Below are 72,089 nucleotides of genomic sequence, written 5' to 3'. Positions count from 1 at the left end.
AAAAAAGATTAGAACCATCTTTGAATACATCAGAATTCAAAGAAAGAGACAGGATTACCACAGAAAAAGTAGACAGATTTGAACAGACACTATTAGATACTAAATGTAAGAAATTTAGACGAGATCAGGAAGATTATATGAGAGGGACAGTGAGAACGTACAAACTAAAGAATAGGGAAGAACAGGTAGAACCAAGAGGGAGACCGTATGTACGAACCAGAGGTAGATCATCTAATAGAAACCAATCAACTTCTATGAGACGTAGGAATATCTCCTTTAGAAAAATTCAAGCCTCTCCACAGAAGAATTCCCATTATTCAAAATATAGAGAAAGAACGAACACAAGATATGCTCAGTATACTAATCCATCTCCACTGAGGCGATATAGGGATAATGATGAAGATCATAGGCTACACTCCAATCACCATCTTTCACCTAGATTTAAGACACAAGAGAGTACTTTACCAACAGCATCCCAGGCTAATCAAAGTAGTGGTGCTAGACCTAAAGAAAGAGATACAAGAACTAGGTATCAAGAAAAAATACAGGAAGTTTTTTTAGACTAACGGCCAAACAAACCACACCGAGACCAAATATCCCACCCAAATGCACATCAGGCAACGCCCAAAAGAGGGAGAACAAGTACAGATTCAGAGGGAGAAGAGGGGGCAAGAAAGAAAAATATAAGAAATTGAATAAGATTAGAAATAACAAAAAAGGGAATAATCCAACTGCCATTTTTAACTTATCCTCAAAAGTCCTGTCTGACTTAGAGATTGCACTCCTAAATAAGGGCCTTAAGTTTTCTCCAACAGCACCCCCGAATATGTTCACCCTATTTGTTGAGCTTAATCGATACGTAAGAACACTATGCCGCAAAAGATATTTTGCTAAACAACATATTAAACGTAATAGGGAGGAGGCCACTCCAATAGTACTTGACCAGGGAGACCAATTGGCCCTCCACATATTAGAGGAATTAAGTGGTAACACTTTGACTAATATACAAACAGAAAAACTATTTGATATATCTAGGAAAAACTTTAAACAGAAATCAGAGTTCTTCCCCATCAAATCAAAAGGCACTAGTTTAGAAACCTTCTGCAAAGTTATCTAGATGATTTCAAAAGAATGTGCACAGATATTGACACCAACCCAAAGAAGGGAAAATCTAATCTTTCAAGACAAGAGAAGAGAGCCTTGAAAAATCTAATCAAAGATCAAACAATCATTATCAAAGAGGCGGATAAGGGGGGTGGGCTTGTTATACAAAATAAAACTGATTATATATCAGAAACAACAAGACAACTGGATGATCATAACTTCTATATAAAATTAACTAGAGATCCCACTCAAAGCTTCCTTCGGGAACTTGCAACTCTTCTGGAAGATGGTGTAGATGCTGAAATTATATCTAAAGAGGAATATCACTTCCTATACTTACCACATCCGGTCACTCCAGTTTATTATCACCTACCCAAGATACACAAATCCCTCACTACACCTCCCGGGCACCCTATAATTTCTGGTATTCACTCCCTCACCTTTAATTTATCTTTTTACGTTGACTCATTCCTACAACCCTGGGTGTCCACACTCAGGTCTCACATCAACGATACGACTCACTTTCTATCTCTTATTAAAGATGTAAAACGGAAGGATACGTACGCATTTCTCACTTTCGACGTACAGAGTTTATACTCAAATATTCCTCATGAAAAAGGCATACAGACAATCTCTAACCGATTGATCCGAGATGGAGACCTGAGTGTGGCACATAAAAAAATTATTATAGATGCTATCTCCTATATTCTTTGTCACAATTATTTTTTGTTTCTTGACTCATTTTATCTTCAAGTCAGGGGTACTGCCATGGGGACCAGGTTCGCGCCCAGTTATGCCAACCTCTATATGGGGGAGTTGGAGGACCACCTTATTTGGGGGGGAGACTGGGGCGTGAGCCTGGTCCTATATGGCAGACACATTGACGATTTGTTTATCATTTGGGATGGGGATGCACTTTCAGCACAATTTTTCGTTGACACTCTCAATCACAACACATATGATTTGTTTTTTACTCATCAATATCATCCACACCGTATGAACTTTCTGGATATATCACTACAAGTTTTGAATGATAAGAAATGCACTACAAATTACACTAAAGAGATTGGCACTAATGCATATCTACACTACTCCAGCGCACATTACCCCCCTGGAAGAAGAGTATTCCTCGGGGCCAAGTCATACGCCTCAGACGTAATTGCTCTGATTTGGAATCCTTCGAAACCCAAGCATTGGAGATGCTTGTGACTTTCGAACAGAGAGGCTACCCAAAAGCCCTCCTAAAAAAAGCATTTGAGGACACCAAAAGAATGGATAGGGACATATTGTTATCCAAGAAGAAAGATAGAAATGATGAGCCAGTGGAAGACAGACAACTGGCCTTTATCTCTACCTATACTAATTACTGCCCCCAAATTAAACAGATTATAAATAAAAACCATTGAATTCTTAACCAAGATTATTTACTAGCACCTCTATTACCAGTAGAACAAATATTTGTCTTTCAAAAGAACAAATCCCTCAAAAATAGATTAGCACCTTGTTTTCTGAAGCCAGAATTAAAAACAATATCTCAGAATCATTCATGGTTACAAACAGAAACTAGAGGATTCTTTAAATGTGGAGCGAATAGATGTATCACTTGCAATCATATTGATAATAAAATCAAACATGTTAAAATAGAGAGTAATGAGGAGACGTATGAAATAAAACATTTTATCAATTGCAATTCTACTTATGTTATCTATATTCTCGTCTGTGAATGTGGACTCAAATATGTGGGACGTACAACAAGGAAACTAAAAATTAGGTTCCTCGAACACCGTAGGAACATTATTAAGAGGCTTGAGTCCCATAGTGTCTCTCAACACTTTCATGTCTTTCATAATGGTAATCCTCAAAACCTTAGAATTATTGGGGTGGAACACATTCCAGTGACAAGTAGAGGGGGTGATAGATATAAGAGGCTTTGCCAACAAGAAGCCTATTGGATGTTTAAGATGGGTACAATCTACCTGGGAGGCTTAAATGAGGCGGTTGAATTGAACTCCATAATTTAATATATCAATTTCTTGATGTTATATGCTTCTCGTTCCCATGTTCCCTTCTTTTTACTCTTAACACAAAACAGCAGTATCATGTTAATGCAGTATATCTATTATGCACACTCGTTTATTGTTTTATACTGCTGGTTATATGAGGAGGAAAATAAAGGGGAGGGGAAAAAGGGAAAAAAAGGCAATTCTTTACTCTTCATTTTACCCATTAAAAGGTATAATATTTTAAAAAAAATGTTTTTTCTTGATATAAATATGGTCCCATTGTTTAATCCCAGACTATTCAATTTAGTACTGTTGGAATATGCGGCCAAGTGATTTCCACCTTTATTTAATACATATTGAGTATATAGGGCCGATATCTGGAGTCCTGGCAGTGAGGGCGGAAGTGCTATTATAACAATACCCTCAGCTTTCCTCTTTTTTAGATGTATGTTGAGGGCGGAAGTGATGCCGTGCTGAGGGCGGAAGTAACCTCCCTGGTGTCTGCTCACAAAATGGTGATGAATAGTGCCGCTCACGTGACGTGACGTAGGTCACGGGATCCGGCTTTTTGATTTCCCTAGTCTCTTATATACATGTTAAGGGCGGAAGTGATGTCGCGCCAAAGGGTGGAAGTAACCCTTTCGGCGGCCGCCCCCACATTAGTAATAAACACAGATGATCACGTGATACGATATAGGTCACGTGACCGGAATATTCAGCTCTTATATATTGTTGTTGATATTGGCTTTAGCTACGACCACGTTACACGGTATTGGCTTTAGCTCCGACCACGTGACATGACGGCGGTCACGTGACCGGGTTTTGGCACACACACCCCTGATAGGGAAAATTAAGTGTCTCCCCTAATTCTATCCCTATCCAATCAGAATCTCTGTAGAAAGGTTCCCATAGTGACCTAAGTACTAATAAAGTCTTTGATTGGTTGCTAACCTACGTACACTTCCTGCTTCCTCCAGCTGTCTTGATTAGATATCTTTTAGAAGTTCATATTCTATGATTAAAAATTTAATTATGTCTATATATTTTTCCATCACAAGATAAGTAGGTCTGTCTTCTTTATAAATATGCTTTATTATTTGCATATTATCTGATAATTATGCAACACTAGTTCCGGGTGCTAACCAGCTACCATATTGGAATGTGTATATAAACCCCACATGTTTTACCTATGGACACCTTTGAAAAAGCTGCCACCCCAGTGCAGCGAAACGCGTCAGTTTACAGGGACCCATGCCAGGAAATTCTACTTGAAAGTCCGGACCATCCCCCACCACATTCCAGCACAAGATCTATATCGGAGGGCGTTTGCAATTTGGCTGAACTGTTGAACCTTGTCCACCGCACTGCATGAGGAGCTCACCATTTACCACCTTGGAGCAACATACCCTCTAGCGTTAAAGCCACAATTTTGGATATATACATACCTCCTAAACCTGCAATTGCTGGACATATTGATCATTGGGGAAAAAAATCTGGAACGGACTTCCTCAATCCAATACTGTTTACAATCCTGGCCTATGGGTAACCCTGGTTTTATTTATTCTATCAGGTATACCTTTTAATGTTTATTTTTTGGAACTACCATTAATGGTTTATATTTCTATACTTATTATATTAATTTTTAATATTAAATATTGAATTATCAGATATCATTGTTGTTATATGCAATAATTCAGCGCAGCCTCACTTTGCTTTTTTGTTCACATATTGTGGGAGTGACTTCCCGTTTCCTTACGGCTGCTGCTTGGCATAGGACCCCATACCTAAGAGCCCGAGAACCTTGGGTTATTCCTTTTTTTCCACACAATCACAGCAGGGACCCTAATTAATTATGTCATGCAGCTGCCCTGCTGCACGACTCCAAACTGACAGGTGCAATTAACAGACAGGTGAGGCTAAACACATGGAAACAGGCTGCAATAACACAGACTCACCACCGGCGGCCAACTAGAGTCTTCTAAACCAGAGCAAAGGAAATCCTGGCCTGCAAGAGAAATAGAACATAAAATACATGAACAGGAATGAACCACTGCTTGTGGTTCATAACAGTACCCTCTCCTTAAGGGTGGACACCAGACACCCCAAAAAAGCCACGGAAACAGAAACAGAAGTAAAACATAAAATACATAACCAAAATGCAAAATAGGAATGAGCCACTGCCGTGGCTCATAACAGTACCCCCCTCCCTCTTGAGGAGGGGTCAACGGACCCCAAAATTCAGACTTTCCAAAACAAGGGATACACTAAAAAACCTAACACTGGAACAAACAGACAATGACAAGAAACAGAAACAAGCTGTGGCAACAGCTTGTAACAGTGACCCCCCCCCCTTGACAGTGGCCACTGGACACAAGACAGGGAAACAAATCTTTTTTTTTAACAACAAGGCAAGAGTCAGCAATTATTTCTTTTTCTTCGTCTTTTTTTACAAGGTTCTTGAGGTCTGACCAAGGTAATTCCCCAAACATTGTCTGAACTGATGGTAGCTTCCAGCAAGGCTGGATTTAATCTAGTGATTTTCGGGTTTTGTGTTTTGGTTTTGGATTCGGTTCCGCGGCCATGTTTTGGATTCGGATGCGTTTTGGCAAAACCTCCCTGAAATTTTTTTGTCGGATTCGGGTGTGTTTTGGATTCGGGTGGTTTTTTTACAAAAAAAACTCAAAAAAAGCTTAAATCATAGAATTTGGGGGTCATTTTGATCCCATAGTATTATTAACCTTAATAACCATAATTTCCACTCATTTTCAGTCTATTCTGAACACCTCACACCTCACAATATTATTTTTAGTCCTAAAATTTGCACCAAGGTCGCTGGATGACTAAGATAAGCGACCCAAGTGGCTGACACAAACACCTGGCCCATCTAGGAGTGGCACTGCAGTGTCAGACAGGATGGCAAATTTAAAAAATAGTCCCCAAACAGCACATGATGCAAAGAAAAAAAGAGGTGCAATGAGGTAGCTGTGTGACTAAGCTAGCGACCCAAGTGGCCGACACAAACACCTGGCCCATCTAGGAGTGGCGCTGCAGTGTCAGACAGGATGGCAGATTTAAAAAATAGTCCCCAAACAGCACATGATGCAAAGAAAAAAGAGGTGCACCAAGGTCGCTGGATGGCTAAGCTAAGCGACACAAGTGGCCAACACAATCACCTGGCCCATCTAGGAGTGGCACTGCAGTGTCAGGCAGGATGGCACTTCAAAAAAGTAGCCCTCAAACAGCACATGATGCAAAGAAAAAAAGAGGTGCAATGAGGTAGCTGTGTGACTAAGCTAAGCGACCCAAGTGGCCGACACAAACACCTGGCCCATCTAGGAGTGGCACTGCAGTGTCAGACAGGATGGCAGATTTAAAAAATAGTCCCCAAACAGCACATGATGCAAAGAAAAAAAGAGGTGCACCAAGGTCGCTGGATGGCTAAGCTAAGCGACACAAGTGGCCGACACAAACACCTGGCCCATCTAGGAGTGGCACTGCAGTGTCAGGCAGGATGGCACTTTAAAAAAAACAGTCCCCAAACAGCACATGATGCAAAGAACAATGAAAGAAAATAGAGGTGCAAGATGGAATTGTCCTTGGGCCCTCCCACCCGCCCTTATGTTGTATAAACAGGACATGCACACTTTAACAAACCCATCATTTCAGCGACAGGGTCTGCCACATGACTGTGACTGAAATGACTGGTTGGTTTGGGCCCCCACCAAAAAAGAAGCAATCAATCTCTCCTTGCACAAACTGGAAGTAACCTCGTACACCGATTGCTGACAATGTGAGCGGCTGCACTAAACACTGTTTCGGAATACACACTGGAGGGGGGGCAACTTAGGTAAAATAAAGCCAGTATGTGCAAGGGCCTCCAAATTGCCTCTTTTTCCTGACAGTATACGTACGGACTGTCTGACTTGGATGCGGTCACTCATATAATCCTCCACCATTCTTTCAATGGTGACAGAATCAAATGCAGTGACAGTAGATGACATGTCAGTAATCATTGGCAGGTTCTTCAGTCTGGACCAGGTGTCAGCACTCGCTCCAGACTGCCCTGCATCACTGCCAGCAGGTGGGCTCGGAATTCTTAGCCTTTTCCTTGCAGCCCCAGTTGCGGAAATATGAAGGATGAGCTGTTGACGGGTCACGTTCCGCTTGACTTGACAATTTTCTCACCAGCAGGTCTTTGAACCTCTGCAGACTTGTGTCTGCCGGAAAGAGAGATACAATGTAGGTTTTAAATCTAGGATCGAGCACGGTGGCCAAAATGTAGTGCTCTGATTTCAACAGATTGACCACCCATGAATCCTGGTTAAGCGAATTAAGGGCTCCATCCACAAGTCCCACATGCCTAGCGGAATCACTCTGTTTTAGCTCCTCCTTCAATGTCTCCAGCTTCTTCTGCAAAAGCCTGATGAGGGTGATGACCTGACTCAGGCTGGTAGTGTCTGAACTGACTTCACGTGTGGCAAGTTCAAAGGGTTGCAGAACCTTGCACAACGTTGAAATCATTCTCCACTGCGCTTGAGTCAGGTACATTCCCCCTCCTTTGCCTATATCGTAGGCAGATGTATAGGCTTGAATGGCCTTTTGCTGCTCCTCCATCCTCTGAAGCATATAGAGGGTTGAATTCCACCTCGTTACCACCTCTTGCTTCAGATGATGGCGGGGCAGGTTCAGGACTGTTTGCTGGTGCTCCAGTCTTCGGCACGCATCTCTTGCACGCCCCTGTCGTTTTTTAAATAATTCTGCACCACCAAATTCAATGTATGTGCAAAACATGGGACGTGCTGGAATTTGCCCAGATGTAATGCACGCACAATATTGGTGGAGTTGTCCGATGTCACAAAACCCCAGGAGAGTCCAATTGGGGTAAGCCATTCTGCGATGATGTTCCTCAGTTTCCGTAAGAGGTTGTCAGCTGTGTGTCTCTTATGGAAAGCGGTGATACAAAGCGTAGCCTGCCTAGGAACAAGTTGGCATTTGCGAGATGCTGCTACTGGTACCGCTGCTGCTGTTCTTGCTGCGGGAGGCAATACATCTACCCAGTGGGCTGTCACAGTCATATAGTCCTGAGTCTGCCCTGCTCCACTTGTCCACATGTCCATGGTTAAGTGGACATTGGGTACAACTGCATTTTTTAGGACACTGGTGACTCTTTTTCTGACGTCTGTGTACATTTCCAGTATCGTCTGCCTAGAGAAATGGAACCTAGATGGTATTTGGTACCGGGGACACAGTACCTCAATCAAGTCTCTAGTTCCCTGTGAATTAATGGTGGATACAGGAACCACGTTTCTCACCACCCAGGCTGCCAAGGCCTGAGTTATCCGCTTTGCAGCAGGATGACTGCTGTGATATTTCATCTTCCTCGCAAAGGACTGTAGGACAGTCAATTGCTTACTGGAAGTAGTACAAGTGGTCTTCCGACTTCCCCTCTGGGATAACGATCGACACCCAGCAGCAACAACAGCAGCGCCAGCAGCAGTAGGCGTTACACTCAAGGATGAATTGGAGGAATCCCAGGCAGGAGAGGACTCCTCAGACTTGACAGTAACATGGCCTGCAGGACTAATGGCTTCCCTGTCTAAGGAGGAAATTGACACTGAGGGAGTTGGTGGTGTGGTTTGCAGGAGCTTGGTTACAAGAGGAAGGGATTTAGTGGTCAGTGGACTGCTTCCGCTGTCATCCAAAGTTTTTTAACTTGTCACTGACTTCTGATGAATGCGGGCCAGGTGACGTATAAGGGAAGATGTTCCTAGGTGGTTAACGTCCTTACCCCTACTTAGTACAGCTTGACAAAGGCAACACACGGCCTGACACCAGTTGTCCGCATTTCTGTTGAAATAATTCCACACCGAAGAGGTGATTTTTTTTTGTATTTTGACCAGGCATGTCAATTGCCATATTCGTCCCACGGACAACAGGTGTCTCCCCGGGTGCCTGACTTAAACAAACCACCTCACCATCAGAATCTTCCTTGTCAATTTCCTCCCCAGCGCCAGCAACACCCATATCCTCATCCTGGTGTACTTCAACAGTGACATCTTCAATTTGACTATCAGGCACTGGACTGCGGGTGCTCCTTGTAGGCACTTGCAGGGGGCGTGCTAATGGTGGAAGGCGCAACCTCTTCTGTTCAGTGTTGGGAAGGTCAGGCATCGCAACCGACACAATTGGACTCTCCTTGGGGATTTGTGATTTTGAAGAACGCATAGTTCTTTGCTGTGCTTTTGCCATCTTAACTCTTTTAAGTTTTCTAGCGAGAGGATGAGTGCTTCCATCCTCAGGTAAAGCTGAACCACTAGCCTTGAACATAGGCCAGGGCCTCAGCCGTTCCTTGCGACTCCGTGTTGTAAATAGCACAGTGGCAAGTTTACGCTTCTCCTCAGACAATTTTGATTTAGATTTTTGGTCATTTTACTGAGATTTATTTTTTGGGATTTTACATGCTCCCTACTATGACATTGGGCATCAGCCTTGGCAGACGACGTTGATGGCATTTCATCGTCTCGGCCATGACTAGTGGCAGCAGCTTCAGCACGAGGTGGAAGTGGATCTTGATCTTTCCCTATTTTACCCTCCACATTTTTGTTCTCCATTTTTTAATGTGCGGAATTATATGCCAGTAATATATCAATAGCAATGGCCTACTACTATATATACTGCGCACAACTGAAATGCACCACAGGTATGGATGGATAGTATACTTGACGACACAGAAGTAGGTAGAGCAGTGGACTACTGTACCGTACTGCTATATATATAGTTATACTGGTGGTCAGCAAAATTCTGCACTGTCCTCCTACTATATACTACAATGCAGCACAGATATGGAGCGTTTTTCAGGCAGAGAACGTATAATACTGGTGGTCACTGGTCACTGGCCAGCAAAACTCTGCACTGTCCTCCTACTATATAATACTGCTGGTCCCAGTCCCCACAATAAAGCAATTAGCACACTGAGCACAGATATTTGCAGCACACTGAGCACAGATATTTGCAGCACAATTTGCGGCCCACTGAACATTGAAACTGAGAGGACGCCAGCTACGTCCTCTCACGATCATCTCCAATGCACGAGTGAAAAATGGCGGTGATGCGCGGCTCCTTATATAGAATACGAATCTCACGAGAATCCGACCGCGGGATGATGACGTTCGGGTGCGCTCGGGTTAACCAAGCAAGGCGGGAGGATCCGAGTTGCTCGGACCCGTGAAAAAAAAGGTGAAGTTCGGGCGGGTTCGATCCCGAGGATCCGAACCCACTCATCACTATTTTAATCCAGAGATTGGTTTCTTAACCTTGGGAGCTGAACTTTCAGGCAAAGTACTACTACTAGAAGAAGACAGAAAAGCACGTCCTGCAGTCAAAGCAATAGGCTGAGATTTTTGTGCTGAGTTTACAGTATACAGTGGACTCAGCAGATAAGACGGGTGACCTAGAAGAACCTGAACCAATTTCTTTGGAACCATATCTCTTAATAACTGCATCACTGAATGCCGGGGGATCCTGAAGAATGGGATCTTCAGTTTTCATTAAGTTTTACGCCCACTCAAACGGCTCCCCTCTAAAGGAATATATCAGATAAAGCACAAGATTCTCTGTAGTGATGCCGAGAAATGGTCTAGACAACATGATGGTGTAGTAGTGTTTGGTTAGTGCAAAAAATTGGACTAAGTCATCATCAAAGACTATAGACGTTGAGATATCAAAAGAGTCAGGATCTGCTTCCTTCCCATCTAACTGACTGGAGTGCATTGCTAGTACCTGGTCACTACTGACCTTACTCGAGGCTGTGGCCTTCGGGAACCCCACTGGGGCAGTGGCCTTCAGGAACCCCGCTGGGGTAGTGGCCTTCAGGAACCCCGCTGGGGCAGTGGCCTTTGGGAACCCCGCTTGGGCAGTGGCTTTTGGGAACCCCACTATGGCAGTGGACTCCCTCTCTGGGACCGGACCGTCGGCCTCCCTCTCTGGGACTGGACCGTCGGCCACCCTCTCTGGGACCGGACCATCGGCTTCCCTCTCAGAGTCGATAATTATCAACACTTCTTCCGGGATTATGACCTCCGGGACTTTTGCTGAAGCTATGACCTTCAGAACCTCCACTAAAGCTGTGCCTCTTCAGTCCTTTCCTGGGGAAGCGACCTCTAGACCCTTCTCTGGGGCTGTGTCTCACGAGACCCCACTTGGGGATATTTTTTCAAAGATCCCTTCTGGGGGTTTGCTTCTCAAGTTCCCTTCTAGAACTATGGTTTTAGATACCCTTTCTGGGGTTGCGCTTTTCAAGTACCTACCTGGGGTAACAGCTTCTAAGACCTTTTCTGGTATTGACACCTGACCTATTATATCAGATGTCCCTCTTCGACCCGGAGCATCGGGCACCGCTCCCAGACCCAGAGCATCGGGCACCGCTCCCAGACCCAGAGCATCGGGCACCACTCCAGGACCCAGAGCATCGGGCACCACTCCAGCACCCCGAGCACTGGGCCCCGCTCCAGGACCCCGAGCACCAGGCAACACTCCAGGATCCCGAGAACCGGGCACCGCTCCAGGACCCTGGGCATCAGGCACCGCTCCAGGACCCTGGGCATCGGGTACCGCTTCAGGACTCTGGGCATCGGGTACCGCTTCAGGACTCTGGGCATCGGGTACCGCTTCAGGACTCTGGGCATCGGGTACCGCTTCAGGACTCTGAGATTCCACTACCGGGGTTTGCAACTCTGATTCAACAGGAAAGTCAAGAGGGGAGAGAAACATTCTCCTTTGGTTCCTGAATCTATAATGGGGCTCCCTAGCCAAAGGACCCCAATTATAGGACAGAGTGCTTTTTAGTGTGGGTTTTGTGACAAGTACCTCTGCCACAGTGGAGACAGGAGTAGATCTTAAATCCTGACTCAACTTGGCCAGAGGGTAAGACTTGTCGGAACCTTTGTCTTGCGCAACTCACAGGTCTGCAGATAGTGGCCTAAACCCCCACAATATAGGCATAAATTTAAGTTTCTGCTACGCAGACACTCCTCTTCTGAGAGCCAGGGTAACAGAAAACTTTTAAACATTTTCTCTCCAACCGAACCTGAGGATTCTCTTGTCACCATATTGTGAGCAAGAGTCTCTTTAGAGATAGATGAACTCTCAATGACTTCTGGCAAGATAAGCAAAATTTTGGTCAGAAGGTTCTGCAGTTGCTTTAAGGATTGCTGCAAAAGTTCCAGCCGCTCAGGTTTACAAGCACTGATAGCAGAGTTCAGGGCTGAGAGAGACGCCTGCAGGACTTGCATAGTAGGCATAGGAGGACTTCAGACTAGACAAGACTAGACTAGACTAGACAAGACAAGACTGGACTGGATGATGAACTAGACAAGACAAGACTGGACTGGATTTTGAACTAGACAAGACAAGACTGGACTGGATTTTGAACTAGACAAGACTGGACTGGGTTCTAAACACTGGACTTGGTTCTGAACACTGGTCTGGGTTCTGAACACCGGATTCTAGACAGGACTGGATTCTAGACAGGACTGGATTCTAGACAGGACACTGGACTGGCCCAAAAAAGAAAAAAGTACTATTTTGCTTTGTTTCTTTGTTGTTGTATTGGCCGGTGATAATGTTACGTTCACTGTACTTGGTACTCCTAAAACTGGGCGGATGAGCCCCAAGTACAGGAACGTAATGCTGCGACTAGGAACAGAGCTCGGCAGCACCCTCAAGGATCCCTAACTCCATTGTCTCACCCTCGTTGTCAGCCTACGCCTGCGTGACTATGGTTTCTTGGGCCCACGGCAGCCGCATTTGAAGGGCAGATTATGTCTGCCCAACTCCGATGCCCCCCGGTCTTAGTTGGAGACAAGGCGTAGACTGAGACGGGGCGATGACAAGGGGAACCTGTAACTAGAGAAGGAAGTACCCAGTTAGGGGTGCTACAGAACTAAAATAAAGTATGTGCGGCAAAGCCGCCAAGACAAAAACTACAACAAAGGCAGTGCTGTCCACATGCCGACACAACACCGCTGTGTTCCGGTGAGGACAGCACAAGTAGAACCTTCTGCAGAAAATCCATAGCAAAAGCAACAAGTAGCTACGGCCTAGGCCGAGGGACGCGGTGAAGCCGCTACTCACGAAACTTGTACAAATACTGGCAAAAGGACAGGAACCCCCAAAGTAGCTGACACAGGCTCTTAGGACCGGAGGACAGGCAAAATTCCAAACAACAGACCAGTGAACACCAAGAAGCAGGATACTGGATCAGACACAGGCAAAGCCACAGGACTCTTGGACAGGAATGCTTCAAGGCAGGATACTGGATAAGACACAGGCAAAGTCACAGGACTCCTGGACAGGAATGCTTCAAGGCAGGATACTGGATCAGACACAGGCAAAGCCATAGGACTCCTGGACAGGAATGCTTCAAGGCAGGAAGCAGCTAGACAGAAGCTATCACCGGCGTCTGTGTCAGGCAGTGAGGGAGAATATAACAAGGAATACCTCCAATCACAACAGGGACTCTAATTAATTATGTCATGCAGCTGCCCTGCTGCACGACTCCAAACTGACAGGTGCAATTAACAGACAGGTGAGGCTAAACACATGGAAACAGGCTGCAATAACACAGACTCACCACCGGCGGCCAACAAGAGTCTTCTAAACCAGAGCAAAGGAAATCCTGGCCTGCAAGAGAACTAGAACATAAAATACATGAACAGGAATGAACCACTGTTTGTGGTTCATAACAGATATATGACACATTCAGTGTTAAATAATTCCCCTAAATCCTTATTTGTATTAATGTACTGTATTAATGTAATGTCCTACTACATGAGTCTAATGTTCTGAAAGGGAGGATAAAGGTCAGTTCTCTGATCACATCAACAACAAAACAAGTGTTAATTTAATGCTGTAATTTTCAAGCCCCTACAGTACCATTATTTATGTGTTACGTATTTAATACATTTTTTCTAAAGTACAGTATGTGTGTATGTCTAATTTTAACTATTTGATTAAAAGTTACTTTTTATTTACTCCTTCCTAAAGTAAGAGTGCATCTTTTTTTAAGGTATCTACTATACTTGTATATCTAATTTTATGTATTTGAATAAAAGTCACATTGTATTTATTTATTAATTCATTCCTGGTGCAGTATGGATGATGTAATTGTTAGCATTATTGCCTCACAGCACTGAGGTCATGGGTTCAATTCCCAACATGGCCCCAACTGTGGACTTGTGTATTCTCTCTCTCTCAGATATATGTACTAATTTTCGTATTTCTGCCGACTTCAATCGAGATCAATCTCAGCTGACATCGGCAGTGTGAGATTGCAACTTTATAAAAAAAAACATGGTAATTTACTAAACTACTGTGCTTTTTCAATTCGAGTACACCAATGTCGAAGTAACTCATATTGCCGGTAGTGTTTTACGGGAGAGAATAGTAAAACACTGCCGAATTTAACTCAATGAAGCCCAGCCAGATCAGGGAGATCCATGCAGGGTTGCATAGTGTACAGCATGTGAAATTGTTAAAAGTTTAAAAATAAATTGCGTGGGGTCCCCATCCTAGGTATAACCAGCCTTGGGCTCTTTGAGCTGGTCCTGGTTGTTAAAATACCAGGGAAAAATTGCATGGGGTACCCAGTATTTATGCGACCAGCACCGGGCTCTTGGGCCGGTACTGGCTCCAAAAATACGGAGGACAAAAGATGTAGGAATCTCCCATATTTTTTAAACCATCACCGGGCTCCACTTGACAGGGAGATAATGCCACAGCCGGAGGACACATTTGTGTTGGTCCCTGTGGCCGTGGCATTACCCCCCCAACTAGTCACCCCTGGCTGGTATTCCCTGAGGGCAGTGGGGACCCCTTAAGTCAAGGGGTCCCCACTCCAGGCACCCAAGGTCCGGGGGTGAAGCCCGAGGCTGTCCCCCCATCCCTGGGCGATGGATGGAGGTCTGATAGCCTTTAAAAGTGTAAAAAAAAGAATATTGTCTTTTTCTGTGGAACTACAAGTCCCAGCAAGCCTTCCCTACATGCTGGTACTTGGAGAACCACAAGAACCAGCATGAGGGGAATTATTGGGCCCGCTGGTACCTGTAGTTCCACAACAAATCAGATACCCCCCAAAAAACCCAGGACACACACACCATGAAATTACAAGTTTAATACACAAACATGCACACGTATACACTCACACATGCTTTCCTATTGTCCCACAGAGCCCATTGGTCCCCTTGTCTAGTAGAATCCATTGGGGTACCTGTAAAAAATCCCAATATACTCACCTATTATCCAGTGAAGATCATTCCTCTTCAGTCCAAGTAGGCATCCACAGCGTTAAAAAAATAACAACCTAAAACACCTGGTCCACGACACTAAAGGGGATCCATGTTTACACATGGGTCCCCTTTCTCTGAATGCCGGGATCCCCCATGACTGCTGTCACTAGAGGACCCAGCAGCCAATCAGCGAGCACCACATCATAGCGCTTTCCTGATTGGCTGTGCGCTCCTGGCCTGTCTATCAGGTGGAGCACACCGGCTATAATGGAGGATCGCAGTCCTCAATTATAGTCTATGGTGGGAAAATTGTGGTTCAATTTTTGTACGAATTCTATGCTTTCCTGGCAATGTTTGGCTATTGTCGGCAGTGATTGAGAAAACAAATTCTTAGTAAATTGCCACGTTGTATAAAATAACAGCCGTGTTTAACCGATGGTATATTGATTCGTGTTTGTGTGTTTGGCAGTGTATCTCAATACGAGTAGCCCCAACACTGCCGAGATTTGAGTTTAGTTAATTCCCGTGATGACACTTAGGGAAAAAAAAAAAAAACTCTAATGGAATCGGGACCTTAGAAAATTTCCACCTCTCTCTATCTCTCCCCCCCCCCCCTCTCTCTCTCTCTCTCTCTCTCTCTCTCGCTCTCTCTCTTTCCCAACATATCTGATGCATTGATCTTGCCTCTGATTATAGAAAATGTTTCTTTTTATTTTATTTTATTTTATTATAGTGAATAATTCAGCTCATGCCATGCTTAATAAAGGATGACACTAGGGCCCTCATTCCGAGTTGATCGCTCGCTAGCTGCTTTTAGCAGCAGTGCAAACGCTAGGCCGTCGCCCTCTGGGAGTGTATCTTAGCTTTGCAGAAGTGTGACCAAAAGGATCGCAGCATTGCTAGAAAAAAAGATTATTCAGTTTCAGAGTAGCTCGAGACTTACTCCTAGCTTGCGATCACTTCAGACTGTTTAGTTCCTGTTTTGACGTCACAAACAGGCCCTGCGTTCGGCCAGCCACTCCCTCGTTTCCCCAGCCACGCCTGCGTTTGTATCTGACACGCCTGCGTTTTTCAGCACACTCCCGGAAAATGGTCAGTTACCTCCCAGAAACGCCCCATTCCTGTCAATCTTTTACCGATCAGCAGTGCGACTGAAAAACGTCGCTAGACATTGTGTGAAACTGCACGGCTTTTGTGAAAGTACTTCACGCGTGCAGACTTCGCGCCATATGCATGCGCAGAAGTGCCGATTTTTAGCCTGATCGCTGCGCTGTGAACAACGGCAGCTAAAGATCAACTCGAAATGACCCCCTAGGTTCCATGTAGTTGAACCTTGAAAAATTGATGCAAAACTGATTTTCATTTTTGACAAATCTTCATAAATTCCTCTTTTTTTGTAGAAAAAAAGGTAGACTTTACATTGTATATAACTGCATGTATTAGAACAAACTAGCACACTTTAAACAAAGAAATATCAACATGTTTATTAGTGATGTGCACCGGACATTTTTCGGGTTTTGTGTTTTGGTTTTGGATTCGGTTCCAAGGCCGTGTTTTGGATTCGGACGCGTTTTGGCAAAACCTCACCGAAAATATTTTGTCGGATTCGGGTGTGTTTTGGATTCGGGAGTTTTTTACAAAAAACCCTAAAAAACAGCTTAAATCATAGAATTTGGGGCTCATTTTGATCCCATAGTTTTATTAACCTCAATAACCATAGTTTCCACTCATTTCCAGTCTTTTCTGAACACCTCACACCTCACAATATTATTTTTAGTCCTAAAATTTGCACCGAGGTCGCTGGATGGCTAAGCTAAGCGACACAAGTGGCCGACAGAAAAACCTGGCCCATCTAGGAGTGGCACACCAGTGTCAGACAGGATGGCACTTCAAAAAAATTGTCCCCAAACAGCACATGATGCAAAGAAAAAAAGAGGCGCACCAAGGTCGCTGTGTGACTAAGCTAAGCCACACAAGTGGCCGACACAAACACCTGGCCCATCTAGGAGTGGCACTGCAGTGTCAGGCAGGATGGCACTTCAAAAAAATTGTCCCCAAACAGCACATGATGCAAAGAAAAAAAGAGGCGCACCAAGGTCGCTGTGTGACTAAGCTAAGCCACACAAGTGGCTGACACAAACACCTGGCCCATCTAGGAGTGGCACTGCAGTGTCAGGCAGGATGGCACTTCAAAAAAATTGTCCCCAAACAGCACATGATGCAAAGAAAAAAAGAGGTGCACCACAGGTATAGAATGTAGATGGATAGTATACTTAATGACGACACAGATGTAGGTACAGCAGTGGCCTTCCGTACCGTACTGCTATATATAGTATACTGGTAGTCACTGTGTCAGCAAACTGCAAAACTAAAATGCACCACAGGTATAGAATGTAGATGGATAGTATACTTAATGACGACACAGAGGTAGGTACAGCAGTGGCCTTCCGTACCGTACTGCTATATATAGTATACTGGTGGTCACTGTGTCAGCAAACTGCAAAACTAAAATGCACCACAGGTATAGAATGTAGATGGTTAGTATACTTAATGACGACACAGAGGTAGGTACAGCAGTGGCCTTCCGTAGCGTACTGCTATATATAGTATACTGGTGGTCACTGTGTCAGCAAACTGCAAAACTAAAATGCACCACAGGTATAGAATGTAGATGGATAGTATACTTAATGACGACACAGAGGTAGGTACAGCAGTGGCCTTCCGTACTGCTATATATAGTATACTGGTGGTCACTGTGTCAGCAAACTGCAAAACTAGTAACATAGTAACATAGTAACATAGTATCTGAGGTTGAAAAAAGACAATTGTCCATCGAGTTCAACCTATTTGTGGTCTCCTATGCATGATGATTTGACTAAAATTTCTGACTTATGCTGCTGTCAGCCGTTACATTTTATCCCTATTTATAGTAACTATAATGCATGACTATGCACCATACCCCTGGATATCCTTATCCATTAGGAATTTATCTAACCCATTCTTAAAGGTGTTGACAGATTCCGCCATTACAACTCCCTCGGGCAGGGAATTCCAAACATGTATTGTCCTTACCGTGAAAAAGCCTTTACGCCGTATTGTGCGTAATCTCCTCTCCTCTAACCTGAGCAAGTGTCCACGAGTCCTCTGTGTTGATCTTACCAAAAACAGGTCCCACGCAAGCTCTGTGTATTGTCCCCTTATATATTTGTAGATGTTGATCATATCCCCTCTTAGTCTCCGCTTTTCCAATGTAAACATGCCTAGTCTTTCAAGCCTTTCCTTGTATTCCATCGTCTCAATGCACTTAATTAGTTTGGTCGCCCTCCTCTGTACCTTTTCAAGCTCCAGGATATCCTTTATGTAGTACGGTGCCCAGGATTGTACACAGTATTCAAGGTGTGGCCTCACTAGTGATTTATATAACGGGAGTATAATACTCTCGTCCCTAGCATCAATACCCCGTTTTATGCATGCTAATATCTTATTAGCCTTCTTTGCTGCAGTCCTACTTTGGGTACTACTGCTTAGCTTGCTATCTTTGAGGACACCTAAGTCCTTTTCCAGTACAGAAACCCCTAATTTTACCCCATTTAGTAGGTAGGTGTAATTTATGTTCTTGTTACCACAGTGCATTACCTTACACTTGTCTGTGTTGAAGCGTATTCTCCATTTGGCTGCCCATGCTTCTAATTTAACTAAGTCGTTCTGAAGAGACTCGGCATCCTCCTCTGTATTTATAGCCTTACACAATTTAGTATCATCTGCAAAAATTGACACCGTGCTCTCAAGACCTTCTGTTAGGTCGTTAATATTGAACAATAGCGGTCCTAATACTGAGCCTTGCGGCACACCACTTAGCACTACAGTCCAAGCTGAAAAAGATCCATTAACCACAATGCGCTGCTTCCTATTATCTAACCAGTTTTTGACCCAAGTGCATATTGTGCTTCCTAGCCCTGATTCTTGTAGCTTGTAGATAAGTCTCATGTGTGGTACAGTATCGAACGCTTTGGCAAAGTCTAAAAAGATTACATCCACGTCTTTACCCTGATCTAGGTTTGCGCTTACTGTTTCATAAAACCCAAGTAAGTTGGTTTGACAGGATCTGTCCTTCATAAACCCATGTTAATTCCTTTTAATGACCTTATTGGTTTCAAGGAACTACTGAATACTATCTCTTAGAATACCTTCCAATACTTTCCCCACTATAGATGTAAGACTAACTGGTCTATAATTACCTGGTTCAGCTTTACTTCCCTTTTTGAATATAGGCACTACTTCCGCTATACGCCAGTCTTTGGGAACCATACCTGATATAACTGAATCCTTAAAGATCAAAGATAGCGGTTTTGCCAGTTCAGAGTGAAGCTCCATTAGAACCCTTGGATGAATACCATCGGGCCCTGGTGATTTATTAATCTTTAAATGTTTTAATCGGTCACAGACTACTTCCTCGCTTAATTAAGTACCTATCAGTGGGATATTCTCATTATTGAGATTGTGCGTTAGTCCCTGAATTGGGTCCTCACGAGTGAATACTGTTGAAAAAAAACTAAAATGCACCACAGGTATAGAATGTAGATGGATAGTATATTTAATGACGACACAGAGGTAGGTACAGCAGTGGCCTTCCGTACTGCTATATATAGTATACTGGTGGTCACTGTGTCAGCAAACTTCAAAACTAAAATGCACCACAGGTATAGAATGTAGATGGATAGTATACTTAATGACGACACAGAGGTAGGTACAGCAGTGGCCTTCCGTACTGCTATATATAGTATACTGGTGGTCACTGTGTCAGCAAACTGCAAAACTAAAATGCACCACAGGTATAGAATGTAGATGGATAGTATACTTAATGACGACACAGAGGTAGGTACAGCAGTGGCCTTCCGTACTGCTATATATAGTATATTGGTGGTCACTGTGTCAGCAAACTGCAAAACTAAAATGCACCACAGGTATAGAATGTAGATGGATAGTATACTTAATGACGACACAGAGGTAGGTACACCAGTGGCCTTCCGTACCGTACTGCTATATATAGTATACTGGTGGTCACTGTGTCAGCAAACTGCAAAACTAAAATGCACCACAGGTATAGAATGTAGATGGATAGTATACTTAATGACGACACAGAGGTAAGTACAGCAGTGGCCTTCCGTACTGCTATATATAGTATACTGGTGGTCACTGTGTCAGCAAACTGCAAAACTAAAATGCACCACAGGTATAGAATGTAGATGGATAGTATACTTAATGACGTCACAGAGGTAGGTACAGCAGTGGCCTACTGTACCGTAATGCTATATATTATATACTGGTGGTCACTGGTCAGCAAACCTCTGCACTGTACTCCTCCTATATAATATTATACTGGTGGTCCCCAGTCCCCACAATAAAGCAGCACACTGAGCACAGATATGGAGTGTTTTTCAGGCAGACAACGTATACAGGTGGTCACTGTCAGCAAAACTCTGCACTGTACTCCAGCTATATAATACAGCTGCTCCTCAGTCCCCACAATTAAGCAGTGTGAGCACAGATATATGCAGCACACTGAGCACAGAAATGGAGCGTTTTTTTCAGGCAGAGAACTGATAACTGGTGGTCACTGATCAGCAAAACTCTGCACTGTACTCCTCCTATATTATACAGCTGCTCCCCAGCCCTCCCCTCAATTAAGCAATAGTGCACAATCAAGTTCAACAATAACGGAAAGGACGCCAGCCACTTCCTCTCCCTAACATTTCCAATGCACGAGTGAAAATGGCGGCGACGCGCGGCTGCTTATATACAATCCGAATCTCGCGAGAATCCGATAGCTGGATGATGACGTTCGGGCGCGCTCGGGTTACCCGAGCCATACGGGAGAATCCGAGTATGGCTCGGACCCGTGTAAAAAGGGTGAAGTTCGGGGGGGTTCGGTTTCCGAGAAACCGAACCCGCTCATCACTAATGTTTATATATTGTAATATCCATGACAATATAGACTTTTAGGTTATCCTATATATTAGAGATGTGCTGCGGGCACATTTCGTGTTTTGGTTTTTGTTCTAATTCCCCGCTCGTGTTTTGGTTTTGGATTTTTGTGTTTTGGGGGTTTGGTTTTGGTTTTGGATCTGGATAATTAAAAAAAAACATAAAAATAGCTAAAATCACAGAATTTGGGGGTAATTTTGATCCTACGGTATTATTAACCTCAATAGCATTCATTTATACACATTTCCAGTCTATTCTGAACACCTCACACCTCACAATATAGTTTTTAGGCCAAAAGGTTGCACCGAGGTGGCTGTATGACTAAACTAAGTGACACAAGTGTGCAGCACAAACATCTGGCCCATCTATTAGTGGCACTGCAGTGGCAGACAGGATGGCAGATTTAAAAATAGGCCACAAACAGCACATCATGCAAAAAAGAAAAAGAATTGCAATGAGGTTGCTGTATGACTAAGATAAGCAACACAAGTGTGCGGCACAAACACCTGGCCCATCTAGGAGTGGCTATATGGAAACGGGGCCTGGACTGCACACCCTAGCTTATTATAATGGGATGTGCTACCTTGCTGGGACTAAGTACTGTAATACTACAACATAGGAAAAAGGGTGCAGGTGCACCATACACCATTAAAATTATTATAACCATAATATAATATTTGAGGTTCTTGGCATATATTGGCCAGTATATGAGCCTGCCCACCTGCTTCACGGTGACCTCATCGGACAGGTCCCTAACACTATAGGGGTTCACCTCCGGGACGAAGAGCACCCCCAGACCACCCCAGCCAAACTACCCGAGGGCATCACACAGAAAAAGGATAGGAGTGAAAGATCAGTGTTAAGCAAATGAAAGAGGCTGCTGAATGTGAAAGAAAAGAAGAGGACAGCAGTAAAGTGTCAGAGTGTTAGAATGTGAAGTTTAGCTGAGCAGTGTTATAAGTGTAAAAAATATGTGAAAAAAGCTACATAAATATAAAACAAAGACAATGTGATATAAGTGTTAAAAGTAAATGTAAGGTGGTGATGCCCCAAGGTGGCCCAGCCAGAGCAATATAGGGAGCTCCACGCCCCAAAAGCTCACCCCCAAACTGACTTTGTATATAATTAAAAGGATCATACCTATGTCTTTTGTGCAGTCAGAATGTGCTGGTTCCCTGTTTAAAAGCCTGAGAGGCAGTGGGTGGGGTGCTAATCCAGAGATGAGGGCTGTCCTCATCTCTGGATTAGCACCCCACCCACTGCCTCTCAGGCTTTTAAACAGGGAACCAGTACATTCTGACTGCACAAAAGACATAGGTATGATCCTTTTAATTATATACAAAATCAGTTTGGGGGTGAGCTTTTGGGGCGTGGAGCTCCCTATATTGCTCTGGCAGGGCCACTTTGGGGCATTACCACCTTACATTTACTTTTAACACTTATATCACATTGTGTTTGTTTTATATTTATGTAGCATTTTTCACATATTTTTTACACTTATAACACTGCTCAGCTAAACTTCACATTCTAACACTCTGACACTTTACTGCTGTCCTCTTCTTTTCTTTCACATTCAGCAGCCTCTTTCATTTGCTTAACACTGATCTTTCACTCCTATCCTTTTTCTGTGTGATGCCCTGGGGTGGTTTGGCTGGGGTGGTCTGGGGGTGCTCTGCGTCCCGGAGGTGAACCCCTATAATGTTAGGGACCTGTCCGATGAGGTCACTGTGAAGCAGGTGGGCAGGCTCATATACTGGCCAATATATGCCATGAACCTCAAATATTATATTATGGTTATAATAATGTTAATGGTGTATGGTGCACCTGCACCCTTTTTCCTATGTTGTACTATTACCATCTAGGAGTGGCACTGCAGTGGCAGACAGGATGGCAGATATAAAAAAAAGGCCCCAAACAGCACATCATGCAAAGATTTAAAGAGGTGCAATGAGGTAGCTGTATGACTAAGCTAAGCGACACAAACAATTGTCCCATCTAGGAGTGGCAAAGCAGTGTCAGACAGGATGGCAGATTTAAAAAACTAGTCCCCAAACAGCATATTATGTAAAGAAGAAAAATAAGTGCACCAAGGTTGCTGTATGACTAAGCTAAGTGACACAACCACCTGGCCCATCTAGTAGTGGCATGCAGTGGCAGAATGTCGAAAGTGGCCCGCAGTTTTCAGTCCACTGACAGCATATCCTGCACGCCGCTGTCATTGTTCAAAAATTCTGCAATTGGTGGACTTATATGGAAGTACCCCTGGACTAATACAGTAGTATCCCTGGACCTATACGGCAGTGTCAGACAGGATAGCACTTTAAAAAAACATGCACCAAACAGCACATGATGCAAAGATGAAAAAGAGGTGCAGCAAGGTTGCTGTATGACTAAGCTAAGTGACACAAGTGTGCGGCACAAACACGTGGCCCATCAAGGAGTGGCACTGCAGTGGCAGACAGGATGGCACTTAAAAAAACTAGGCCCCAAACACCACATCATGCAAAGGAGTAAAAGAGGTGCAATGAGGTAGCTGTATGATTAAGCTAAGTGACACAAACAATTGACCCATCTATCAGTGGCATTGCAGTGTCAGACAGGATGGAACTTAAAATAAAATAGTACCCAAACAGCACATCATGCCAAGAAGTAAAAGATGGCAATGAGGTAGCTGTATGACTAAGCTAAGCGACACAAGTGTGCGGCACAAACACCTGGCCCATCTAGGATTGACACCGCAGTCCCACTGCACTAATGATGGATACTGGACGTATGTCTAACACCAGCATAGTTGTTATGGCCTCAGTAATCCGCTTTGCAACAGGGTATATATATACGCTCATACCACTGGAATTATATGTCAGTACCACTGGTAATATACGGCAGGATCACTGGACTGGACTTATACTCCAGTACCATTGGAATTATATGGCAGGATCACTGGATATATACGGCAGTACCTCTGGACATACTGTATACAGCAGTATCAATGGACATATATGGCAGTATCACTGGACATATACGGCAGTATCACTGGACCGGACTTATACGCCAGTACCACTGGAATTATATGGCAGGATCACTAGACATATATGGCAGGATCACTGTATTTATACGGCAGTACCACTGGACACATACGGCAGTTTCAATGTACATATATGACAGTATCACTGGACATATACGGCAGTATCACAGGACTGTATTTATACACCAGTACCACTGGAATTATATGGCAGGATAACTGGATTTATACACCAGTACCGCTGGACATACAGTATACGGCAGCATCAATGGACATATATGTCAGTATCACTGGACATATACGGCAGTATCACTGGACCGGAACTATACGCCAGTACCACTGGAATAATATGCCAGGATCACTGGAACTATATGGCAGGATCACTGGATTTTTATGGCAGTACCACTGGACATATACGGCAGTATCAAATATATATATACGGCAAAATCTGCAGCAAGCACCACAATACCAACGAACGTCACATATCTGATGACATTTGAAACAGTTAACACACAACAGTTAATCAAAATGCAAAATTTGTGTTCCCTACAGGAAAAGGCAGTCTGGAAGGTGAAGGGATATGGTCAGGAGCCCTCAGGACTTTAGACAGATGGACACGGTAAGCCAGTGGCCCCCAGAGCATATCTCCCAAGCCTAGCTGAGGCGGCACACGGTCTGACTCATCTAGGTAAAGAAGGTATGTGCAAACTGGTGAGAGCCTACTGGAGTGCACCAGGGTTCTCTTCTCATGTGGGTAAGAAAGCAATGACATGTCTTACATGCTTGAGGAAGAATATTGGTAAGGCAATACCAACAGAGCCATCCCATATCCCTCATACAGAAGGACCTTTTCAGGTAATACAAATCGACTTCATACAGTTACTACCCTGTAGGAATTTAAAACAAGTGTTAGTATGTACTGATGTGTTTTCAAACAGGGTAGAAGCATTCCCCGCTGCCACAAATACTGCTGTGTTCACTGCAAAGAAAATCGTGCAGGAATTTGTGTGCAGATATGGTATCCCTAGAATGATTGAAAGTGATAGGGGTACCCATTTTACAGGTGAAGTCTTTCAGGTCATGTGCAAACTGATGGGAATTAATAGCAAGCTGCATACTCCCTACCGGCCACAGGCAAGTGCTAAGGTGGAGAGAATGAACAGCACTATTAAGAATAAGCTGAGCAAAGTAATGGCTGAAACTGGATTGTTGTGGCCAGAAGCTTTGCCACTAGTGTTGTACAGCATCAGAACCACTCCAAGGTCACCGCTTAACTTATCACCCTTCGAAGTTCTTTTTTGTCGACAACCCCACGTAATGATAGACCCCCAGGATGATTTGAAGTGCAATAACGAAATAACTGTGCAATATTTGGTTAGGATGAGCCAGCAGCTGAGAAATCAACAACGGAATCTAAAGCTGGTGATTCCTGACTTACCGAACAATAATTGTCATGACATTGAGCCTGGGGATTATGTGATGATTCAAATTTTTTTATGCTCAGGTTGCCTCATAGACAGGTGGGAAGGACCGTATCAAGTTTTGTTGACCAGCACGACAGCACTAAAGGTTGCCGAGAGAGAGACTTGGGTTCACTCGTCCCACTGCAAGAAGGTCGCTGACCTGGAGAAAACTCGTGACAAAGATAAAGGTGATGAGAACCTCAAATCACTAGAGAGTCTATACCGGGAAAGCTGAGAGGCAGGACTGTTGAAAGGCATCTGAGCGTGGAGAACAAGATCAAGGATGTTTGTTGTACCATTTTTCTTTTTTTACCCCCCACTGCATTTTTCTTTTATTTCCCCTCTTATTTTCTTTTTGCTCCTTAGCGAAATGGATCTACCTCAAGAGACTGCGTTTCGGGTTTTTCTGGTAACTCTGTTTTTAATCAGGACAATCTGTTTTTGTGAGGGTCCCAGAGACGTCGAGCAAGGATATGGAATGGGTTCTGATGGCGAGTACGGATTTGTAGGATCTCAGGAGCAGCACATCACTCTAGTAAAGGCTGTTATCAGTAAGCGCTCTGGTAGTCATGGAGCTCGGAGGCACTGTGATGGGTTATTATCTGACGAATATTGTATATGTAGAAATTGCGAGAACATAGTCGAAGATGGGTGCATCCAAAGATGTCAGTCCAACATGAATACCGACAGGGGCCAACATCCACTGAGTGATTACCACTCATTAGTGGGTAAGGTCTTAAACCAAACAGATTGTTGGGTGTGATCACAGGTACCTCAAGGACAGAGTAAGTCAGGATTAGTACCATACCCTATAACAATAGATGAGGTACTCAAATTACAGGGTGGGAGACCAGTGGACAAGAAATTCAATATATCTAGGCCCCCTAGCTTGAAGCTCCACCAGTACAACATAGGTAGGTCCCTGTTGTGTTTTAATGTATCCAATTTCTGAAAACCAGGAAATTGGGAAGTGATTTGGAATAACCAGCCAATGACCTTTTCACATAGAGCTGATAATGTTCCCATCAACTTGTACGCAAGATAGCCACCAGTGGGAAGTATTTTCAGCATAGGTATACACGTGGGATCAAAACCATGTGGGTTGGAAAAGTATCACAGGAGTATTGTGCCCACATCATCCAGCCTGATACGTGTACTGAGCAAATGAGAGAACTAGGGATTGGTTTCTTTATAAGAAAGATTTGTGATATGGTGTTGTTACATTTTGTCCCTTATGTTCTCCCAGATGATGCCTAATTCTTATGTGGAGGAAAGTGTACAAGTGGCTTACTCCGAGCTCTTAAGGGTTGTGTTATATTGGGAGAGTACTACCAGAGGTCATGACCATAACCCACGACAAAATGAAAGACGTTCACCGCAACGCTCAGACTCCTTATACTCATACCCATTATGAACACATCATCAAGAGACACCTTATGGATAGAACAGAGCATGCAGCCTCTGATTTGATCCATGAATCCACCGGGATTCAGTTCCTTCTCACATTAGATATCACCCGTACTGCCAGAGGAACTATAAATTATAGGTACATCCATGCGCTGGCAAACTTGATAGATAATATCACCGAGATGTATGATGACACCTTCAGGTATACGGGTAGGGAGTTACAAGCCTACAAGAAGGAATTTATCCAGCACAGGATGGTCCTTAGTTACGTTACGGCCGTGACAGGTGGGTACTGTGTTACCCTGGCAACTCAATGTGGTGTGAAGTGCTGTACGTATATTACGAATAGCACTGACGACCCCACGGAGATCATGGATCAAAAGATGGACGAGATCTTGCAGTTGAAGTGGGAGTTCAGGAGGAAACACAACCTTACCTTGACGGCTGTGGGTGATGAACTGACTGGCTGGGTCTCATGGTTAAACCCATGCAAATGGTTCTCAGAGTTAGGAGAGTGGGTACAGAATGTTATTATGAGTCTGGGAAAGTTTCTCCTTTGTATCCTGGGAGTCATCATAATTATTGGTGTGTTCGAATCTTGACACGGCGCACGCATGGCACAAATTTTATGAGTCTAAGGAGCAAGGGTGTTGTTAAAGCAGCAGATTTAATTTATGATCCATCCGTAGAGACAGTGTTATGATAAGGATTGCAAATGAATTTCATGGTCTGTTTCTTTCAACATTTCTCTGTTTCCCCCCTTACCCAGAACATCCCACCAGAAAAGACGTCAACCATACCCAATTTTATGTGAATGTATTTTTATATATGTGTCTTACCTTCATCACTGCAACCTTCAGTTAATGGCACACATAGTAGACAGGTGTTATCCACATATATTAGCACTCACATATGTTCCCCCTCCATGTATCATCAGATAAATGTGCTCCCCATTTGTTGGAATGAGAAGCCAAAAAGGTGAGGGTTGAAAGCCCTTGCCCGAACAGAGATCGGTAGTGTTTGTTTGCCCAAGTACTGACCCTTAATACGAGATAAGAAGGATTTAATGTATACTTCGCAATACCTCAAAGCTTACTTAGAATATAAACGTCACAATGATACATGCCCCTCAGACATTGATTCATACATACATGCTTTTTACTATCCCACTAGGCTATACATTTCCCACCTACAACTCTCCTCCGATCATCCAAACTTATATATAATGTATAGATAATATTTTCTGTTTAGTAGTTAAGTGGCAGTTATTGATGACTGCCAAAGGGTGGACTGTCGATGTGGAAAATATTACAGCAATACACATCACATACAAACACCACACAGATGGCCTCCGTGCGCGTACTTGTTCTGCCATTCGTGCGCATACTCGCAAGTTGCATATAACCGCTCACACGGTGATGCGTATTAGCGTGTGGTATGAGTAATTACGGTAGCATTTATATTCGCATGGAAAAGCTACAAAGACATATTTCATATTTAATCCACATAGTGCACGATTTACACATAGCCCACATGCACCACACCAGTGAGGTACACTTGCTTAAAGGGTACAACAACAAAGGGATTCACCTTTACAGGATATGAGGGGACAGCATTAGGTTAGGAGGTGGTGTTTGGTATCCAGCTGCCAGGTGTTTTAAGAGCAATATTCCGGTAGCAGTTTGCAGAATATAGCATGCTCCTGCGCATAGATATGCGCAGGAACAGAATATTAATATTAACTGTATTTACTGTACTCCTGATATTCGGGGGGAACCCAGTGGAGACCAACTGCAAGTACACCTGGACCAGGCATCGCCCACCTATTAAAACCGACCTATGACCCCTCCTGTACTGTAAATGACCAACCCTTTGACCTATAGGTGAAGAGATTACAGTTTCTATTGTATCATGTTTTGGACAAATGTATAAAAGCCCAGCTACCTGGCCGGCCACACACATTCTCTGAAGGTCATCTATCTTGATTGATTGAGGACCGGGACTGGGTGGGGCTGGCGAGACAAACGTATGTATCATTTATTGTAGCCTGTATCTTTTATTGTGATTGTATTACTATTGTAACCTCCTTTTAGTAAATAACTGTTGGTGGGTCGGATCCCACTATATTTTAAATACATTAGTGTCGTGTCCCTTTCCTGCTAAGGTTTAAAGTGTTTTCCTGCCACACGTGTAGCTGCATTGTGCTTACAGTGTGTCGGTGTGTGTACGCAAAGGGTGTACTTTGTACATCCGTTGCGGCGTGTGTACGCAAAGCTCTTACACGGTACGGGCCTGTGTGCGCTAACTGGGTAAAAAGTACGTAGGTTAAGGATTACATCCAGCGGCCGCAGAGGCTAGAATTTTAGTGTAAAAGGTATAGCTTTTCTGTCCTGTAAGTTAATCAGCTTTAACAAATGGTAGTGCCGTATAAGTCAAGTCCAGTGGTGCTGCCATATAAGTTCATTGCTGTATATTATTTACTCCAAATAAAGGGGTTATTAATATTTATTCTAAATAATGTTCACAGGGTTTGCCAAGTCTGTTGTAGAGGTATGCTCTCCTCTACCGAATATTGGCCCTCATTCCGAGTCGTTCGCTCGGTATATTTCATCGCATCGCAGTGAAATTCCGCTTAGTACGCATGCGCAATATTCGCACTGCGACTGCGCCAAGTAATTTAACAATGAAGATAGTATTTTTACTCACGGCTTTTTCTTCGCTCCGGCGATCGTAATGTGATTGACAGGAAATGGGTGTTACTGGGCGGAAACACGGCGTTTCAGGGGCGTGTGGTTAAAAACGCTACCGTTTCCGGAAAAAACGCAGGAGTGGCCGGAGAAACGGAGGAGTGTCTGGGCGAACGCTGGGTGTGTTTATGACGTCAAACCAGGAACGACAAGCACTGAACTGATCGCAGATGCCGAGTAAGTCTGAAGCTACTCTGAAACTGCTAAGTAGTTTGTAATCGCAATATTGCGAATACATCGGTCGCAATTTTAAGAAGCTAAGATTCACTCCCAGTAGGCGGCGGCTTAGCGTGTGTAACTCTGCTAAAATCGCCTTGCGAGCGATCAACTCGGAATGAGGGCCATTGTTATATAACTCCAGAAAAATAATAGTGAACAAAAATTTGTAGGATAAAATAGGGAAAGGTCAAGAACCATGTCCTCTTAGTGCTGAAGCTGCTGCCACTAGTCATGAGAAAGATGATGAAATGCCATCAACATCATCTGCCAAGGCCAATGCCCAATGTCATATTAGAGGGCATGTCAAATCCAAAAAGCAAAAGTTCAGTAAAATGACCCAATAAAATAAATTTAAATGGTCTGAGGAGAAACTTAAATTTGCCAATATGCCATTTACGACACGAGTGTCAAGGAACGGCTAAGGCCCTGGCCTATGTACATGACCAGTGGTTCAGTTTCACATGATGATGGAAGCCCTCATACTACCACTAGAAAAATGAAAAGAGTTAAGCTGGTGAAAGCACAGGCAAAGAATTGTGTATTCTAAGATAGTATCACAAATCCCCAAGAAGAGTCCAAGTGTGTCGGCGGTTGTGATGCCTGACCTTCCCAACACTGGATGGGAAGAGGTGGCTCCTTCCACCATTTACAGGCCCTCTGAAAGTGCTTGAGGGAGCACCCACAGTCCAGTTTCTGATATTCAAATTAAAGATGTCTCTGTTGAAGTACACCAGGATGAGGATATGAGTTTTGCTGGCACTGAGGAGGAAGTTGATGAGGAGGATTCTGATGGTGATGTAGTTTGTTTAAATCAGTCACTGGGGTAGACACCTGTTGTCCATAGGATGAATAAGCCCATTGTGATGCCTTGGCAAAATACCAATAAAAGCCACCTCTTCGGTATGGAATTATTTCTCCACAAATCCGGACAACAGATATCAAGCCATGTGTTACCTCTGTCAATCTGTAATAAGTAGGGGTAAGGATGTTAACCACCTAAGAACATCCTCCCTTATACGTCACCTGCAACGCATTCATCAGAAACCAGTGTTAAATTGTGAAACTTTGGGTAAGAGCATAAGCAGTCCACTGACACCTAAATCCCTTCTTCCTCTTGTACCCAAGATCCTGCAAGTCACACCACCAACTCCCTCAATGTCAACTTCCTCCTCAGTCAGGAACATCAGTAGTCCTGCAGGCCATGTCACTGGCAATACTGAGGAGTCCTCTCCTAACTGGGATTCCTCCGGACGATCCTTGAGTGGTACGCCTACTGCTGCTGTTGCTTCCGCTGCTGTTGTTGCTGCTAGGAGTCATTCGTCATCCCAGAGGGGAAGACGGAAGACCACTTGTACTACTTCAACTAAGCAATTGACTGTCCAACAGTCCTTTGTGAGGAAGATGAAATATGACAGCAGTCATCCTGTTGCAAAGCGGATAACTGAGGCCTTGACAGCTATGTTGGTGTTAGACGTGCGTCGTCCGGTATCCGCCATTGGTTCAGTAGGACTTAGAGAATTGTTTGAGGTAGTGTGTCCCCGGTACCAAATCCCATCTAGGTTCCACTTCAGTAGGCAGGCGATACCGAGAATGTACAGAGACATCAGAAAAAGTGTCCTCAGTGTCCTACAAAATGCAGTTTTACCCACTGTCCACTTAACCATGGACATGTGGACAAGTGGAACAGAGCAGACTAAGGACTATATGACTGTGACAGCCAACTGGGTAGATGTATTGCCTCCCGCAGCAACAACAACAGCAGTGGCACCAGTAGCAGCATCTCGCAAACGCCAACTCGTTCCCAGGCAGGCTACGCTATGTATCACCACTTTCCGTAAGAGGCACACCGCTGACAACCTCTTACAGAAACTGTGGGACATCATCACACAATGGCTTACTCCAATTAGAATCTCCTGGGGATTTTTGATATCGGACAATGCCACCAATATTGTGCAGCATTACATGTAGGCAAATTCCAGCATGTCCCATGTCTTGCACATATAATTAATTTGGTGGTGCAAAAGTTTTTGGAAAATGACATTGGTGTGCACGTGATGCTGTCAGTGGGCCGAAAAATTGCGGGACACTTTCGACATTCAGCCACTGCGTGCTGAAGACTGAAGCGCCAGCAAACACTCCTGAACCTGCCCTGCCATCACCTGAAGCAAGATGTGGTAACGAGGTGGAATTCAACATTCTATATGCTTCAGAGGATGGAGGAGCAGCAAAAGGCCATTCAAGCCTATACATCCACCTACGATATAGGCAAAGGAGGGGAAATGCACCTGACTCATTTGCAGTGGAAAATTAATTCTGTCTTGTGCAAGGTTCTCCAACCCTTCAAACTTTCCACACGTGAAGTCAGTTCAGACACTGCAAAGCTTGAGTCAGGTCATTCCCCCCATCAGGCTTATGCAGAAGCAGCTGGAAAAATTGAAGTAGGAGCTAAGACGGAGCAATTCCACAAAGTATGTGGGACTTGTGGATGGAGTGCTTCATTCGCTTTGCCAGGATTCAAGGGTGGTCAATCTTTTGAAATCACAGCACTACATTTTGTCCACCGTGCTCGATCCTAGGTTTAAAGCCTACATTGTATCTCTCTTTCTGGCAGAAACAAGTCTGCAGAGGTTCAAAGACCTGCTGATGAGAAAATTGTCAACTAAAGTGGAATGTGACCCGTCAACAGCTCCTCCTTCACTTTCTCCCGCAACTGGGGCTGCGAGGAAAAGGATAAGATTTCCTATCCCACCCGCTGGCGGTGATGCAGGGCAGTTAAGAGCAAGTGCTGACATCTGGTCCGGACTGAAGGACCTGCCAACGATTACTGACATGTCTTCTATCACTGCATATGATTCTGTCACCATTGAAAGAATGGTGGAAGATTATATGAGTGACAGCATCCAAGGAGGCATGCCAGACAGTCCGTACGTATACTTGCTGGAAAAAGAGGCAATTTGGATGCCCTTGCACAAACTGGCTTTATTTTACCTAAGTTGCCCCCCTCCAGTTTGTACTTCGAAAGAGTGTTTAGTGCAGCTGGTAACCTTGTCAGCGATCGGCGTTAGAGGTTACTTCCACAAAATGTGGAGAAGATGATGTTCATCAAAATGAATTATAAATTCCTCCGGAAAGACCTTTACCAGTAATTGCCTCCAGAAAGTACACAGGGACCTGTGATGGTGGTTTCCAGTGGGGACAAATTAATACTCTGTAGGGAGGAGGATGTACACACTGAAAGGGGTGAGGAATTGGAGGATGAGGATGAGGTTGACGTCTTGCCTCTGTAGGGCCAGTTTGTGCAAGGATAGAATGATTGCTTCTTTTTTGGTGGGGGCCCAAACAAACCAGTCATTTCAGCCATAGTCGTGTGGCAGACCCTGTCGCCGAAATGATTGGTTTGTTAAAGTGTGCATGTCCTGTTTATACAACATAAGGGCGGGTGGGAGGGCCCAAGGACAATACCATCTTGCACCTTTTTTTTTCTTATCATCATGTGCTGTTTGGGGCCTAGTTTTTTAAAGTGCCATCCTGTCTGTCACTACCATACAACTCCAGGGGTACTGCTGTATAAGTCCATGGGTACTGTTGCATAAGTCCAGTCCAGTGGTGCTGTCTTGTGCTGCTTCAGTAAAGTAGTGGTGTCCTGTACTGTATATTATTTACTCCAAATAAATGGGTTATATACATTACTTATATTATTATCCAAATATTTTTTACAGGGCTTGCCCTGTGTGGTGTAGTGGTGCGCTCGCCTGTGCTGCATATTATTATAATAGCTCCACATAAAAAGGTTATTATTACCCAAATTAATTTTATAGGCTTTGCCGCGTGTGTGGTTTAGAGGTACGCTATCCTGTGCCACCAATATTGTGCGTGTATTACATCTGGGCAATTTCCAGCACATCCCATGTTGTTTGTGCCGCACACTTTTGTCGCTTAGCTTAGTCATACAGCTACCTCATATCACCTCTTTTACTTCTTTGCATGATGTGCTGTTTGGAGCCTAGTTTTTTTAAGTACCTTCCTGTCTGCAACTGCAGTGCCACTCCTAGATGGGCCAGGTGTTTGTGCCAGACACTTGGGTCGCTTAGCTTAGTCATACAGCTACCACATTGCACCTCTTTTACATTGCATGATATGCTGTTTGTGGGCTATTTTTTAAATTTGCCATCCTGTCTGCCAATACAGTGCTTAGTCATACAGCCACCTCGGTGCAACTTTTAGGCCTAAAAACAATATTGTGAGGTGTGAGGTGTTCAGATCAGACTGTAAATGAGTGGAAATTAATGTTATTGAGGTTAATAATACCGTAGGATCAAAATTACCCCTAAGTTCTGTGATTTTCGCTGTTTTTATGTTTTTTTCATAAATCATCTAGATCCAGAACCAAAACACGAAAGGGTGGTTTTGGCAAAACCAATCCAGATCCAAAACAGGAGGATGGAACAAGAACCAAAATCAAAACACAAAACACTTAAAGTTCCCACCGCACATCTCTAAATTACATATATATGTATATATATATATATATATATATATATATATATATATTATTATTATTATTACATTTTATTTATAAGGCGCCACATGTGTTTTGCAGCGCCGTACAAAGGACAATACAGGGGACAAAACATTGCATTACAGTAAATAAATAACAGAAATAGAGTACAGGTAACAGAGCACCACACATTCTCAAGACATAATACAGCTAAGATGTAAGTATCGAGGGAGTGATCATCGTACTACTAGAGGCTGGTGGCCATAGATGGAGATGAGCCTTTACTAGCAGGATAAAGATGGTCGTTGAGTAGGGGAGAGCTGTGAGTGAAATGTGTTGAGATGAGGGCTTAGATAACAAGAGGAAAGAGGGCCCTGCTCTGAAGAGCTAACAATCTAATGGGGAGGGGCGACAGACAGATGACAAGAGGTGCAGGCAAGTGGGAGGTAGCCTGATGGCAGTATGCAAGCAAAGCTGAGATGTTCATGGCATGAGGCAGGGGGGTGGAGGCGCGGCTTCAGCACTGGGTTATGCATTGGGAGGGTATGCTTTGATGAATAGGTGGGTTTTTAGTGCCCGTTTGAAGCTTTGCAAGGTTGGGGAGAGTCTAATGGAGCGGGGGAGTGCGTTCCACTGAAGGGGTGCAGCACGGGCTAAATCCTGAACTCGTGCATGGGAAGCAGTGACCAGGGCGGTGAAGAGGCGACGGTCATTAGTCGACCGTAGGGGGCGGGAGGGAGTATGAAGGGATAGGAGGTTGGAGATGTAGGGAGCAGTGGAATTAGAGATGGCCTTGTATGTGAGGGTGAGGAGTTTGAAGAGGATTCTGTAGGGAAATGGGAGCCAGTGTAGATTTTGTTGAAGGGGAGTGGCAGATGTGGTGCGGCGGGAGAGGAAGATAAGCCTAGCTGCGGAGTTCAGGACAGATTGGAGGGGAGCAAGATGGGAGCAACCGAGGCCAGTGAGGAGGACATTACAGTAGTCAAGTCGTGAGATGACCAGTGAGTGGATAATGAGTTTAGTTGCACTCTGGGAGAGATATGGCCTGATACGAGCAATGTTGCGTAGCTGGAAACGACAGTATTGTGCCAGAGCTTGGATGTGGGGTGCAAAGGAGAGGGAGGAATCAAGAGTGACGCCCAGGCAGCGGAGTTGGGGAACGGGGGAGATGGTGGTGTTGTCAACAATGATGGAGATATTGGTCGGGGGTGTTGCTCTGGATGGGGGGAAGATGATGAGTTCCGTTTTGTCCATGTTGAGCTTTAGAGAGCGTTCAGACATCCAGGAGGAGATTGCAGAGAGTCAATTGGAAACCTAGCATAGTACAAAAAGCATGTAATGGGTGGATGTCAAAGTTGCAGCAGTGAGAGATTGTCAATACCTAGCATAGTACAAAAAGCATGTAATGGGTGGATGTCAAAGTTGCAGGAGTGAGAGATTGCCAATACCTAGCATAGTACAAAAAGCATGTAATGGGTGGATGGTAAAGTTGCAGCAGTGAGAGATTGTCAATACCTAGCATAGTACAAAAAGCATGTAATGGGTGGATGTCAAAGTTGCAGCAGTGAGAGATTGTCAATACCTAGCATAGTACAAAAAGCATGTAATGGGTGGATGTCAAAGTTGCAGCAGTGAGAGATTGTCAATACCTAGCATAGGGGGTCATTCCGAGTTGTTCGCTCGCAAGCTGCTTTTAGCAGCTTTGCACACGCTAAGCCGCCGCCTACTGGGAGTGAATCTTAGCTTATCAAAATTGCGAACGAAAGATTAGCAGAATTGCGAATAGACACTTCTTAGCAGTTTCTGAGTAGCTCCAGACTTACTCGGCATCTGCGATCAGTTTAGTCAGTTTTGTTCCTGGTTTGACGTCACAAACACACCCAGCGTTTGCCCAGACACTCCTCCGTTTCTCCAGCCACTCCCGCGTTTTTCCCAGAAACGGTAGCGTTTTTTCGCACACACCCATAAAACGGCCAGTTTCCGCCCAGAAACACCCACTTCCTGTCAATCACACTCCGATCACCAGAACGAAGAAAAAACCTTGTAATGCCGTGAGTAAAATACCTAACTGCATAGCAAATTTACTTGGCGCAGTCGCACTGCTGACATTGCGCATGCGCAATAGCGACTAATCGCTCCGTTGCGAAAAAAAATAATGAGCGAACAACTCGGAATGACCCCCTCAGTACAAAAGCATGTAATGGGTGGATGTCAAAGTTGCAGCAGTGAGAGATTGTCAATACCTAGCATAGTACAAAAAGCATGTAATGGGTGGATGTCAAAGTTGCAGCAGTGAGAGATTGTCAATACCTAGCATAGTACAAAAAGCATGTAATGGGTGGATGTCAAAGTTGCAGCAGTGACAGATTGTCAATACCTAGCATAGTACATATATATATATACAGTAGAATTATTTGAATCATTTCATTTCATTTATTAGAATAGACTATTATGAACTGTTGTCATTATGGCCTTGAATTTTTTTGATGCATTACTTAGTTTTAAAATAAAAAATAATCTTGTTATATCACAACTTCTTTTGTCATGCTACTTTTCTTTCATCTTCACTTTCCATTGTGGATTTATAGACTTAGCCCTATTATTTGAGATCTCCGCTATACTGTATTAACAGAGTTTATGCTTCGAAAGTATAAGGAATATCCTTTGCATACAGTACTGCATGTTTTCTCTTCCTTCGATAGCTTGGATAAAAACATGTCTCAAGATCATTTTGTTACTGAAGTCAAGGTAATGCAGGAATTATCTCACCTATTTGAAAATATTTCCCCCCCCCCATAACATTGGAACATACTTGGATACTGTATGAATTTTTTAAAGTCTTAATGAAATGTGGATCTTGATATCTTCTAAAGTTTTCATTGACATTTGCATTTGCAAAGCAGTTATATGGAACATTTATTGAACTACTGTATATACACTATATGTACAAAAGTATTTGCCCATACATGTTAATTATTTAATTCAGTTGTTTCAATAAGATCCATTGCCACAGGTGTATAAAATCAAGCACCTAGCCATGCAGTCTCCATTTGCAAACACTTGTGAAACAAATGGGTCATTCTGAAGAGCTGAGTGACTTTCAGTGTGGTATTGTGATAAGATGCCAACTTTGTGATAAGACAGCTCGTTAAATTTCATCCCTGCTGAATATTCCACGTTCAACTGTAAGCAGGCTCGGACTAGGCCACCAGGGAGCAGGGGAGCTCACCGGTAGGCCCTGCCAAGTATTAGCCATGCCCTCTTTTGTATGAGGACGGGGCCAACAAGTGTCGGACTGAGGGGAGGAGAAGTGTCCTGCGCTCTCCTTCCCAGCCACAGGACCAGCAGGGCGATCACGGGCAGTGGCAGTGATGCGGTGTCGGACTGATGGGAGGAGAGGAGCACGCTGCACTCTCCTCCAAGTCCCTCAGCCACGGGAGCAGCTGAACCCGGGCGGTGGCATTGAGTGATATATGTGAGGGGGACTGCGTATGTGGTAAGTACTTAGTAGCAGGAGTAAAACCTGCTTTTAGAAGGTATGTAAGAATGGCACATGGTTCTGAAAGTTCTCTAGAGAAATAATCATATCTGTAGTATATGGGCTTGAGCATGGTCTTAACCCACAGGCTACAGGGAATTTATGCAGTAGTGAGCCAGCTACAGAAGAAAAGAGTAACATAGCGTAGCTGGGGGAAAATGTCCCCCTTTAAAGTGTGTTGCACTGCAATAGTATTTTTTCATTTCTTTCCAGAGGGGGTGTGAATCTTGAGGGCCTTACATAAGCCAGGCAATCAGACAGATGCCTGGCACATACCAGGAGCTTAACCAACTGGTGCTGCCCTGCATGAACCTTGTAGTATTTGAAACTTTGCAAATAACAGTAATTGTGTTTTTTTTTTATTGTACACATTGTACACCTGCAATTTGGGATGCAGGCAACTCATCATTACTAGGCCAACGGTGCTTACAGAATCCCAGGAACATCTGCAGTCAGAATCGGACTGAGGGGAGGAGAGACTCGTGCTCTTATCTCCATCCCTCAGCAGGTGATCCTGGGTGGTGGCTGTGACTGTAGAAAGTCAGACTGGAGGGAGGAGAGGCGCGTGCTGCGCTCTTCTCCCTAGCCCTCAGACGGAGAAGTAGGCAGCAGGAGCAGCAGCAGGAGCGGCAGCAGAGCTCAGGCGGCGGTGTTGAGCAGCACTGTGGGGTAAAGTACCTGTGTATCTAGCACTGTGGGGGCAGTATCTGTGTATCTGGCACTGCAGGGGGCATATGTGTATCTGGCACTGCAGGGGGCATATGTGTATCTGGCACTGCTGAGGGCAGCATATGTGTATCTGGCACTGCTGGGGGCAGCATATGTGTATCTGGCACTGCAGGGAGCATATGTGTATCTGGCACTGCTGAGGGCAGCATATGTGTATCTGGCACTGCTGGGGGCAGCATATGTGTATCTGGCACTACTGGGGGCGTATGTGTATCTGTCACTGCTGGGGGCATATGTGTATCTAGGACTGCTGGGGCAGATGTGTATCTGGCACTGCTGGGATGTATGTGTATCTAGCACTGCTAGGGGCGTATGTGTATCTGGCACTTGGGGGGCATATGTGTATCTGGCACTGCTAGGGGTGTATGTGTATTTGGCACTTGTGGGGGCATATGTGTATCTGGCACTGCTAGGGGTGTATGTGTATCTGGCACTACTGGGACATATGTGTATCTGGCACTGCACTACTGGGGCATATGTGTATCTGGCACTGCCCTACGGGGGGTATATATGTATCTGGCACTGCACTACTGGGAGCATATGTGTATCTGGCATTGCACTACTGGGGTCATTTGTTTATCTGGCACTATACTGGGTCATTATGTGTATCTGGCACTACTGGTGGTCATTATTTGTATCTACTGTTCTCTCCTGGTGTAACCCAGGCGTGTATACTACTGTTCTCTCCTGGTGTAACGCAGGTGCGTATACTACTGCTCTCTACTGCTCTCTCCTGGTGTAACCCAGGTGTGTATACTACTGTTCTCTCCCGGTGTAAACTAGGCATGTATACTACTGTTCTCTCATCATGTAACCCAGGCGCATACACTACTGTCCTCTCCTGGTGTAAGCCAGGTACATTTACAACTGCTCTCTCCTGGTGTAACCCAGGTACATTTACTACTGTTCTCTCCTGGTGTAACTCAGGCACATATACTACTGTTCTCTCCCGGGGTAATCCAGGAGCGTATACTACTGTTCTCTCCCGGTATAAAGCAGGTGCATATACTACTGTTCTCTCCCAGTGTAACCCAGGCACATACACAACAGCTTGAAAAGGGCAGTGAGGTAGAGCTCTTTTTCTTTATATACTATACTAGGTGGCGCTGATAATATCTGGCCACTCCTCTCTGGTCATTTGGCCTCACCCCTTCCAGCATATCGCAACACCCCTTAGTGGGCCCCTGTGATTGTATTTCCCTGGTGGGCCCTACATGCCCTAGTCCGACACTGACTGTAAGTGATATTATTACAAAGTGGTAGCGTTTAGGAACAACAAAGCGGATGACAACATAAAATTAAAGTACGGGGTCAACGACTGCTAAGCCGCATGGTGCGTAAAAGTCACCAACATTCCATAGCTGTAGAATTCCAAACTTCCACTGGCAATAATGTAAGCACAATACTTTGTGGCGAGAGCTTAATAGAATGGGTTTCCATGGGCGAGCAGCTGCATGCAAGCCTCACATCACCAAGTCCAATGCCAAGCGCCGGATGAAGTGGTGTAAACAACACCGACACTTATCCATGGAGCAGAGAAAATGTGTTCTGTGGAGTGATAAATCACGCATCTCTGTTTGGCAGGCAGATGGGTGAGTCTGGGTTTGGCAGAAGAAGGGAAAAATGTGACCTACCTGACTGCATTATGCCAACTGTAAAGTTTTCTGGAGGAGCTATAATGGTATGGAGCTTTTTGAACTATATTGGCTTTAAGATGTTTAAATCAGGGGAATATAAACATTGCTATATACTGTTATAATTACAGGCATGCCTCACTAGTATTACCTTTCCAATAATTGTGACTTATTCAGGTTGAATTATTTTACATATTCTAAGAAGCAATACAGTATGCATGTATTTGGAAAACATTGACACTATAAAATTAATAAAGTGTGCAAAGCTGTGATATTCTTTTTAATGTCTATTCCAGAAGTTATAAAATGACTCCTCTGCTATGTTGTTACATTTTACTTATTAATTTGTATTAATGCTTAGCCAGGTATTTTTTTTTAGTACTGCAGTTCAGTGTGCTACTATGTTTTCTGGTACGAAGGGGCTGATATAGTGTGTTACTTGGCATAGCATATCTTGTGAATGCCCAGAATGAGAATGCATGTAAATAAAGAATTACAGATTCAAATGCATCTTGCAAACAGCAACCAAAGAGATTGATTATGTTTTCTGAAAAGGTGTTCTTATGTATGTCATGTACAGTATACGAAGAGCATGTTCACACAAATATGGCCAATGGGCCTAATTCTGAGTTGATCGCAGCAGCAAATTTGTTAGCAGTTGGGCAAAACCATGTGCACTGCAGGGGGGGCAAATATAACATGTGCAAAGAGAGTTAAATTTGGGTAAGGAGTATTCAAACTGAAATCTAAATTGCAGTGTAAAAATAAAGCAGCCAGTATTTACCCTGCACAGAAACAATATTACCCACCCAAATCTAACTCTCTTTGCACATGTTATATCTACCCCCACTGCAATGCACATGGTTTTGCCCAATTGCTAACAAACTTGTTGCTGCAGCGATCAACTCAGAATTACCCCCAATGTCTACAAGCAGTTTTGCAGATATTGTGAACCAGTTGAACATAATCTTTCCGTAATTCCCTGCATTTTTTTTTTTTTTGGGGGGGGGGGGGGGGTTAAAATTAATATGCTATGAAGAAGTTCATTATATTGTTGTAAATCAAAGTGGATTTAAGTTTTTTGAAAATAGTATATTGTGCACTGTAGTTGGTTACTGCCACTCTTTAACAAACATTGACAATGTATCAACTGCCTTTTGGGTTACATCTGTTTTGCCCAGGGTAATGCTGTGAATAATCCGTAATGTCCAATGGTAGAATTCCAAAGTGGTTGTAATGTTATTTAAATAATTTTAAACATGTCAGAATTATAACTTTAAACTTGATGCTTTACTATCATTTAGTGATGGGTCGTTCAGAATCAGAAAAATTTGAAAAGTTATGACCAGTGGCACTGAGAGGGGGGGTACAAATTGCCCGGGCTGCTGGAGGGGCCCGGTGGGGGCCCAGGTCCGATCCCCCCCACAAGTATACCATTGACGTGTGGTGAGCTAAATAGCTCAGGAGACACTGGCTAGCACCAGAGCTAGATTTACATGCAATATATGATCCAAAACGTACATCTGGGCATTATACACAGGTGTACCAGTATAAACTCCTTGAAATTCGGTGAGCTTTGATCAGAGGTGTGCGGAAAAGTTAGCCACCTGCCATAGACTTTTTACTCCAGAATTTTGGTTATAAAAATGATTATAATAATGCAAAGAAGATATTTCAAACATTTTCTTTGTATTTTTGATACACTTTATACAGTCAAAACTCTGGCACAAAAGTTAGTATGACAGGAAAGGCTCTGCCTCACCTGCCTCACCTCACCGCACGTTACTGAAGTATACATCTTTCTGGCATTGGTGGTGCCGTCTTCCCAGTGATCCTGGGAAGATGGTGCCACACATAGAAAGCAAAGACTCTGTCACTGTGCTCTATAGTGGCCTGCGACATCTTCCCGAATATCACTGGTAAGATAGCACTGGCTGAAGTGGAGGGATTCACTTCCCATTCAGGTAAGGCAGGAAGCAGGGGGCCCTCCCCCATACTCTCCTCTCCCCATGTCCCCCCCAAATTAAAAATGTGCGCCCATGTGGAGCACGCTGGGCAATTATATTTATGTATTAATATTTTTATAGTAAAGGGAGTCATCACGACCCTTTTTCAGCCACGCCCCCTTTACGGGGTCCTGGTGTGTCTCTCTATGGCCCTGGTTATGACTCAAATCTGTGCAGCAAAATCAGACCTTGTCATGAGATATAGTAAAACAACAATTTCTTGGAAATCTTGAGTAATTTTTATCGCATAAGCCAAACATGAGGTGAAGCAGGCTAAACATAATTTTACAATATTTCTCTGTTCACGTGTTTTTTTTTTTTAAATACATTTATTACATTTATTTGTTCCAACTAACATCTAAATAGTGCAAATCGGGTTGGTGAAAAGAGATACATTAAAACCCTACAAACTAAAGAACAGCAGTAACACGGACCATTGGGGAGGCAGGAAAGAAAAGTGCAAGGGAAAAAAACACTGGTAAAATATAATTAATCCCTTTAATTATAGACACATATTAATTACACAGGTTCCGTGGCTGATTAAAACCAGGTGAAATGGAGTCTTGAAGTCAGCCAGCCACAGAACCTGTGTAATTAATATGTGTCCACAATTAAAGGAATGAGGTGGCAACCCTACTTGTCGTGTATATTCTTATGTAGAAGGAAGTCATATATAAAATAAGGGAGCCATATGCCAAAAATATTTTCACCTCTGGCGTCAATACCAAGTGAACCTTTTATCCATTACATTTGGTAAAGGAATGTCAACCTAGAAAATATCAATGATATTGGTACTGCATCTGCAATAATCCACTGGTTTAATATTTTCTTAGCAGCCGCTGTGATGCGAGCCAAGAGTATGGTCATGTGCTTTTAATGGTGTTGTATGAGTGAAGTAGTATGAATATCTCACATAGTCCATGCCATATCTATAGAAAATCTCTACCCATTTCCATAACTACAGTATGTAATTCTGGACCTTTAGCCAAAACTCCCAAACCTTGACACAGAACCACATACAATGTAATAGGTTGGCATCAAGCTAAGCCCATTTAAAACTTTTGAAACAGATGAGACATCCATCAGACATCTCAATGTGAGGGTGTATTAAGCTCTATGAAGCTGTTTATAGTGCATCTAAGAATATGATGAGGACACCAATTTTATGTTTAAATTCACACGATTTAAAAACAACTTGCAAATCTCCCCCAAAGAAAATGGTATTTCCATCTAGCTACACCACACTTCAAAGTAGTTAAATCTATTACTCGTCTACTTTGGAGGCAAATAATAGAGTGCCACTAGCCTATTACATAAGGCACCATGCAGTGGGCAGGTCAGTGTAGACCGTGTTAAGCAGGATTGTGGTTGACTTACATAACTATTTATCTGAAAGTATATAATAGAGAAAAGTTCAAGTGGGGATATCTGTCTTTAAGTTGGGAGAGAGTAAAGACCAGTCAGCATCCAAACACTGATAAACTAAGCACAACCCATGGAGATGCAGAAAATGTACCACACTAGTAGTGTCACCATCCTGAAAGTCAGTGAGTTAAAATAGAGAATGGGAGACATATAGTACACCAAACATAGCAGTTAGTGGCAATCAGTGGGTTACTTAATAGGGTGGATGAAAGTCTAGTATGATTCGCAGTAGACTAAATTAATATGGGGTCTACATTCCTGTTCATTTGGACGGTACACAAAGTTACCACACTCTCCAATCCAATATAAGACATAATGATAGTTAGCTATGGGGTGTTTGCTGATCCAAATGAATTTAGTCTGTCACGATCCGGGTAATTGGACATCATTATTTACCTTCCAAGTGTATCCTGAGACTGGCTCAGCGTTCCAAAATGGGATTCCATCTGCGCTGTCTGCGTGCAGCACGCTGTATATCATTACCTCTAGTCTCTTCCCTGTGATCCCGCAGCGCTGTCATGGCAGCCTTACAGTTTAGTTGCACTGTTTGTAAGAATGGCATCTCCTGCCCTCCGCAACCTCCGCCGCCATTACTGCTGTTTACCACAAGGAATACACAAACAGACTTTCCCTCCAAATGCAAACATGGGCGCAGCCATGTTTTTCTCATCACATGTCATTCTACAATCTATCCGCTGCACTCTGGATTCTGCCTAATTATCCAGCCAATGCCTGCTTCCCAGCTGGTATAAATATCCTGCTCCTGGGCTGGATAATCGTCAGTGCTTTGGTTGACTAACCTGTACACATGTCTCTCCTGCTTGTGGATTCTACTGCTTGTTTCTCCAGGTATTCCAGCTCCTGTGATTCAGTGCCACTAACAGATCCGCACCTGTTTCCAACCTGCGGTGCAGCCTGACTTCTGCAGTGTTCCAGCATTGCTCCTGGTTACTTGCTACGATCAGACACCGGCTTCCTGCTCACAGCGTTGGTCCTGCTTCGCCTCCAGCGGTGTCCTGATATCGTTTCCAACATCTCCTTTCTGCAGCACCATTCTCCATACTTTACAGTGCATTTACCACAGCCTACTAAGCTTTCAACAGCACTCCTGAGTCGCCTGGTAATCTGCAAACAGTGCTCTACAGTTTTTCATTTAATTTCAACGTTATCAGCGGTATTCCCATATCGTTCGCATCTGTGACTATTCTACCATCGTACCACAGTTTCCATCGATGCTCATCATTGGACTCTAACTACAGTGGTGAGTTCTACACACCTTTCATTCATACCGGTTCCATACAGCATTCTCTGCAATTGTTCCAAGTACCATCTACTTCTGTGTTTCTGTGTTCCTCCAGCCTCTGTATACCATCTGCTGGGCAGTACTAGTACATACTTCTCCTCAGCGGTTAGCTGTGGCATATGGACTTACCATCTCCAGTTCTGGCAAGGACTCAATAACATTCTGTTTTGCAAAGCCACAGCACTAATTACCTCTGCGCTTTTGGGAACTGTACTGTAATTTATCACTGCACATCTACTGTGAAGTTATTGCATATCCAAGGTGTCTAAAGCTGTGTTCAATAAAACTGACTTTGCTTTTTACAACTTCACTGTCGTGGTCACGCCTTCGGGCAAATGGTACTAAATCTCCTGTATGTCTGGGAACCCAATACTACCTCCCCGGTTCACCTACATGCCAGCCCCTACATCTGAGGCTTCCTCAGATCAGCTTCAGTCCTCAGTTGTGACAGTAAGCACTGACCTAATGGATCCAGCCGGAGACCAGGTCCAAGAGACCAACTCGATGCAACAACTTGCAGCCTGCTTAGAACATCAGGAAGCTGCACAGGGTCACGTGATTCGCTGTCTCCAGGACCTCTCCACCCGGCTGGATGGAATCCAAGCAACCCTCCGTGGTTCAGGGGCGTCCAGTGTTCTGACTACAGTACCTCTGGTGGTAACCCCACCCACCATTCCCATTTCTGCTCCTCGTCTCCATTTACCGACACCAGCCAAATTCGATGGTTTCCCTAAAGCCTGTCATGGTTTCCTAAATCAGTGTGAAATACACTTTGAGTTACAGCCTGGCAATTTCCCAACTGACCGCACCAAGGTTGCCTACATCATCTCCCTCCTCAGTGGCTCCGCACTGGATTGGGCATCACCTCTATGGTAGAAATCCGATGCCCTGCTCTCTTCATATGCAGATTTTGTGGCAACCTTCATGCTCATCTTTGACAAACCAGGATGTGTGTCATCTGCCTCCACTGATCTACTCTGGCTATGTCAGGGGACATGGACAGTCGGTCAATATCTGGTACAATTCCTAGCATCTGAACTTTCCTGTAATGATGATGCTCTCTATGCAGCTTTCTGGCATGGGTTATCCGAACAAATTAAGGATGACCTTGCTACTAGAGACTTACCTCCAAAACTAGATGAGCTCATATCTCTCTGCACCAAAGTTGATCTCCGATTCCGCGAAAGGGCGATTGAGCGAGGAAGGTCCACACTTCCTAAGACCTCTACTATTACTCTTCCTCGTCAGCTATCTCCGCCCAAATATGAGCCCATGCAGATCAATCACTGTCATCTGTCGCCTGCAGAGCGTAGAAGACGCCTGTCCAAACACCTGTGTCTATATTGTGCTGCTCCTTCTCATTTCATCAACGCTTGTCCAAAGCGTCAGGGAAATTCCAAATCCTAGCCAGTCAAAGAGAGGGCCGGCTAAGAGTAATGAACTCCTCTCCATCTTCATGCGATTGTAATCTTCCAGTTTCTCTTCAGGTGTCTTAGTTCTTCAGGAACCTCATTGCCTCCGCTATTATTACTGCTGTTTACCACATGAAATATACAAACAGACAATCCCTCCAAATGCAAACATGGGCACAGCCATGTTTTTCTCATCACATGTCATTCTACAACCTGTCCGCTGCACTCTGGATTCTGCCTAATTATCCAGCCCATGCCTACTTCCCAGCTGGTATAAATATCCTGCTCTTGGGCTGGATAATCGTCAGTGCTTTGGTTGACTAACCTGTACACATGTCTCTCCTGCTTGTGGATTCTACTGCTTGTTTCTCAAGGTATTCCAGCTCCTGTGATTCAGCACCACTAAGAGACCCGCACCTGTTTCCATCCTGCAGTGCAGCATGACTTCTGCAGTGTCCCAGCATTGCTCCTTGTTACTTGCTACGATCAGACACCGGCTTCCTGCTCACAGGGTTGGTCCTGCTTCGCCTCCAGCCTACAGCGGTGTCCTGATATCATTTCCAACTTCTACCTCCTGCAGCACAATTCTCCATACTTTACAGCGCTTTTACCATGGCCTATCAAGCTTTCCACAGCACTCCTGAGTCTCCTGGTAATCTGCAAATGGTGCTCTACATTTCTTCAGTTCATTTCAGCGTTATCAGCAGTATTCCCATATCTTTCGCATCTGTGACCATTCTACCATTGAACCACAGTTTCCATCGATGCACTCCATCGGACTCTAACTACAGTGGTGAGTTCTACACACCTTTCATTCTTACCGGTTCCATCCGGCATTCTCTGCAATTGTTCCAAGTACCATCTACTTCTGTGCATCTGTGTTACTCCAGCCTCTGTATACCATCTGCTGGGCAGTACTAGTTCATATCTCTTCTCAGCGGTTAGCTGTGGCATACAGACTTATCATCTCCAGTTCTGGCAAGGACTCAATAACATTTTATTCTGCAAAGCCACAGCACTAATTACCTCTGCGCTTTTGGGAACTGTACTGTAACTTATCACTGCACATCTACTGTGCAGTTATTGCTTCTTCAAGGTGTCTAAAGCTGTGTGTTCAATAAAACTGACTATGCTTTTTACAACTTCGTTGTGGTCACGCTTTTGGGCAAATGGTACTAAATCTCCTGTATGTCTAGGAACCCAATACTACCTTCCCGGTTCACCTACATGCCAGCTCCTACATCTGAGGCTTCCCCAGGTCAGCCTCAGCCCTCAGTTGTTATATAGTCAAACGTGTAGTAATTAAATGTTGGTCTTTCTTTGTACTGTAAGTATGAAAATGAGCAGCTGTAATGAATATAAAAGAGAGAGAAAGTGAATTATTTTAAATAAGTGACAGCAAACCAGGTAAGAAACAGAGAGATGTTCCAATTTTCAGAAATCAGCCAGCATACAAAGTCTGTGAAAGTATCCGAATATAGTTGAGATGGATGAGGTTGGATGATGGAATCCCCAGCCCACTTAAAGGGAAAGGAATTACACCAACCTAACATGGAGTTGAGAAGCAGAGCCAGAGCCTTGGTTTTTGAGAAATTAATCTGGAAACCAGAAATTAGTGAAAATTGTGCAATGGAGGACTGCTCCTTTGGGCTCACTAAGTACAACAATAAATTATCTGCAAAAGCAGATATTTTAATATAATGAGCCTCAACTGAGATGCCCTTCCAAAGACAGTCCCTAATACAATATTGTATGAGAGGTTCAAGGGCGAAATCAAAAATTAATGGGGACAATGGACACCCATGTCTGGTCCCCATTGAAGTTTAAAAGAAACAGTGTTTAACCCATTAAGTGTTAAAAAGCCAGGGATCTGAAGATAGAGAATGTGAAGGTATGTATAAAGTCTAGTTTAAATTATTGGCCATTTGTAAACCCATAGGATGAGAGACTAGGAGACATGGTTGGAGGCTTTGTCTGCTTCACAGCTAACTATATTATCAATGTTTTGGCCTTGTAATTGAGACTGAGTTAAAACAGCTACCAAGAGGTGACTATTGTGCAGCCCTGAACAAAAGCAGTCTGTTCTGGGTATAAGAGTGATCAAAGAAATGTTTGAAAAAGGACTGCAAGAAATCTGGTAAATCATTTTAAACTTGGTTCATTTGAGATATTGGCCATTACAACTGCACTAGTTTAAGGTCTCACCTCTGCTTGGGCAACACAATGATACATGCATCATTAAAGATAGCTGGTAGCTCATTTCCTTCTAAGATAGAATTGAAGAGGGAGGTGAACTAAAGCAAAAGATGAGGAGCCAATATTTGATAATACTCTGGTCCAAAACCATCTTGCCCTGGGGACTTACCCTTGTGTAAAGCTTTGACTAAGGAGAGAAGCTCTAAGTTACTGACTGGTGCTATCAAGGAGGCCCTTTTTTCATCTGTAAAGTTTGGTAGAACTGCATACTGAAGAAAGAAAGACAGAGCAGCAGTGTAATGCAATATAGCTGGATGGTCAGAATCAGATGCTGCTTCCCTAGTGTTTGTGAACACTGGCCCTCATTCCGAGTTGTTCGCTCGGTATTTTTCATCGCATCGCAGTGAAAATCCGCTTAGTACGCATGCGCAATGTTCGCACTGCGACTGCGCCAAGTAACTTTACTATGAAGAAAGTATTTTTACTCACGGCTTTTTCTTCGCTCCGGCGATCGTAATGTGATTGACAGGAAATGGGTGTTACTGGGCGGATACACGGCGTTTCAGGGGCGTGTGGCTGAAAACGCTACCGTTTCCGGAAAAAACGCAGGAGTGGCCGGGGAAACGGTGGGAGTGCCTGGGCGAACGCTGGGTGTGTTTGTGACGACAACCAGGAACGACAAGCACTGAAATGATCGCACAGGCAGAGTAAGTCTGGAGCTACTCTGAAACTGCTAACTCGTTTGTAATCGCAATATTGCGCGTACGTCGGTCGCAATTTTAAGAAGCTAAGATTCACTCCCAGTAGGCGGCGGCTTAGCGTGTGTAACTCTGCTACATTCGCCTTGCGAGCGAACAACTCGGAATGAGGGCCACTAGGTGAGAAATTCCATTGGGGCACCAAATATATAAGTGAAGAGGGACAAGCCTTGGTGGGCTATTGTGTCCTCATGAACCCTGCTGATATAACAGAACAGGGTTCAACAAAGGGTATATTTCTCCTGGTAAGCAAGCCCCTGAATGGGGAATAGTACCTGCTAATTCAAGCAGTCAGCCATTGTATTGTGGTGTGTTCAGCTGGAGTCCCATGTGTGTACAGATATGTAGGCAATCTATCTTATACACAGGCAACAGACAAATACATAGGAAAAACAAGTAACAAGTTTCTTTTGAAGTTCCTCTATACACCATACCACGTGCCCTGTTCTTTTGTATTACCTGGAACCTTCTTATCTATCTATATTTGGGCTTTTCTACCATATTTATCAGGAAAATGTGGCCACAGTGTGTGGTAGCCAGCTCTACACAACTGATTTACTAAATAGGCCTCTTGTCTGACTTACTAATTTGGCATGTGCCTGTTGACTAACCACAGAGTGCAGGCTTACTGCCTATTCTAACTTAGGGGCATGGACCTAGTGCCCATTCTAGATTTGGGGGACTTGGGGGTGGTGTGGTCCTAACCCACATTTATCTGGTGGTCTAGTGGGGTTAAAGGTAGGTGGAAAGGACCCACAGGCATCTAACCTATATTGAAGGAATGACTGGGAGAGTTACATTAAATTGTCTTGCATTCCACCACCACAAGCCTTCCCAGTCTTCAGCTTCTTTTTTCATAGGAGGTACTGCTGCTCTCCTCAAGGGTCAGGTTTCATCTAACAGTGGCCCTCATTCCGAGTTGTTCGCTCTGTAATTTTCTTTGCATTGCAGCAATTTTCCGCTAATTGCGCATGCGCAATGTTCGCACTGCGACTGCGCCAAGTAAATTTGCTAAGAAGTTTGGTATTTTACTCACGGCATTACAAGGTTTTTTCTTCATTCTGGTGATCGTAGTGTGATTGACAGGAAGTGGGTGTTTCTGGGCGGAAACTGGCCGTTTTATGGGAGTGTGTGAAAAAACGCTGCAGTTTCTGGGAAAATGCGGGAGTAGCTGGAGAAACGGGGTAGTGTCTGGGCGAACGCTGGGTGTGTTTGTGACGTCAAACCAGGAACGAAACTGACTGAACTGATCGCAGTGGCAGAGTAAGTATCGAGCTACTCAGAAACTGCAAAGAAATTTCTAATCACAATTTAGAGAATCTTTCGTTCGCAATTTTGCTAAGCTAAGATTCACTCCCAGTAGGCGGCGGCTTAGCGTGTGCAATGCTGCTAAAAGCAGCTTGCGAGCGAACAACTCGGAATGAGGGACAGTATTCTTCTGCTGTTCCCAAAGGCTTCTTGCTTGAGCTCTTCTTTCTTGGAGGTCCATCTCACCACTGACTAACTGAGCTCCCAGATTTTGTGAAAGCTATTTTAACCGTCTTACCTCTTTTTGCAATTTTCTAATTTATTCTTATTTCTAATTTATTTACAAACATTTTATAGTATTTGTTATATGTGCACAGCTTTCTAGAATCTACTGCATTTTTCTCACTTGATAACTTTTCTAAACACCTTTGCATCTCTATCATTTTTATTTAATGTCAAGAATGATGAATACTTATTTTGTTTCTTCATAAACTATACTATAGACATTAAATTTTTTAGATAAATACCTTATCTCAAAACCAAATTCTCATTAATGGTCTCCTTTTCTTCAATACTAGACACATTGTTTTAACAAAGAAGACTGTTTTGCTACTGATGACCAGTTTGGTAGCTGGTATTAGAGCTTCCTTCAAAATTCACATCTACAATAGATGACTCTTGTGTTGAAATGTGGTATGTCTTCTTTTGGTACTATAATTTTCAAAACTTTCTAACATGTGTTCTTTTCCACATCTAACTTTCATTTAGTATATTTTTATTTGTATACAACTAAAGGTGTGCCATACATACAGTATTAGCTCCAGGATGTACACATCTTGTGGTTACCAAGTTGTACACTGCTCAAAAAAATAAAGGGAACACTTAAACAACACAATGTAACTCCAAGTCAATCGTACTTCTGTGAAATCAAACTGTCTACTTACGAAGCAACACTGATTGACAATCAATTTCACATGCTGTTGTGCAAATGGAATAGACAACAGGTGGAAATTATAGGCAGTTAGCAAGACACCCCCAATAAAGGAGTTGTAGTGCAGGTGGTGACCACAGACCACTACTCAGCTCCTATGCTTTCTGGCTGATGTTTTGGTCACTTTTGAAAGCTGGTGGTGCTTTCACTCTAGTGGTAGCATGAGACAGAGTCTACAACCCACACAAGTGGCTCAGGTAGTGCAGCTCATCCAGGATGGCACATCAATGCGAGCTGTGGCAAGGTTTGCTGTGTCTGTCAGCGTAGTGTCCAGAGCATGGAGGCGCTACCAGGAGACAGGCCAGTACATCAGGAGACGTGGAGGAGGCCATAGGAGGGAAAAACCTAGCAGCAGTACCACTACCTCCGCCTTTGTGCAAGGAGGAACAGGAGGAGCACTGCCAGAGCCCTGCAAAATGGCCTCCAGCAAGCCACAAATGTGCATGTGTCTACTCAAACGATCAGAAACAGACTCCATGAGGGTGGTATGAGGGCCCGACATCCACAGGTGGGGGTTGTGCTTACAGCCCAACACCGTGCAGGACGTTTGGCATTTGCCAGAGAACACCAAAATTGGCAAATTTGCCACTGGCGCCCTGTGCTCTTCACAGATGAAAGCAGGTTCTCACTGAGCACATGTGACAGACGTGACAGAGTCTGGAGATGCCAAGGAGAACGTTCTGCTGCCAGCAACATCCTCCAGCATGACCGGTTTGGCAGTGGGTCAGTAATTGTGTGTGGCGGCATTTCTTTGGGGGGCCACACAGCCCTCCATGTGCTCGCCTGAAGTAGCCTGACTGCCATTAGGTACCAAGATGAGATCCTCAGACCCTTTGTGAAACCATATGCTGGTGCGGTTGGCCCTGGGTTCCTCCTAATGCAAGACAATGCTAGACCTCATGTGGCTGGAGTGTGTCAGCAGTTCCTGCAAGGCGAAGGCATTGATGCTACGGACTGGCCCGCCCATTCCCCAGACCTGAATCCAATTGAGCACATCTGGGACTCATGTCTCGTTCCATCCACCAACACAGTTGCACCACAGATTGTCCATATGTTGGCGGATGCTTTAGTCCAGGTCTGGGAGGAGATCCCTAGGAGACCATACGCCACCTCATCAGGAGCATGCCCAGGCATTGTAGGGAGGTCATACAGGCATGTGGAGGCCACACACACTACTGAGCCTCATTTTGACTTGTTTTAAGGACATTACATCAAAGTTGGATCAGCCTGTAGTGTGTTTTTCCACTTTAATTTTGAGTGTGACTCCAAATCCAGACCTCCATGGGTTAATAAATTTGATTTCCATTGATAATGTTTGTGTGATTTTGTTGTCAGCACATTCAACTATGTAAAGAACAAAGTATTTAATAAGAATATTTCATTCATTCAGATCTAGGATGTATTATTTTAGTGTTCCCTTTATTTTTTTGAGCAGTGTATAATGTTCCTGGATCCACATGTGATCTTTTCTTGTTAAATAGCACCTTGTATGTGATTTTTTTATCTGTTGTTTTGTAGTGCATCTTCTCTGTGGTGGAAAAGATATATTTATAAACTACTAATGACAAATTCATTCTACACTTGATCCGAAACAAAAGGATAAGAGTTTAACTATCCAATCTACAAGTTCTCAACAGGACTGTTTTTTCTACTCATCAGTATCTATATTTTAAAAGAAAGAGGCCACTTAGTCTGCCACCAGTTCATTTCTGTGTCAGTTTTACAAAAGTACAATGCTTCTATTTATTTTTATTGTATCTTATAAGTGTTGTATTTGGAATTAAATTGCTATGTGTTTGTGCCACTGCTCTATCACTAAGGTTAGACAGCCAGTTCCCTGCAGCCTTTAGACTAGGGGTGGGCAAAATACGTCCCACGGGCCGGATGCAACACGCAAACCGATCCTGACCTGCCCACTGCTTCCCACCAGCATGCAGTGACAAGCGGCCCGACTGACTGAGCTGCTTGTCATTGCTCTGCAGTACTCCAAGCTGCCGGCACCTGTCTCCCCTGCTGCTGCTGCACGGCGCCTGACACACTCATCCTCCAGAGTCCCCTTTGACAAAGGCAGCGATCAGACAAAAAGGGGCAGAGCTATGCGGAGACGAGGGGGCGGGGCTACGCAGGACTTTATGGGGCGGAGCTACATGGGACATAAGCCACTGCTACAGATCCATCCTCCATGCCACTGCCAGCCAGACACAGATCAGTAAGTTAATGGAAAAAGTGAGGTAAAGAAAGTGTATTGTGTGTGTGTGTGTGTGTGTGTGTGTGTGTGTGTGTGTGTGTGTGTGTGTGTGTGTATGAGAGAGTGTGTGTGTGTATATGTTTGTGTGTGCGGGCAGTGGCTCCAGACTGTTTTTAGATTAGGGGGGAGATCTTTAACGCTAGCTGTACCACCCCCTAACCCCCCCCCTGGATTCTTTCACCGTGTCACCCCCCATGTTCTGTCACTAAGTCACCCCCCGTGTTGTTACCGTGTCACCTCCCGTGTTCTGTCACCGTGTCCTGTCACCCCCGTGTTCTGTCACCGTGACACCCCCCCACGTTCTGTTACTGTGTCACCCCCGTGTTCTGCCACTGAGTCAGCCCCCCCCCATGTTCTGTCACGGTGTCACCCCCCCCCCGTGTTCTGTCACTGTGTCACCCCCGTGTTCTGTCACTAAGTCTCCCCGCCGTGTTGTTACCGTGTCACCTCCCATGTTCTGTCACTGTGTCACCCCCCCGTGTTCTGTCACTGTGTCACCCCCCCGTGTTCTGTCACTGTCTCCCCCCCGTGTTCTGTCACTGTCACCCCCCCGTGTTCTGTCACCGTGTCACCCCCCCGTGTTCTGTCACCGTGTCACCCCCCTGTGTTCTGTCACTAAGTTACCCCGCCGTGTTGTTACCGTGTCACCTCCCGTGTTCTGTCACTGTGTCACCCCCCATGTTCTGTCACTGTGTCACCCCCCTGCGTTCTATCACTGTGTCATTTCCCCGCGTTCTGTCACCGTGTCACCCCCCCGTGTTCTGTCACCGTGTCATACCCTGTGTTCCATCACCGTGTCCCACCCCCGTGTTCTGTCACTGTGTCACACCTTTCCCCAGGGGCCATAAGACACTGGATAATTTGCTTGCTGTGCAATGATTATCCCAAATAAAATGTTAATGTGTAAAAGGGGACTCTACCTGCCGTAATGTGTAAAAGGGGGTTCTACCTTCCGTAATGTGTAAAAGGGGGCTCTACCTGCTGTAATGTGTAAAAGAGAGCTCTACCTGGCGTAATGTGTGACAGGGACTCTACCTGGAATAATCTGTTTAAGTGGCGCTACTGTGTGGCGTAATTTGAATAATGGAGACTATTGTGCAGCCTAAAATGAATCTGTATTATTTTTTGGCCACACCCCTTCCCCATGAAGCCACGTCCCTATATTTTTGGCACATAGGGGAGCTGCTATTTTGTGTGCGGCCCTCGAAAACTGACAGAAAAGTGTCAAGTGGCCCCTCAGCTGAAATAATTGCCCACCCCTCCTTTAGATAATATTAATGAAAAATAAAAAAATATTGAAGTTTTAAGGTGTTCAATTATAACTGTAAAATTAAGTCTAAATGACTATGGGTGAGATGTATAAAGTCTTTGAGAGAGATAAAGTGGAGAGCGATAAAGTACTAACTATTCAGCTTCTGACATTCCACAGGCTAAGTTGGAAAAATGTAGAAATGAGCGGTTCAGTTTTGTTGAAAACTTTTGGTCAACCCAGCTCTGATAAATTTTGGTGAGACTACTCGGTTTTTCCATCGAGAACTCATATTTAAAAACTGAATCTCGAGTTTTGTATTGCAAGTAAGTCCCTCCCTCATGATTTCAGGTGCCATTTCACTCGGGAGAGTATATGGTGAGGTGGGTAAAACTGACTGTAAATTAATGAAAATTAGTGTTATTGATGTTAATTATACTATTGGACCAAATACAGGTCAAAGTTACATGATTTTAGCTGTTTTCAAAGATTTTTACTGAACATTAAAGAAACCCATATCCAAACCCAAACCTAAAACCAAATCCAAAACACTTAAGGCTGGTTTTACAAAAACAAAACATGATAATGATATAGAACTAGAGATGTGCGGCGGGAACTTTTTGTGTTTTAGTTTTGGATCTGGATCCCCGCTCATGTTTTGGATCTGGATAGGTTTTGCCTAAACCACCCTTTCGGGTTTTGGTTTTGGATCTGGATGATTATTTTTAAAATATATATAAAATATATAAAAACAGCTAAAATCACAGAATTTGGGAATAATTTTAATCCTAAAGTATTATTAACCTCAATAACATTAATTTCCACTCATTTCCACTGTACACCACACAATATTGTTTTTAGGCCTAAAAGTTGCACCGAGGTAGCTGTATGACTAAGCTAAGTGACACAAGTGTGCAGCACAAACACCTGGCTCATATAGGAGTGGCACTGCAGTGGCAGACAGAATGGCATTTAAAACAACTAGGCCCCAAACAGCACATCATGCAAAGAAGTAAAAGAGGTGCAATGAGGTAGCTGTATGACTAAGCTAAGCGAAACAAGTGTGCAGCACAAACACCTGGTCCATCTAGGGGGGAAATTTACTAAGCTCCCGATTTTGACCGATATGCCGTTTTTTCATCAAAGTGTCATCTCGGTAATTTACTAAGCACTAATCACGGCAGTGATGAGGGCATTCGTAATTTTTTGCAAGTTCAGGTAAAAAATTACGAATGAATACACCATCGGTCAAAACGCGGCTGTTTAAGTATGAATCTCGGTCATTTACTAAGAAGTGCAAAGCAAAAAAAGAACAAACACTGCCGTGAAAAATTACAACTCGTAAAAAAGTGCTAAAAAAAAACAGACCTGCTTTTTTTATTCGTGATTGGATAGGCATGCACGGATCCATGAGATCCGTGCATGTATATCAGTGGGAAGGGGTGTGAAAGTGCTTATTTTTTCAAAAAAAATTGCGTGGGGTCCCCCCTCCTAAGCATAACCAGCCTCGGGCTCTTTGAGCCGATCCTGGTTGCAGAAATATGGGGAAAAAAATGACAGGGGTTCCCCCATATTTAAGCAACCAGCATCGGGCTCTGCGCCTGGTCCTGGTCCCAAAAATACGGGGGACAAAAAGAGTAGGGGTCCCCCGTATTTTTAAAACCAGCACCGGGCTCCACTAGCTGGACAGATAATGCCACAGCCGGGGGTCACTTTTATATAGTGCCCTGCGGCCGTGGCATCAAAAATCCAACTAGTCACCCCTGGCCGGGGTACCCTGGGGGAGTGGGGACCCCTTCAATCAAGGGGTCCCCCCCCAGCCACCCAAGGGCCAGGGGTGAAGCCCGAGGCTGTCCCCCCCCATCCAATGGGCTGCGGATGGGGAGGCTGATAGCCTTTGTTGTAAAAGAAAAGATATTGTTTTTAGTAGCAGTACTACAAGGCCCAGCAAGCCTCCCCCGCATGCTGGTACTTGGAGAACCACAAGTACCAGCATGCGACGGAAAAACGGGCCCGCTGGTACCTGTAGTACTACTACTAAAAAAATACCCAAAAAAAGACAAGACACACACACCGTGAAAGTATAATTTTATTACATACATACACACATACATACATACTTACCTTAAGTTCCCACGCAGGTCGGTCCTCTTCTCCAGTAGAATCCAAGGGGTACCTGTTGAAGAAATTATACTCACGAGATCCAGGGGTCCAGGCTCCTCGGCAAATCCAGGGTTAATCCACGTACTTGGAAAAAAAAAAAAAAACGGTGTCCCGACCACGAACTGAAAGGGGACCCATGTTTGCACATGGGTCACCTTTCCACGAATGCCAGAAACCCACTTTGACTTCTGTCTAAGTGGGTTTCTGCAGCCAATCAGGGAGCGCCACGTTGTAGCACTCTCCTGATCAGCTGTGTGCTCTTGTCCTCACTGACAGGCAGCACACGGCAGTGTTACAATGTAGCGCCTATGCGCTACATTGTAACCAATGATGGGAACTTTCAGCTCAGCGGTGACGTCACTTTAGGTCAACCGCAGGGCAGAAAGTTCCCATCATTGGTTACAATGGAGCGCATAGGCGCTACATTGTAACACTGCCGTGTGCTGCCTGTCAGTGAGGACAAGAGCACACAGCCGATCAGGAGAGTGCTACAACGTGGCACTCCCTGATTGGCTGAAGAAACCCACTTAGACATCAGTCAGAGTGGGTTTCTGGCATTCGTGGAAAGGAGTCCCATGTGAAAACATGGGGCCCCTTTCAGTTCGTGGCTCGGCTTTCCGTTTTCTTATTTTATGCAAGTACGTGGATTACCCCTGGATTTCCCGAGGAGCCTGGACCCCTGGATCTCGTGAGTATAATTTCTTCAACAGGTACCCCTTGGATTCTACTGGAGAAGAGGACCGACCTGCGTGGGAACTTAAGGTAAGTATGTATGTATGTGTGTATGTATGTAATAAAATTATACTTTCACGGTGTGTGTGTCTTGTCTTTTTTTGGGTATTTTTTTAGTAGTAGTACTACAGGTACCAGCGGGTCCGTTTTTCCGTCGCATGCTGGTACTTGTGGTTCTCCAAGTACCAGCATGCGGGGGAGGCTTGCTGGGCCTTGTAGTACTGCTACTAAAAACAATATCTTTTCTTTTACAACAAAGGCTATCAGCCTCCCCATCCGCAGCCCATTGGATGGGGGGGGACAGCCTCGGGCTTCACCCCTGGCCCTTGGGTGGCTGGGGGGGGGGACCCCTTGATTGAAGGGGTCCCCACTCCCCCAGGGTACCCCGGCCAGGGGTGACTAGTTGGATTTTTGATGCCACGGCCGCAGGGCACTATATAAAAGTGACCCCCGGCTGTGGCATTATCTGTCCAGCTAGTGGAGCCCGGTGCTGGTTTTAAAAATACGGGGGACCCCTACTCTTTTTGTCCCCCGTATTTTTGGGACCAGGACCAGGCGCAGAGCCCGATGCTGGTTGCTTAAATATGGGGGAACCCCTGTCATTTTTTTCCCCATATTTTTGCAACCAGGATCGGCTCAAAGAGCCCGAGGCTGGTTATGCTTAGGAGGGGGGACCCCACGCATTTTTTTTTATTATTTTACAGTGTTTAATAAAAAAAAAAAAATAATAATAAACCCCAGCACGGATCACACAGATCCGGCCGAGATTGATTGTAAAAAAAGTCGGCAGTGTTTTGCTAATCACTGCCGTAAAAATAGGTAAAAAACCACGAATGACATCGACATCGGAAGAAAAGAAAAACCCAAATACGACAGCTTAGTAAATCCATCGTAATCAATTCAAAAAGTTGCAATTTTACACTGTCGATGTCATTCGTGATTGAACTTGGACATGATTCTGGAAAATACGAATCTTAGTAAATGTACCCCTAGGAGTGGCACTGCAGTGGCAGACAGGATTTCACTTATAAAAAAACTAGTCCCCAAACAGCACATCATGCCAAGAAGTAAAAGAGGTGCAACGATGTAGCTGTATGACTAATCTAAGCAACAAACTGTGCGGCACAACACCTGGCTCATCTAGGAGTGGCAATGCAGTGCCACTGCACTAATATTGGATACAGCATGGATGTCTAACATCAACATAGCTGTCAAGTCCTCAGTTGTCCGCTTTGCAACAGGATGACAGCTGTCATATTTCATCTTCCTTGCAAAGGATTGTTGGACAGTCATTTGCTTAGTTGAAGTAGAACTAGTGGTCTTCCGACATCCCCTCTGGGATGACGATCGACTTCCAGAAGAAACAACAGCAGCGACCGCAGCAGAAGTAGGAGGAAGTGGTTCTTGATCTTTTCCTATTTTATCCCCCAAATTTTTGTTCTCCATTATTTTTCTGGAGTTAAACAACATAATGTAGCACAGGAGAGCATACCTCTACACCACACAGGGCAAACCCTGTAAAAATTATTTGGATTTAATATTATTAACCCCTTTATTTGGAGTAAATAATATACAGCACAGGACAGCATCACTGAACTTATATGGCAGCACCACTGGACTGGACTTATACGGCAGTACCAATGGATTTATAAGGCAGTATAACTATGCTTATACAGCAGTACCACTGGAATATATGACAGTATCACTGGACTTATATGGCAGCACCACTGGACATAAACAGCAGTATCACTGGACTTATACGGCAGTACCACTGGACTGAATTTATACGGTAGTACTACTGGACTGGATTTATAAGGCAGTACCACTGGATTTATATGGCAGTACCACTGGACTGGATTTATCCAGCAGTATCACTGGACTTCTATGGCAGTATCACTGGATTTATATGGCAGTACCACTGGACTGGATTTATACGGCAGTATCACTGGATTTATACGGCAGTACTACTGGACTGGCTTTATACAGGAGTACCACTGGACTGTATTTATACGGCAGTACCACTGGACTGAATTTATACGGCAGTACCCCTGAATTTATACGGCAGTACCCCTGGATTTATACGGCAGTATCACTGGACTTGTATGGAAGTACCACTGGAAATATACGGCAGTATCACTGGACTTATATGGCCGTATCACTGGACTTTTACGGCAGTACCACTGGACTGGATTTATATGGCAGTATCACTGGAAATATACGGCAGTACCATTGGACATATACGGCAGTATGATTGGACATATATGGAAGTATCACTGTACTTATATGGCAGCACCACTGGATTGGATTTATACTACAGTATTACTGGATTTATACGGCAGTACCACTAAATTTATACGGCACTACCACTGGACTGGATTTATATGGCAGTATCACTGGATTTATACAGCAGTACCACTGGACATATATGGCAGTATCACTGGACTTATACAGCAGTACCACTGGACTGGATTTATATGGCAGTATCACTGGACTTATACGGCAGTACCACTGGACATATACGCAGTATCACTGGACTTATATAGCAGTATCACTGGACTTATATGGCAGTATCACTGGATTTATATGGCAGTATCACTGGACTGGATTTATATGGCAGTATCACTGGATTTATACAGCAGTACCACTGAAATTGATTTACACGGCAGTATAACTGGATTTATACGGCAGTACCACTGGACTGGATTTATACGGCAGTACCACTGGATTAATACTGTAGTACTACTTGACTGGATTTATATGGCAGTATCACTGGACTGGATTTATATGGCAGTATCACTGTATTTATACAGCAGTACCACTGGACTTGATTTATATGGCAGTACCACTGGATTAATATGGTAGTACCACATGACTGGATTTATAAGGCAGTATCACTGGACTTATGCAGCAGTACCACTGGACATGTATGGCAGTATCACTGGACTTATACGGCAGTATCACTGATCTTATACGGCAGTACCACTGGACTGGATTTATGCGGCAGTACCACTGGACTGGATTTATATGGCAGTTCCACTGGATTTATATCGCAGTATCACTGGACTTGTACAGCAGTATCACTGGACTTATATGGCAGTACCACTGGATATATACGGCAGTATCACTGGACTTATACGGAATTATCACTGGACTTATACGGCAGTACCACTGGACATATACGACAGTACCACTGGACATATATGGCAGTACCACTGGACTGGATTTATACGGCAGTATCACTGGACTTATACGGCAGTACCACTGGACATATACGGCAGTACCACTGGACTTATACAGCATCACAAGGACACCACCACTGGACTGATTCAGCACAACACCTCACCACTGGACTGGACTTATACAGCAGCACTGGACATATGGCAGCAGAGGACACCACCACTGTGACTGGACTGATGCAGCACAAGACACCACCACTGGACTCCTGCAGCACAACACAGCACCACTGGACTGGACTTATACAGCAGCACTGGACACATGGCAGCAGAAGACACCACCACTGTGACTGGACTGATGCAGCACAAGACACCACCACTTGACTGATGCAGCACAAGACAGCACAGGAATGACACACATAAGACAGAGCAGGTCGCCACACCACTTTCCCCGCACAGATAAACACTGAGGAGAGGGGATCCGGTCTCTAAGTCGACAGTAACTAGGTCGAAATGTCTAGGTCGACCACAATTGATCGAAAGTAACTAGGTCGACAGGGTGTCTAGGTCGACCGGGTCTTTAGGTTGACATGTTCTAAGTCGACAGGTGAAAAGGTCGACATGGGTTTTAAAAAAAATAAATCTATTTTTGAACCTTTTCATACTTATCGATCCACGTGGACTACGATTGGAACGGTAATTTGTGCCGAGCGAAATGGTAGCGGAGCGAAGTTCCCTTGACCGAAGCATGGCGAGCGAAGCGAGCCATGCGAGGGGACGCAGTGCACTAATTGGGGTTCCCGGTCACTCTACGAAGAAAACGACACCAAAATAACATAAAAAACTCATGTCGATCTATTGACCTGTCGACCTAGAACATGTCAACCTAAAGATCCTGTCGACCTAGACACCCTGTCGAACTAGTTACTGTCGATCAATAGTGGTCGACCTAAACATTTTCGACCTAGTTACTGTCGACCTTCCATACCACACCCGAGAAGAGAGACATGTCCCCTAGCTACACTCTCCAGGACTGGAGTGAAAATGGCAGCAACGCGCAGCTTTTTATATGGAATTCAAAACCCACGAGAATTCGATAGCGGGATGATAATTTTTTGCCTCATTCTGGTTTCCGAGTCTGGCAGGAAGTCCCAGGCCAGACTTGGATCCATGCTCGGGACGTGATGTTCGGTAGTGTTCAGTTCTCAAAGAACCAAACCCGCTCATCTCTATTTAGAACCAAAACACATGGCTTTTCACACATCAGAGAAAGACAATCTAATTGGTTGGTTTTTTATCTCGCTGAAAATGTATCTCTCACCCTATAAGTGAACACTAATGATATTAATATTAATGTAGGAATAAAAAAAAATACAAATTACATGATTTTACCTTTTGACCACCTTTAATGAAACTCAAACCTGAAACATTTGGTCAGCATATCCCTACTGTCATGTTTAAAGTTAAAATGCAAACACAGTTAAAATATTTGATATAACATTATAACTACAGTTTCTAAAAAAAAAAAAAAATTATATATTTGGTTACATGTCTGCTTCTTTGTTTTTAATTGTTTGTCATCTAACGTGTATGTAAATATTAGTGAAACTCTTAAATGGTGTTATTATAAATTATTTATACATGTTGGTACTCGAATAAATCCAATAATAATAATAATATCAGTAATATCAGAAACACATATATTTTTCACATATATATATATTTTTATTATACAGGTATGCTCTCATACATCAATACCACAGTCCAGCCAGACATCCCCTCTCGGCCCGCCAGGTCCTATGAGATTCTGCTGGTCACACACAGATATACAAGTGTCACATATCAAATTAATTGCCACAGTCTCCTGGTGTGTCCTAGTCATATCTAACTGCAACAAAGATGCCTTTTAGGCAAAAAAAAATCCCATGCTACTAGAGTTGCATGAAACCTGGTGACTCACTTATGCAAGGTATCTCGTGCTTTGTGGCATTGAGTCTAGATGTATGAGGACACATCCAGAGGCGGAACTACCGGCAGGGCAAGCAGTGCGTTGCACTGGGGCCCGCCTCTGTCCAGGGGCCCAAGCATGTAATGAGTCGCCCACAGAGGAGAAGCACAGCCGCCCACAGAGGAGAAGAGCAGCGGCACGGACGGGGGAAGGAGGAGGACGGAGGTGAAGGATGGAGCCGCAGCAGCGCTTTGTTACTGGTGGAGGCGCTGCTGCTGCTGCCCCTCTGCTTCACTATAGGCTGTCTTCCGAGAACAGCCTATAGTGAAGCAGGGGGGCAGCAGCAGCAGCGCCTCCACCAATAACACAGCGCTGCTGCGGCTCCCTCCTCCACCTCGTCTACTGCCCGGGAATCGTCAAGCTGCACGAGGAGCCTGAGCCAGCGGAGAGGGTAAGTATGATTCTACTTTCTTTCTTTCTCTTTATTTCTTTCTTTCTTTCTGTCTCTTTCTTTCTTTATTTCTTTCTGTCTCTTTCTTTCTTTATTTGTTGGGACTGCCTGCCGCTATGTGTAAAAATGGGGGACTGCCTGCCGCTATGTGTAAAAATGGGGGACTGCGTGCCGCAATGTGTTAAAAGGGGGGACTGCCTGCCGCAATGTGTAAAAATGGGGAATCTGCCTGCCGCAATGTGTAAAAATGGGGAATCTGCCTGCCGCTATGTGTAAAAAGGGAGAATCTGCCTGCCGTAATGTGTAAAAATGGGGAATCTGCCTGCCGCAACGTGTAAAAAGGGGGAATCTGCCTGCCGTAATGTGTAACAAGGGTACGCTGTCTGCCGTAATGTGTAACAAGGGCACGCTGTCTGCCGTAATGTGTAACAAGGGCACGCTGTCTGCCGTAATGTGTAACAAGGGCACGCTGTCTGCCGCTATGTGTAAAAAGTGTACGTTGTCTGCCGTTATGTGTAAAAAGGGGACGCTGTCTGCCGTAATGTGTAAAAAGGGGACGCTGTCTGCCGTAATGTGTAAAAAGGGGACGCTGTCTGCCGTTATGTGTAAAAAGTGTACGCTGTATTCCGCTATGTGTAAAAGGGCACAAGGGCACGCTGTCTGCCGTTATGTGTAAAAAGTGTACGCTGTCTGCCGTAATGTGTAAAAAGTGCACGCTGTCTGCCGCTATGTGTAACAAGGGCACGCTGTCTGCCATTATGTGTAAAAAGGGGACGCTGTCTGCTGTAATGTATAAAAAGGGGGACGCTGTCTGCCGTAATGTGTAAAAAGGGGATGCTGTCTGCCGTAATGTGTAAAAAGAGGAATCTGTTTGCTGTAAGGTGTAAAAGGGTCTCTACCTGGTGTAGTGGTGCTACTGTGCGGCGTAATTTGAAGAATGGAGACTACTGTGCACCGTTTTAGGAATTGGTATTATTTTGTGGCCACACCCCTTCCCCGCGAAGCCACGCCACTATGTATTTTTGCACGCGCCTACGGCGTGCACTGCCCCTGTTTTGCATGCAGGGGCGGGGCTCCGATGCCGTTTCTTGCACACAGTGCTAAAATGTCTAGTTACGGCACTGTTGCTAGGTATCCATTTCTCTGGCCCTGAGCAGGTCCCCCTCACCAGATCCTCTCAAGGGGTGAGGGGGTGGACTTGGGAGGGGGGGGGGGGGGCAAAGCATTTTGTCGCACCTGGGCCCACCACTTGCTAGTTCCGCCACTGGACACATCTGTAAGTTGATTCCACAATCATGACAATATTACAAAAAGATCTACTACTGTAGTGATTTTAGCTTATATTGCTTCCATAGTAGTGAAAAAAATGCAGTTTAATTATGCTGGCATTACAACCTTAATACAGTATATGGAATTTTCAAAAATAACAAGTATAAAGTGCTTAGAAAGCTAATATAGTGTAAATGGAGATGTTTGACAAGCCTATAACTCCTCAGTGCTTATGTCAAATGTGTAATGTCATTTAGTTCATATCAAAACAGAGCCTTACATGGAAATGGAGGTATGGGCAAAGATGTCTAATAGAAAGTAGTTTGATTTCTACCATTGCTACTTTTCGCTCTTGACAGCATACTGTATGTGCATATTTATGAAGTACAGTATTTGCAGTTGATATAAATGTACTGCTATTGTTGTAGATTGTATAGTATCTTAGAAAAGTTCTCCACTCTGCATTTTTTTATCTTTCCTGGATGCAAGTTTTACTGCCAACTCTGCATCATCCTTAGTGCCTTCAGTTAGCATATTCCAGACTATTTATCAGACTATACCAAAAGCGTTGGACTGACCCATTTGGGAAAACCCCAGTAAGCCCCACTTACTGATGGTCCGACCCCTTCCTCCAATGTCAGGTTCCAGACAGTGCAATCAAATTGTACAATGTTACTCTATTAGAGGGTCAGTTACATGGTCTCTAAAGCTGTCCAAGCATCTGTGAGGGCTGGTCTCACCATGTGGTAACTGGCAACACCCCTTAAGCATCAACTCCTACCACTGCATTTTCCCAGTGGGCCCTTCATGCCCCAGTCTGACACTGGTTCCCAATCTTGGTCCTCAAGGCACCGTAAAAGTACAGGATTTAAGAATATCTGGGCTTAAACACCTGACAGACAGATTCATGATTGTAAGTAATGCAAAAAAAGCATGTGACTTTGGGATAGATTTACTAAGGTGTGAGTTTCATAGAAGTGGAAATGTTGCCCATTTTAACCAATCATATTCTACTTCTCATTTATCTAGCACCTTCTAGAATATAATAGCTAGAATCTGATTGGTTGCTCTGGTCAACATCTCCACTTCTATGAAACTCACACCTTTGTAAATATACCCCTTTGTGTCTTTAATAAAGCACGTTGTAATGTAAGGGGAGCAAATACATTTATATTTTTAATGTGCAGGATAAAAATATTGTCTTCTTTTGCATGTAGCCTACAAATGTTAGACAGCTTTATTTTTACACTGCAATTTACATTTCAGTTTGAACACACCCCAACCAAATCTGAATCTCTCTGCACATTTTACATGGGCCCCACCTGCAGTGCAACATGGTTTTGCTTTCTTTTTTGCTATACGTACACAGAGGTGTGGCAAGGTGTCATGGTGCCTGGAGCAAGGTATGTTTCGGCGCCCCCCTCCCCTGTACTGAATTGGGGGCATGGCCACCAGGGCTGGTTGTAGACCTTGTGGCATCCAGGGTGAAAGTTTCCTTTGGCGCCTCCCTCCCACCCATAGGTTAAACATAAAAAATAGGAGCGTGACTTCATAGGGAAGGGGCGCGGCCACAGTTATGCCCCTTGTATTAATGGACCCAGTAGTTGTGCCCCCAGTAGTTGTACCCCTATAGATTTGCCTCCAGTAGATGTGCCCCCTGTAGCTATGCCCCCAGTAGGTGTGCCCCCTGTAGCTGTGCCCAGAGTAATTGTGCCCCCTGGTTTGTGCCTCCTGTAGCTGTGCCCCCTGGTAGCTCCGCTTACAAACACTAAAGAAAAAAAAATACTCACCTGCCCCGCTCCTGATTCCTGACTGCTGCTGCTCCACCTCCGCATCTCCGCCCGTCTGACATCATGACATCAGACGCCCGTGTGTGTGACGTCACGCATCACACACAAGTCATGGAGCGAAGGGCAGCAGAGGGGAGGAGGGAGGGGAGGGAGAGATTTGATGCAGCTCGGGCTTCCAACTGTCAATGACTGACAGCTGCGGCTGCAGGCTGCTTGCAGCCAGGTGGAGGTTCTGACGGAGTCGAGCTGCGGTGCCCTATACTATCTTGGGCGCCTGGAACACAAGCTCCACCAGAACCGCCCTCCCTACGCCCCTGTATGTACAAACATGAATCAGGCCCTTCATTTGTGCCTCAGTCAGTTTAATTATACCATCTAAGGACATGCATGGATATCCTTAAAAACTGGACCTCAAGGTTTCCTTGAGGACCATTTGGGAAACCCTGCTCTATATTGACAGGCAGATCAGTATAACCAATACAAAGTTTAGAGCACAAGCTCAGTTAAGAAACTGGATCATCAACAAAAATAAAAAAAGATGCAACATTACTAGAAGTTTGAGAAGGGAATGTAGAAATGTTTCCATTATACCCTATAGTGTATTCAATGAGTACAACATGTCGGTACTTCCTAGTAATTACTTGCAGTTTTTTGTATATATGTTGTGGTACTAAAGTTGCTCGGAATATATGCAAACAACAAACATTTCATTAATTTTTAACAAAGCAGCTAATTTTCTTTTCAAATAAATTGACAAAAAAATCCAAGTTTAAATAGATCCCTCTATGAAGTCTAATTCAAAGAATCACACTTTTCTTTTTCACAAATTGCTTTCATTCTGCATCTTTGTTCAGTCAATCCTTTTTTTGGTTGACTGTATCTTTCCAAAGTCAAAATAAAATAATACAGATGTACCCATTGTCATTATGGCTGCACCTAGTCACAACCGCGACTACCTGTATGTTGCCATGATGCACGTATATGGGGCCTAAATCTGAATTGATCGCAGCAGCAACTTTGTTAGCAGTTGAGCAAAACCATGTGCACTGCAGGAGAGGCAGATATAACATGTGCAGAGAGAGATAGATTTGGGTGGGGTGTATTCAAACTGAAATCTAAATTGCAGTGTAAAAATAAAGCAGCCAGATTTACCCTGCACAGAAACAAAATAACCCACCCAAATCTAATTCTCTCTGCACATGTTATATCTGCCCCCCCCCCCCCTGAAGTGCACATGGTTTTGCCCAATTGCTAACAAACTTGCTGCTGCGATCAACTCAGAATTACCCCTATGGGCCCTCATTCCGAGTTGATCGCATGCTGCCGATTTTTGCAGCGCAGCGATCAGGTTACTACTGCGCATGCATATGCACCGCAATGCAGACATGCGTCGTACGGGTACAAACAGCATTGTTGCTGTGCAATGCTTCTAGCGACGATTCCATTCGCACAGCCGTTCACAAGGAGATTGACAGAAAGAGGGCATTTATTGGTGTCAACTGACCGTTTTTTGGGAGTGGTAGGGAAAACGCAGGCGTGTCCAGGCATTTGCAGGGCGGGTGTCTGACGTCAATTCCGGGACCGGACATGCTGAAGTGATCGCAAGGGTTCAGTAAGTTCAGACCTACTCAGAAACTGCAAAAAACTTTTTCGTCCTGCTCGGCTGCACGTGAGATTGCACACTTGCAAAGTGAAAATACACTCCCCCATGGGCGGCAACTATATGTTTGCACGGCTTCAAAAAGTAGCTAGCGAGTGATTAACTCAGAATGAGGGCCATGGTCTCGTTGATATATTTGCACCCACGATGCATACACATTGCATTGCCTTGTCACTGGTGCAAATATGAGCAGCCAGGCGCGGATAGTTATTGCTGAAATACGTATGCATAAGCGTACGCATCGCAGAAACGATGAGCCTGGCTACATCTGTACACATAAGGCTATCAATGAAATCACACCAACATATCTCTCTATGTTTAATATAATATATCTCTGAGCTTAATATATCCATTCTGTACAAGATCTGTGTCTCTCATTCACACACATACTGCAGGGCCTGATTAGATTTGTAAGCAAAGCACAACAAATACGCACCTAACATTAGGGGTAATTCAGAGTTGATCGCAGCAGAAAATTTGTTAGCAGTTGGGCAAAACCATGTGCACTGCAGGTGGGGCAGATATAACATGTGCAGAGAGAGTTAGGTTTGGGTGGGGTATGTTCAAAATGAAATCTAAATTGCAGTGTAAAATAAAGCAGCCAATATTTACCCTGCACAAAAACAAAATAACCCACCCAAATCTAACTCTCTCTGCAAATGTTATATCTGCCCCACCTGCAGTGCACATGGTTTTGCCCAACTGCTAACAGAACGCAGTTTATGACCTGAAGGGGGACGGGTACGGGGTGTCGATGCTGTGTTTTGTGTGCATCGACGATCTGTTTAAGTGGCACGGTCCGGACAATGAAGGCATGTCCAGACCTTGGTGGGTAGCTGTCTGTCCTCACAGCTAGACTGCATATGCAGGGGGCTGCTCAAAACATGCAAAAGCATCATAGCCGTGCGATGCTTTCGCATGTCTGCGGGGGGGAAAGGGGAGGGCCGGGCATGTGGTGCTGACTTGCTGGGCATCCCCCCGCATGTCAAAGAATTTGATTGCAGATGTGCATCTTTATGCAGATCTGCGATCAGGTCTGAATTACCCCCATAGCTCACTAAGGACCTCTGAAATTTTCCTTGACTTTGTTTGCAATGTGTAGCACTTTCTTTCATGTACCAAATGCTTAAGCCTGTGATTATGGGACTTTTAGCTCTGTTATTGCTTTTTTGTTTTTTTACTGTTTTGTTCCCAATTGTAAAGCACAATGAATATGCTGTCTTTCTCTAAGCAAACATTAATAAAAAATAATAGTCATTTTTTTTGTAAACAACTGTAATTCTACAAAATAATTTCACCTGTGTCTAAGTAAAGCATATTTTTGATAGAATATGCAAAATATAATACATTTTAGTCTTTTGTTTAGCATTATAGACCCTACTATTGATGCTACAGGCATACAAAAAAATGGTTAGTATTTTATAAGAATTTGCATTCATCTGAGCAGAGTAAATGACATAGGGGGTATTTCCAAGTTGATCGCAGCAGGAATTCTGTTAGCATTTGGGCAAAACCATGGCCCTCATTCCGAGTTGTTCGCTCGTTGCCGAATTTCGCTATTGCGATTAGTCGCTTACTGCGCATGCACAATGTTCGCAGAGCGCATGCGCTTAGTTATTTTACTCAAAAGTTAGGTATTTTACTGACGGCATTACGAGGATTTTTCTTCGTTCTGGTGATCGGAGTGTGATTGACAGGAAGTGGGTGTTTCTGGGCGGAAACTGGCCGTTTTATGGGTGTGTGTGAAAAATCGCTGCCGTTTCTGGGGAAAATGCGGGAGTGGCTGGAGAAACGGGGGAATGCCTGGGCGAACGCTGGGTGTGTTTGTGACGTCAAACCAGGAACGAAACTGACTGAACTGATCGCAGTGGCAGAGTAAGTGTCGAGCTACTCAGAAACTGCTAAGAAATTTCTATTCGCTATTTTGAGAATCTTTCGTTCGCAATTCTGCTAAGCTAAGATACACTCCCAGAGGGCGGCTGCTTAGCGTGTGCAATGCTGCTAAAAGCAGCTAGCGAGCAAACAACTCGGAATGAGGGCCCAGATTTGGGTGGGGTGTGTTCAATCTGCTATCTAATTTGCAGTATAAAAATAAAGCAGCCAGTATTTACCCTGCACAGAAATAAAATAACCCACCCAAATCTAACTCTCTCTGCAAATGTTATATCTGCCCCCCCCCCCCCCTGCAGTGCACATGGTTTTGCCCAACTGCTAAAAAAATTCCTGCTGCGATCAACTTGGAATTACCCCCATACTGTATTTCATCCCCATCTACTTTACAAAGGTCTATTCAACATTGCTTACTGTGGGTTATAAATATTATTGTTTACCTCATTTTGTAGAAATTAAAAAGGGCTACTCATAATAAAGATAATGTAGGTGATATCACTGCTATCTCCTGCTTACCTTGTATTCATAATGTTGCATTCATTCCCCATACAATAGTATGGGGATCACATTCATCAAACTCTTACAGCTAAATGTTTTCAGAACTGATGCCATCTTCACATGATGTTAGTTCAGAGATCCCCCACCCCCCACCCACACTTGTCAGAGTGTAGGGATTCCAGAATCCCGACATGGATCACAATGGTGGCACCAGAATCCCATCTGTCGGTATCACGACTGCCCACATCCTGATCGTAAGTATGCCAGGGTGGGTTATGGGCAGTCTGTGGGGAGGTGATGTGTTAGGTTTTGACTGTGGGAGGAAGGGTTAGGGTTACACTGTGGGGGGATGATTAGGTTTAGGCACAAAGAAGGGAGAGTTATGGTTAGGCACCACCGGGGAGGATTAGGGTTAGGCTGTGGGGAAGGGAGGGTTAGGGTCAGGCTGTGGGAAGGGTAGGTTAGAGTTAAGCACCACTGGGGAGGCCCAGGGTTAGGCTGTGGGAAGGGAGGTTTAGGGGGTAGGGGTTAGACTCATAGGTGCCAATTCCATGGGTGCTCCCGGGCCATAGCACCCACAGAAAATGATAAGCACCCACTAGGGACACTGGATCGCAGCATGCGCGGTGGATGCTCCACGGATCCAGCAAGCACAGACGCCACTGTCCATCACCTCAGCATGGAATTACACTGGTCACTGCAGAGCAGTGGTTAGTCTCCTTTTTCCAGCACACCCGCACAGGCTGCCTGACAGCCGCCAGCACGGACGTGCCTGTAACCATGGAAACGGCAGTCCACCCTGTTTTCTTCTACTACCGCAGTTTCCCGTTTCCCCTCATCCATAGTGCCAGGCCCACCCCCTGCTTACCTTCAGCCCGCCCTCCCTACCTTGCTCCTTCCCATCCGTAAGACCAGGCCAACCCCCTTCATTCCCTTAGCCCATCCTCTTCTTCCCCTCAGCCCGCCCTCTTCTTCCTTCCAGTCCTGCTGTCTCCTGTCCAGCTTACCAAGCCTGCCTCCTCCTTCCACTCCACACTGCTGCCCTC

Source organism: Pseudophryne corroboree, chromosome 5 (genome assembly GCF_028390025.1).
Source record: "Pseudophryne corroboree isolate aPseCor3 chromosome 5, aPseCor3.hap2, whole genome shotgun sequence".
NCBI lineage: Eukaryota > Metazoa > Chordata > Amphibia > Anura > Myobatrachidae > Pseudophryne > Pseudophryne corroboree.
This window is presented reverse-complemented; position numbering follows the sequence as displayed.